The sequence below is a fragment of the Leopardus geoffroyi genome, chromosome B4 (assembly GCF_018350155.1).
Source record: "Leopardus geoffroyi isolate Oge1 chromosome B4, O.geoffroyi_Oge1_pat1.0, whole genome shotgun sequence".
In the NCBI taxonomy this organism is placed as follows: domain Eukaryota; kingdom Metazoa; phylum Chordata; class Mammalia; order Carnivora; family Felidae; genus Leopardus; species Leopardus geoffroyi.
Genome location: NC_059341.1, coordinates 119,340,166 through 119,408,347, shown reverse-complemented (window position 1 = coordinate 119,408,347; position 68,182 = coordinate 119,340,166). Strand labels below are relative to the sequence as shown.

The following is a 68,182-nucleotide window of genomic DNA, read 5'->3' as shown; positions in this document are numbered from 1 at the left end:
AATGAAAGGTATAGATGCTCAGATTGACATGCTGCCAGAAGCACAGAGGAAGCACTGGTCTAGGTGAGGGAAGATGGGTTACTGGAAGTCACTGGGACTGGGGCGGGGGAGGAGGGAACAGATAAGAGATCTTTGGATGATCTGACTCAGTGATCAATTATGAGAGCTGGGAGTGTAGTGGTGGAACTGAGGAAGAGCAACCCGTCTCAGGTAACTTCCAGGTCCCTGGCCTGAATGATTTGGGGTGGAAGGAGCATGGGACTCATCCAATAAGCTCAAAGTTACTGGAAGGCAGGGACTATATTCTTCTTTTTGGTGTTAGATCCTTTGGGCCTCGCATATGTCTTTGCCTCAAGTTACAAAAGCACACACTTGGGCTGTGCATGCTACAGGCCATGCACTGTTCTAAGAACTTTGCTTATACTAACTTGTTCAATTTTTGCAACACCTCTATGAGATCTACTATTATCATCCACGTTTTACAAAAGGGGAAACTGAGGTATATCATGGTTAAGTAACTCGACCAACTTCACATGGTTGGTAAGGATCATAGCCAGGACTTGAACTCAGGCGGGCTCTCTTCAGAGTCCATGAGCTTAACTACCACATTATGCCACATCCACACAAACAGATGCTCAGTAGTATTTGCTAAATGTTGTGTGACCTCACGAAAGTAGAACAAATATTTAAAATACAATGTGATAAATTTGTCCATGGCCCTAATGGCCTTTGTATAAGTCTCCATTATCGCATTGAGGAAATCGTATTCTAAGGATATGTTGAAATCTCTGTGTCTCTTACTACTGTTAACTGCTCACACATAAGGACTGGGTTCTATTCTAGACATTTCCATGTGCACAATTTCCATTGTGTCTTGTGAAGTACACTCAATAACCATTTGTAGAGTGAATTACTTTCTTGTATATTATACGTATGATTAAAAAAAATTAAAAACTGTATTTACTACATTATCTCATTCAATATTGGCATCAACCAGAAAAGATAGGGGTGGTGGGTCCTGTTATTCCCATTGTATAGCCATGGATATTGAGGCAGAAGAGAGTGACCAAATGGAACCCCGAAGTTCAATTCTTCCTCATTATAACTTAAATCTTGGCTGGGATAATGAGGACCAGCAAGAATGTCAAATTCTAGTGATTCTTTGCAAGCTTTCCTTTTACAAGTACATCAGGGGATCAATAAGGACATGAGAACATAGGGTACACTAAAAACTAAAGGGCCACAGGAAAAGTATCACGACTGGCATTAAGTGATTAATTAACTAATTAAATGGCCATCAGAGTGTAGTCTAAAGAAGAGGTCAATTTACTGAATAAATAAAAATAAAAAGCTGAGGGAACAAACTGTGACTGCCACCCTTGCTTCAGCACATGCCCACCTCTGTCACTCTGACCTCCTATCCACTTACTAATTCAAAATAAATTTAAGAAAATAACCCTCATCAGCAGCGTGGCTTTCAAACTACTCCACAGGTAAGACTAATAGTCTCTGTTTTTCCTTTCAAAATTCACCCCAATTCTTCCCTTAATCTATATCCATTGTCAAATTTCCTTCCATTATTTAAGAGCCTCTTTTTCCCCATTCTTTTCCTCTAAGATAACATCTTAAGAAATAAGATAACTTATTTATCTTTCCCCCCTTTTTCTTGTTTGCTTGCTCTGTCTCTTCCGCAACCTTCTACTTTCTTCCCACACAGACTCATATTGACTCCTTCTGCTTTAAGGATCAGTTCAGGAGTTTTTTTGGGGTAGGCTGACTTCTAATAAGGGCTCCCATGGCCTCTGCCTCCTAGTATTTATGCCCTTCTATAATCTCCTCCCCTTGAGAATGGGCTGAACTTAGTGACTTGCCCAGGACTGGCAAAAGTAATGGGATTATTAGCATGGCAAAAATGATGGGGTGTCACTTCCATGGTAATTATGATGTCCATCTTGCAAGTAGGCTCTCTCTTTTGTCTTCCTGGCTTGTGTGTTTTGATGAAGCAAGCTGCTAAGTTGCTATGCTGGAGAGGTCCACATGGCAAGGAACCAAGGGCAGCTTCCAGCCAACAGGGAAGAATTAGTGTCCTCAGTCCAATAGTGCACACAGAAATGAATTCTGCCAACAGCCACAGAGCTTGACAGTGAATCTTGTCCCCAGTAGAGCTTTCAGATGAGGCTGCATACCTGGACTAACACCTCGATTGTAGACTTACGAGAAACCATGAAACAGAGACCTAGCTAAACCATGCCTGGATTTCTGACCCACTCAAGTGATGTGTTTATATATGTGTGCTGTGTTAAGCCACTAAATTTTGGACTAATTTGTTACACAGCAAAAGATTACTAATACACATCCCTTCCAAGCAGCTTCCCCTCACCCTAGGCACCTCTCCTTTATGTAGCCATCTGTATAGCTCTATTCTTGTACTTAGAACATGGTATTCTAATTATGTTTGTCTTTGTTTCCTGCTCTGCACTGAGCTCATTGAGGGCAGTGACCTGATTTATCTCCTAGCACAGCACCTGGCTCAACAATAATTGTGTGTTAAGTAATGAACATATATTCAATAGCCCTCTCTGCTCCCACTGCTCTCCTACCAATCACCTGAAATTGGTGCCATTAGGGCAAGAGAAGATGGTTCAGTTCCAACCATCTCAGGTAACTGCTCTAATTCTTCCTGTGCCCCTGCTCTCTCTGTCCATTTGAGCAACACATCCTGGCAAAAATGGGAAGAGCATGTTTGTGACACATTGTCTTATTTGATCTTCCAGTCAATGCTATGAACGAGGTATCAGGATCCAATGTATAATGAGGAAATCAATGTTTTATACAGAGCTGCACAGCTGTTAAATAGCAGAGTCAAAGTTGGTATCTAAATGTGTCTGATTTTTAATTCAATGCAAATCTCTATTCACAGTTACGCTATGCTGCATGATCCCGGACAAAGTTTCCTACACACTAGAATAAACTGGCAAAATGAGAATAATAACAAAGATAATACTATTTAAAAACATTTATTGAGTTATTGTTCTGTAACAGGCATTGTTCTAAGCCCTTTAAATGGATTTACAAATGAAATTTTTATAAAAGCTATGAGAAAAGTATTGTTATTTTATCCATTTTACAGATAAGAAAACTGAGATGAGAAAAGGTTAAATAAGTTGCCAAGATCATACACTTCAGTGGCAGAGTGAAGATCCAACTTGGGTGGTCTGGGTCTAGTAATCAGTGTGGTTTTAAGGGACGTGATTCATCTCAGGTAATTTTGACTTGCTCCTATAAGAGAGTAGAGTGACAGAGCACTGCTCACATGTATTTGAATCCTAGGTTCTCAAGACAAAATTAATTTGGAGATCCGTTTCTCTTTTGTTAATGAGCATCAATTTTTCTCTGGAGAGAGGACCCCTCCTGTTATAGATCCCCACTGCATTGTAGGAGCTCTAATTAAGCCTATGCAAAGTACATAAAAAAGGGAAATAATGAGAATCTGCAATTGAGAAAGACACAACTCTGGTAGCAACCTTGAACACAATTTGGCCAGATTTTGTCCCTTCCTCTTAGCATCTTAAGGCTGTGAGCAATGGGAGGGAGATGCAAAACATAAGTTAATGTTTGAGAAAAGAAAGCTTAATTGGAAGATTTTCTCAAGCAAGGGCACAGAGCATTATGTGAGCCTCCAGTTCATTTGCTGAGAAGAATTTATAAATTTTATTTTCTTTTTTCATCAGTTGTAATTGCCACGTAAAAAGTCAAATGGTTCTGCAAGACTTATGAGAAAGATCAGCTCCCTGCACAGTTCCCACCCCTTGCCCCCCCAGAAGCTACCTCTTTAAAGCCTTTTCAGCTGTCTCTCATGATATTTACCTACATATTTTCAAATAACTTGCTCATACTGCTACCTCTTGATTATTTTAGTTTTAGACATCATTCTGAAGAAGGATTTGTCACTGGCATTTTATATGTCAAGTTAGCATTTCCTTTTCAGACATTTCTTCAAGAATAAAGAAAATAAGGCAAAGGGGTAATAGTTCCTTGGCATAAAAAGTACATCCACATTTATACAAAGCACCTCGAGATAGGTGGGGTAACTAGAGAGAACAGCTATACGAGAAAACGTAAGAGCAGTAACCAAGTAGATGGGGGGGAAATATCCATCACTATTTTGGAATATAAAATGAAAGCCAAAGCAAGCTTGAGGTGCCATGTGAAATTTAATATATTAGCAAAAAAGAAAGGCTAATGAAACACCCAGTGCTGGTGTGGTTGTTGTAAGTTGTTAAGTTGTAAGCTGTTGTGAGTTGAAACTCTCACGTTTTTGATGGAATAGTTTTGAAAATAAATATGATAATTATGTGCCAGGTGCCATTAAAATGGTGATACTGTTTGACCCAGTAATCTACTACTGGAAATTTATCCTAAGGAAATAATACAACAGAAGCAAAAAAGTATGAACCAACATGTTCCTTGTAGTATCAATTACAAGAGAAAAAGAGTTAGGACACATGGACGGACACACACACACAGAAAGGCAGCCAGTTTAAATATAGTGTTTCATATACTAATGTAAATCACCAGATGGATTACTGTCCACCTGTTAAAAATGATAAACATGAAAGCTTTATAAAAACATGAGAAATATTTATGACATTCACTGAACAAAACTGAACACAAAATAGTATACATTCTCTGTTTAATTATGCATAAACAAGTATGCACACCCACAGGAGTGGCTATGGTATGAGGGACATGAGTATTGAGAGGGAGGAGCTGATTTGAAATTTAGGTCTTCCATTTACAAGCTGTGTGTTGTTGGGCTTTAAAAGAATACTTCTCTGAGCCTTGCTTGTTGCATCTCTAAAACTGTAGAAAATATCAACTTTTTAGTGATGTAAACATTAGAGAAATAAATAATTGGCAGCTAATTTGGTACACAGCATATTGTGGTAAGGGCTCCATAGATGGTTATAAGTATTGCTAATATATGGGCCCTATTCGGGAGAATGGGGGAACTATGTTAGGGACATGTAGCCATGAGGGCCTTTGTGCCCCTTAAAATTTTTTATATATGCATATATATAAAATGTTATATATGCATGTCTATATATACATTTTAAAAATAATTATATATATATATATATATATATATATATATATATATATATATATAATTGCTGCATGAGCATTTACTGACCTTGTCAGTAACGAAGGTCCATGTTTCTGAAGGTGTCGTAATGAAACGATCCGGGAGTGGAGAGAAAGCAAGGCTGAGAGCCTTGGTCTGTTACACCTCTGTTCTCTTTTTATTGCCCTTGGCTCTCCCAGCTCTTTGTTCTCCAGTGGGCGATTGCGACTGGAACTGGTGCATTCCTGCTAAATGGCATTTTAACCCTGGTATTCCCACAACTCTCTGCTATTTCCTTAACTGACATTTGCATGGCAGATGGCGCAAATGGCCTAGCAAATATATACTGGGTCAGCGTTAAAAAACTGCCAGATTGATGGCTTTGTTGGCTGTGTGCCTCTAAGCAGAGACACGACTGGAAATTGCACAGAGACTCAATTTTCCAGACCAACTTGTGGGCTTTCTGTTCCTCCCTTGCTATGGGCGATCAGTAGGACAGGTGAAGATGGGGCTAGTCTGATTGGCTTCACTTTTAAATAGACACTGATGTGGGCAGATGGGTTGGCACACAATGTGCTGAACTGGGAGCTAAATCTTTCTACTTCTAATCCTGCCTGCATCAGATTTGCTAAGGAATGGAAGCCAAATCTTAACCTGTTCATTTCCAGAGTGTTCCATAGGATAATACTAAGCTTCTTTCGAGGAGTGTCATGAAGGCTGATTTAGAAAGGTAGAACATTTTATCTAAGTGGCTAAAGAAAGCTGGTTTACTTAATACTTCTTAGTCTGAACTACTTTTGGGGAAGAACATACCATTGACTTGGCTTATACATCTTTGGCCCTTAGGGTTTTCATTAGGGCCTTTAGTTGTTTCACAGAAACAACTGTTTCTGTGTTTGTGATCTTCTCAACTAGACTATAAGTTCTTTGGGGACAGAGACCAAATTTCATATCTGTTGGTCTTCCTTATGGCATATAATAGGATCTCTTGCCAATGGTAATTCTCAGTGCCTAGTAAATGTTTATCACATAAGTACTGCTGGTCTGGTTCATAATGCTATGACAACAGGCAGTTCTGTTCTTAGAGGGACCCCTGCCTTGGGTCTCCTGTGCCTATCGTCCTACTGTTGGGATAGAGAGTCCAAGGTTTGATCATCTTAGTAGATGACTATGAACATGACATGGCAGTTAGGTAGGATTCTACTTGGGGATTTCCCTTCTCCACACCTACTAGACCACATTCTTCATATCTGTGACTCTCTAACTGCTTATCCCAATGGTCCTGAGCCCACAACCAGAACCCGCAAGGTCCTCTTCCAAGGGAAGACACTCTTCCCTGTTCTCCCAAGGGGAGACTATCCTAGTGTTTGTGTCTTTAGGCCTGGAGGGTAGCCAAGGGGCCGTTGTTTGTGGGGAGGGGAGGAAAAAGGTAGAGATGTAGCCTGGAAATGTGACCCAAGAGATGAGTGTAGGTGGAGCTGGGGCCTGAAGAGACAGTGGTGAATAGCAGCCCGGTGCTGACACTCCACCTGAATGTGAAGGCCACATTCAGGTACAGCTCATGGTGATCCAAGAGTTTAAATCTGAAGCTGGCCTTCAATTTTTCATACTAAGATAGGACCATATGACAAGATGTATTTTTCAAAGTGGACAGATAGAATGTATTTTATTTCACCTGTGTAAGCTCGATTTATAACTTTTAAATATATGGACATAGAGTAGTAGGCTTCTGTTTGTATTGTCACGCCTGAGGCCTGCAAATTCTAAGGGCAGGCTCATGTCAATGAATTCAACCTGCAAAACAGTATTGGGCTGCAAATGTGATGTCAATCCCTGCATTTTATCTACTTAGTTAACCTTCCTATAGTAGGCACCTTTGAATGTAGTAAATAGCAGGAATAAAAGGTAAGAGACCACCACCGCGTGCAAGTGGCACTAGGGATATTTTCCTTATATGAACCTGAAACCACAGCGGGTCAATCCCGCTTCTTTCAACCGTGGGAAGTTGGGGAAGAATCTGAATGACAGAACAGCTTGAAAAACAACACAACAGGGGCGCCTGGGTGGCGCAGTCGGTTGAGCGTCCGACTTCAGCCAGGTCACGATCTCGCGGTCCGGGAGTTTGAGCCCCGCGTCAGGCTCTGGGCTGATGGCTCAGAGCCTGGAGCCTGTTTCCGATTCTGTGTCTCCCTCTCTCTCTGCCCCTCCCCCGTTCATGTTCTGTCTCTCTCTGTCCCAAAAATAAATAAACGTTGAAAAAAAAAAATTAAAAAAAAAAAAAAAAGAAAGAAAAACAACACAACTTTGTTACATATAATCACCCAAACTGATGACCAACTAAGTATTCCTAAGTTGAAGTCCTACGGGTCTCCTTTAGTAAAAAGATAATTAGCTCATTAATGGCTCTGAATGAAATGAAATGAAATGAAATGGCTCTTAAGGCACTCGAAAACAGTATTTTCTAAAAGAGACTAAACATTCCAGTTGTATTTTTGTATCTGGCTAATTTTCTTAGGTCATTTCATCCCTGACCTTTTGTTCTCTAAGATAAGGTAAACTTCTGCCTCGTTCGAGTAAGAATGATGACCAATTCTGAGACGCACAGGGCCCAACTGGCAGAGTTTTATGGTGCCGATTAATGTTGAGAACAAGACAGGGCAGATAAGATTCCAGACCCAATGTCAAGCATCCGGTTTTTCCTTTGGGATACCTTTGGGAGAGAACAATCGTCAAGATAATGATTATTACAATTTATAGAAACATTTTATTGTTCCTTTTCAAATGATTTAAAAAACCCCACTATAAGCAGGAAGAAATTAAATTCAGAGGGAAAACAAGAACTTTATAGGCCATCTGCTCAGACTTTCAAATTTAAATTTTATACATAAGAGCACATTAGCTGTGGGGAAAAAATGTGATCACATTTTGTAGCTGTCTGAGCAATGAAGAAATTTCCCTCGTTGGGCTTTCTGCATAGAAATAAAAGGAACCGTTTTGCTGAAGAAAATGAAATGGCTTCGGTATGGGGGAAATTTGCTATTCACCATTTTATATTTATGGAGTGCTGAACTTACACCATTTTTTGGTAAAATATGAAGTAACGGTCGATGCCTGGGGTGGGGAGGTTCACAGGTGACGTTAGACAAACAATATGGGAGAGCACCTCGCAGAGAGAAACCTGGGACCCTGACAGCCTGTTAGAGGTGGTGAGTAATGGGATGAATGGGGGAATTCAGGGCAACAGTGGGCCCACCTGTGGGGAGGGGGAAACAGGTGCATGAGGGAGAGGAGGCTTATCCTGAACCTTCCCCTGAATCTGGGCCTCCAACTTACAGCCTGGTCCTACTGGCCTGTGCCTTTAGGTATATACTTTCTCACACAGGCACGGAGAACAGTAGGATGCCGTTGACAGCATGAGAGAGTCAAGGATCATACTGAGTCGAGAGCGGGTGACAGCAATGCCGCTCACAGTGGCCGCTGACCCCTGCGAGCCGAAGCTGGCGGCTTTCCTAGGAATGGTCTGGAGAGCGTTTGATTAGGTCAGGCTGCTCCTGCTGCTTCAAACCTACCTGTCGATGCTCCATGACAGGGGGAAGAGAGGTCGCGGCGAACACCAGGACAATTAGTGTGCCGGGTTTTTTGTTTTTTGTTTTTTGCATCTGCCTGCCTTCCTCCCATTTGGTGACCACCAGAGAAACCTCCATCATCACTTGGTCAAATGAAGCCTGGCAAACAAACCAAGCCTCTTCCCCCCAGTTTGTTGTGCTGTGAAAAGATAAAGGAGGCACAGTGAACATCCAACTGACGGAATGAATGCTGACCCTGGTAGGCAACTTGATCTTTTACAGCCAACCCTAAGAGCTGATACCTTAAAGCACCTAATTTAGAGAGGTATGTGAAATCGTTAAAAAAAAAAATACTAATTAAGGAAAACCAGCTACAGGGAAAACTGTGAACTGAGGGTCAGGAAAAACAAATTAAATTCATCTGAGTTGGTGCTATTTTAGAGAAGCCTAGAAAGGCTTAAATTAATCTGATGATAAATGAATGAAAGGAACACAGAACTCAAAAGGAATGGTAAGCACTGAAACTCAAGCTTCGTTCAATCATAAGATCTTAAAAAGCAAGCAGCACAGTGGTTCAGAGTTCAGCCTCAGTAGTCAGACCTCCTGTATTTGAAGTTTGGAAGATGGGAATATCTTCCAGCCATGTGACCTTGAATGAGTCAATTACCATCTGTGGGCTTCCAGTTCCTCATCTGTAAAACGGGGCTAATAATGTACTTAGTTCACATAGTTTTGAGGAGCATTAAATGAGATAATACATAAAAAGTACTTAAGAGGGTGCCAGAGATACTTGCAAGTGCCCCTAAATATTAGCAATTTTAATCCAGTGATTTTAAAACTATGCTTCAAAGAGTCCCAAGTTTCTACAAGTCTTGTGCTGAAACACCTACAAATTTAAGATAAGGATAAGCAGGGGAAACTTGGTTTTCATCTGCAACTACCACAGTTGCTCAGCTTGTGTGTATCTTGTTTTAATTTCTATTTGCCATTTTATTTGAACAAGATCCTGTAAGTTAAAACAAAACAAAACACGTCTTATAAGGCATCTGATCCAGTCTGTTTACCCAGTTAGATCAGGAATCCTGTCCCTATCCGTGGATCATCCTGCCTCTTCTTGAACCTCTGCAGAAAATGGACTCTCACTGATCTATAGACCTTTATGGTTCAGGTTGTTTGGATAATTAGAAAGTTCCTTCCCATGTTGACTTGTCGGATTTCACCTCCAGGTGCTAGTTTTGCTCTCTAAATATGGCCAAATTCTCTTCTGAAAAGATCCAGGTAGATATTAGGAAAAAAACGATTGTACCCTTTGAGATCTTCAGTGGCAAGAAGCAGAAATTGACTTTGACAAACCTAAAAAGAAGATAAATTTCTTGATGAGCCATTAGGCTGCTCATAGAATTGAAGAGAAGTTGGAGAACCAGTCATAGAAGAAAAGGCAGGAGTCAGTCTTTCTGGAGGTCTTGATGGCATGACCCACTTAGGGCTTCCCCTCCCACATTCTTTCAGCTATCCCACCTAAGATGTGATTTCCATTCTCTCTGCCCATCAACCCAGCAGCATCTCTCCAAGAGTGGGCCCGGAAAGACCCAGCACACTCTGCATGTGCTCTCTTGGGCTCAGTGAATCCTGGGGTTCTTTCATATAGTCGTCATCCTTCCCGTCATACCGCGAAATTGATGTGCTTTCCAAGGCACCCATGTCTGAAGGCGTGTACTGAGCTTTCAGTCAATTCAAACCTCAAGAGTAAGGCTTCCAGATTTACTAAAAAACACAGAACACCCAGTTAAATTTAAATTTCAGATAAACAAGGAAGAATTATTTAGTGTAAGTATGTCCCACATATTTTGTCTGGCAATCCCACTTCTCACTTCTTTTGTTTTTTAATAGAATTGGCTGTGGAACCATTGCTGGTTTATCTTCTGTGCTTCATTTTAGAAGCTAAGCTCAGAAATATCCATTTATCTCAATTAAATTTCATCACATTGATTTCAGCTTCTCTTTCCAACTTGTCAGAAGTTTTAAATCTTGATGTTATGAAGTCAGAGTATTCACTCTACTTCTAACCCTGAATCCCTAGTTGGACATTGTGACCAGAGAGGGAAGGAGAGCAGAGGTCCGTGGAGGGAAAAATAAAGAGAATGATGCAGTGTAGAAAGGATGGTGGTAGTAGAGAGATAGCCCATCAGAAAGAAGGACTCAGGATAGAAAAAGCTTTAGGGAAATTGGAGGAAGAGAAAGAAAGAAACATAAATATAAAGGAGAGGTACCAGTCAGGATTCTTAATTTCAGGCAACTGCTCAATTTAAGCAAAAACAAAAACAGCAATTATGTGAAGATATGAGAGGCTTGTAGACCCAACGGGAGGTCTGGATAATGGGCAGGAATCAAGGGTTGGGCATCAGGAACCAGAAAAAGAGCTGTGAAGCAAAACACACTGGACTCAAGGCTATTCGGGTTGCCATTGGGCTGATGAGCAACCTCCACCTGGCTCCACAATCTTGGATTATAGGTGAACTCTGGCAAAGAGTAGCCCATTGGCTGAGCCTGTCACAGCCTGTCCCACAGAGGTGTTGAGCTTAGGGGAACTTTGGCCAAACCCTTTGGTCTACATTGTGGAAGCCTCAAAACAGTCTCAAAAAGGGATCAGGGTGCAAATACGAAGAGGCTTTTTTAAAAAAAATTTTTTATGTTTTTTATTTTGAGAGAGACAGAGACAGTGTGAGTGGGGGAGGGGCAGAGAGAGAGGGAGACAGAGAACCCCAAGCAGGCTCCATGTGGTCAGTGGTTAGGGGTCAGGGCACAGAGGCCGACACAGGGATTGAGCTCAGGAATCCATGAGATCATGACATGAGCTGAAATCAAGAGTCCAATACTTAACAAATAAGTCACCCAGGTGCCCAAGGAAGGGGCTTCTTTTTGTAGAGAGTCAAAAATCAATCAAAATCAGTCAATCAACCCATTATTCATCAAGCAAGCAAGCAAACAAACATAATATTCCCCATGGAGAGATTAAAAGAATAGAGTCATATGCAGACAACTCACTATATGCTGCCTCCAGCCCAGGCCTCTCTTCCTTGCTGCCAGCCAGAACAGTCATTTGCCTACTCAGTATTTGGACAGTATGTATGAACCAAAGCAATGCCAACAAAGTCTATCCAGAATCAAACTCGTGTTCTGCCCCAGCTCTGCCTCCAGCCCATGTCTTCTTTCAGTGTCACCTGTCTCTGTGAACACCACACATTCCAAATCTAGTATCATCCGTACTCTTCTCACTCTTTGATCCTTATATGAAATACACCTCCAAGTCCTGCTGAGTTCACTCCTTAATTCTCATTTGAATATGTTGACTTCTTTCTATCTCTTCGCCTCCATCCATTCCAATCCTATCCTCACCTTTATTACTATAATAACCACATTCCTGAGATCTCTGAATCTGCTCTGCGCCCCTGCTCCCTGACTGTTCTTCACCCTGCAGCCACAGCCATCTTTCTGAGGTGCAAATTTGAACATGAAACTCCCCCCACCCCCCCACATCCCTCAGCTTGAAGTATTTCAATGGCTTTCCATTGCACTTAGAAAAAGATCAAGATCTTTAATCTAGCCTACAAGGTTTTAAAGGTCTGACCCTAGAGAGTCCTCTCCAAACTCTGTATCTGGGGTTGGGAGTGAGGATGTGGGGTGTTAGTGGTCGCGTGGAGTAGAGTGGTCTTCAGCGGCAGTGTCCAGAGCAAGAGCGTCTGTTGGGTAAGAACCAACTTCTAGGCTTAGAGTTAAGTCTAGCCTTCATTAGCACCTATGATGTGATTAGTCCTGATCCTTGTACACACGTTCACTTAACTCAGGGCAAGGGTCTCTACCAAGTGATGGCCCATATTTCTTTCCAGCTCCTTCTGTGATGTTTTAACTGATTACCTGGAAATATTCTGGCCGCTAGAGGGCCTCATTGGTTTTTTTCCCCTTAAAAGGCTCTCAAATAGTAGACAAGAACTACAAACATTCACTGGGCTCTAGCTGCTTTTGGGGTATGTGACCTGTGCAAACATGTTGACTATTTTGCTAAAAACGTTTTGAGAATATTTTTATTATCATTGGGTAGCTTTACACTGAAAACAGTTAACAATAAAAAATAAAAGTCTCTTCTATTTAGCATTTCTAATTTGTAGGTGAAACCAGCCTGTTGGAGCTCAGGGACCCTCAGCAATACAGGACTCCTCTTCCAGCCTCCTTCAGCACTTGAAGAAATAATTTTAGGGTTGCAGAAAGCTTCACGGTCCTAGAACACCCCATTTCAACTGCCAATACTCGCATCCTTACCATCACAATCTGCCAAAGAGATTGATAGTCACAGTCAATCCTATCATAACCTTTATCCAAAAGGTAATATGTCCTGGTTTGCCTAGGATGACCATCCTCTCCCAACCCTGAAAATGTTTCCGTTTGGATGATAATTTGCATGACCACCTTATTTATCCTTGTTTATTTCAGACATTATAAGAAACTTGAGACTTCAACATTACTGCCTTCCCCATGGATCCTTTTCCTCACATATTCTATATCTGACCTCATCTTCCATCCTTTCACAACATCTAAAATCTGTCCTTGGTCCAAAAGTTTTTCCTATATGTTCTCTTCAACTTCTGGTTCTGAAATCTGACTCTCCTCTGAGGATCCTGCTTCTCATTTGGGCCTGGAGGTGGTGGTGATGGCGGTGGTGGTGGTGGTCATGGTGTATACCTTGCTCCATGTCGCTGCCTCCAGACCACTACCCTTCTCTTCTCAGAACACCCAATTTTGACCTAACTCATGTCATCTCACTATATCACCTTCTCCTCCCCCCGCCCTTATTGTCGTGATCAATGGACCCCACAGAGCACTCTCATTTTATTCCTTGAAGGTTTTAACTCATTACTCCTTTTCATGGGTCTTTAATGTGCCTCCTGACGAAATTCTTAGAAATTTCAAAATTCACATAAATGATAGTTCCCAAATTCTTGCCTCTTAGCTCTTGACGTCTTCTCTGGTGGTTATGTCTTTGAACATACCTCAGTCACCAGAGTCATGCCAAGATCTTTCATTATTAATTGCATGTACTTCATAATCTTCATTTTTATCTTTCATCTTTGCTGTCCACGATCTCTTTAGCTCTCTCCCTTTAGTATTTCAACTTCAACAATACTTTAAGCCCCCCAAGATCCATATTCTGTCAACTTCATCATCTTATCAGTACCCCTCACCTCTCACCCTCAGTACCTTTCTCTTTACCACAGTTCATCATTGCACTCCTTCCTGAAATCTTTCCTAGTTATACAGATATAGTTGGGTGGGGAACTTTGACAGTGGAAGCATGTGTTAGATATCTTCTGAATGCCTCTTTGTTGGTGCAATAGCAAACAAGGCACGGGTGAGAGTGAAGGCAGGAAGGAAGTGTTGTAAGCATGAGAGGAGACAAGATGGCTTGAAAGGGGCTTCTCAAACTTTAATGTGCATGCAGCTCACCCAGGGATCTCGTTAAAATGGAGATTCTAGTTCTGTAAATCTAGAGTGAGGCCTGAAATTCTGCATTTCAAATAAAATCTCAGGTGATGAAGATGTCATTGGTCCATGGACCACACTTCGAGCAGCAAGGGTCTAGGATAAGTTTTCTTAATCTTGGTACTCTTGCCATTTTGGACCAGATAGTTATTTATTGTGGATGGCTGTCCTGAACATTGTAGGATGTTTAGCAGCATTCCCTTTTATAGGTTAGCTGCTAGCCCATATATTTCCCTGTCACATTCAACTGGAAACGCCCAATCCTGGCCAAATCCTATTCTCTACCTGCTTCATGCCTGCACCTGTGTAGTTGAATATGCCTGGAAAAACACACAATAATAATGTAAATCCATATGCATTATGCAGAACCTTAATGCTGCTTATTGTCCCTATTATATTTTCTTAATCTATTTAGACATTTATTGTCCTACAGTAGTGGTTCTTAACCAAGGTTGATTTTACTCCCTCAGTGGATACTTACAATGTATGGAGACATTTTTTTTTTTAATTTTAATTTCAGTATAGTTAACATACAGTGTTATGTCAGTTTCAGGTGGACGATGTAGTGATTCAACAGTTCTATATGTTATTCAGTGTTCATCAATATAAATATACTCTTAATCTCCTTCATCTATTTCATCCATCCACCCAGCAACCTTCCCGCTGGTAACCATCAGTTTGTTCTCTGTAGTTAAGAGTCTGTTTCTTGATTTGTCTCTCTCTCTCTCTTTTTTTCTTTTTAGTTTGTTAAACTCCACATATGAATTAAATCATATGATATTTATTTTTCTCTGACTCATTTTGCTTAGCATTACACTTTCTAGCTCCATCCATGTTGTTGCAAATGGCAAGATTTCATTCTTTTTTTTACAGCTGAATAATATTCCATTGTATAGATATCACATCTTCTTTATTCATTCAACTATCAGTGGACACGGGCTGCTTCCATATCTTGGCTATTGTAAATAATATAAATATATTTATTGTAAATAAACATAGAGGTGCATGTATCTTTTCAAGTTAGTGTTTTTGTGTTCTTTGGGTAAATACCCAGTAGTGGGATTACTGGATTGTAGGGTAGTTCTATTTATAACTTTTTGAGGAATCTCCATAGTATTTCCACAGTGGCTACACTAGTTTGCATTCCCATCAACAGTGCATGAGGGTTCCCTTTTTCCACATCCTCACCAACACTTGTTTCTTGTGTTTTTGATTTTAGCCATTCTGATAGTTGTGAGATGATATCTCATTGTAGCTTTGAGTTGCATTTCCCTGATGATGAGTGAGGCTGAGAATCTTTTCACGTGTCTGTTGGCCATCTGTATGTCCTCTTGGGAGAAATGTCTGTTCCTGCCTTCTGCTATATGGAGACATTTTGGATTGTCACAAATGGAGAAGATTATGCTATTGGTATATCACAGGTAGAGGTCAGGAATGCTGCTAACCTACTATTGACCATATTGTGTCACTGTAATGATTATCTAAAATAACTGGTGGACAAGGTGACTGAAAATGTTAGGAACAAAAGAAAGAAAAGAAAAGGACATGAAAAGGAAAGGAAAAGAAAGGAAAGGAAAGGAAAGGAAAGGAAAGGAAAGGAAAGGAAAGAAAAGAAAAGGAATAGAAAGGAAAAGAAAAAAAATGCTAGGAACATTGTCAGGGGATGCTTGTTTCTTTGTACTGATAGTTACATATACGATCTAATTTAATTGCTACCATATCACTATGAACTTACATCCTCATTTTTTGGGAACTGAGACTCAGAAAGACTGAGGGTCTTTCCTAAGCTAGTGAATGCAGAGTTAGAATGCAAACCCATTTCTGGGTGGCTATCTCCATAATTCTGTATTTACATAAGAAATGTTACCTTCTTCCTGATTAACACAGAACTAGGCCTGCACATGAGGAATCATTAAGAACCAACACTTACATCTTCAGCCTGATGCAATTGTAAGAAACAGTGACTTAAATGGAGGAAAATGTCACACTGACAATTGCAAGAAAGAAACGATGCTCTAGCTTAAACAATGAACCATCTTGCTTAGTGACTCAGCTGCAATTATATTTCAGTAATGTACCCCAGCTTTTCCCTGAGTGGGAGATAGCTGCTTTTAGACTTTCTGTTCCTGTTTTATTTAATCCAACCCGAGTTTGTTGATGCCTTAAGTGACTTACTAGTTAATTGTCACCTTGTTGATAGTACAGTTAATTGGTCCCTACCTAGTTCTAAAGGCTGGCGTGAGATGGGCGAAATCTTTTGGAAGTGCACTCTGTGGCTGGGTAGGAATGCTCCCACTGACCACCCCAGCAGCAGACAAGGGCTTGCATCATCTTGCCCTCTGTAGGCCAGCTAGCTGAAGTTCCTTGCCAGATTTTGCCATTCAACATTGGTCTTGGTTCCTGCTGTGTGGCTGGCCATATTTCACTCTTACCAGCCAAGGTATCTGTTCTGAGCTGTGGTGGTAGTTAGTAGTTAATTGGTAAGTAACCTTATCTGAGTCACTGAAACTAGTGCAAAGACCACACCTTAGCAAGGGTGTGTCCTAGTGTAATCCTAGCTCCATGATTTACCACTGACTGGGTGACCTAGGGCAAGAAACAGGGTTCTGTTTTCTGCAAAGTGGGGCTAGTAACACCTGTGCTACAGTATTCCTGTAAAGAACTCACTGAGCTCCAGCTCAGTGCTTCACGCATACTCCTCACTGAGGGCTCACTTCAGTTTCATTTCAGTTAACTGTCACAATGACCCTAAGAGGAATAATAACATTCGAATCCTCATTTTATAGATAGGGAAAGTGGAGAAGAGAGAGAGAGAGAGCGAGAGCGAGAGAGCGAGCGCTTAAATCACATGCTTGCTGTCACACAGCCAGCAACAGGTTTCAAACTTAAGCAGATGAACTGCAGGCCTGTGTTCTTAATCATTAGCCAATAACGCTCGGAGTGAGTCATTCATAGAAGGTGACTGTGTTGTTGTCTTTGATGATGGTATTACTGTGTGGTCTCCTTCTCAACTTTCCAACTTCTTTGGGGGTCTGTGTCTATTCAAGAGGATGGTTCTTTGTTTTTTCATTCAACATATATTTCTTGAAAACAGACTCTGTGCTCACCTAAGATAAGTAAACCAGACAGACATGGTTCCTGAATTCCTCGAATAATTCAGTGGGGAAAATACATTGAACAAGAAGTGCCAAATGATGAATTAACTGCAAGTGTGATAAGGAGGAAGGAAAATTGATAAAAGGGGAGCTCTAACCTTTACTGTGGCAGAGGGCCAGGTAGGCCTCTTGGGTCAGAAAATTCTCTTCTTCTTTCCTGGAAGCCTGCAGGGGAGGGATGCTAGTATTTTTTAAGGAGATCTGCAACAGGCTCTCAGAGTTATTTTTATGTTAACTTTCTTATTAAAGACAAAAAGAACAAAACAATTTATGGGCTTTAAAAACCATATGACAGACCATTAGGAAAACTGAATTAATGAAGTAGATTAAATATGAACATATGATAAACCGTCTCAGTAGTTTTCTCTACAATAGTTTTCTTCTGCTTTGGAAACACCTGTCTTCCCTCTATTCACGTGAAATTTCATGCAATCTCCTCTGGCTGTTCTAACCTCATAGGTTTGGGGATTGGTGAAGAGACACTCTGCGTACATCCATTAGAGGCCTTTTGCTTCCAGCTGTTCCCAAATCCTAGATTGTTCCTTCAAAACACAGGCTTTATACCCTAGAGGGCTTTCTTCCAACATACAACTATGCCAGTTTATCGTCCTAGATCTGTTTTAAAAATTTACATTTACTTAAGATGTTAAAATACTTAACCCAGGGGGATCAGTTGTTTCCCCATAAAATGTTGCAGCTCTGCATATTATATTTCCACCTAAAATATATATAGAAGGATTTGTAAAATATTTAGGCTAAGAGACATAGCACAAACCTAATTTATAACATGCCATAAATAATAATGAGGCAGTTTTCTAATTAGATTCTGTTTCCCCAAATAAAGACATACCATAGTAGATTATTTCTGTAGTCCTATTTTTTTTTAAAAAAATCAATTCATCAGCACATCTGAAATCCATATACCAAACTGGCAGAAAATCAAGATACTAATTTTATATGGGAGAGGAAAACCCCTAGAGATTTCCATTTAAATATCTACATCCTGGAACCATTTCAGGTTCTGATTTAAAATCAGGGGTTCGATATTTTATGGCAGATTATAGGCAGAATCCAGAGAATTGGATGAGACATTTTCTGACTTGTATTATCTACTTGATGAACCAAAGTCTTGCTTTCAGATTCATTTTCAGTATGATTTCCCTGTTGGATATGTCCTGGATGCCATGGTGAGAAGCTGGCAGGAAAACCCTGGGGAAGAGGTCAGAAACGATGCTATCAAAAAGAGAAATGTCATGGGACAAGGACTAAAAATTGGAAACAATGAGAGAAGGAGGGAGGGAGGGAGAGAAAGAGAGAAAAAAGAGAGTGCCATATATCTATATCTATATCATCTATATCTATCTCTATCTCTATCTCTATCTCTATCTCTATCTCTATGGAGAGAGAGAATTTGCATGCAAGGCAGAACAACATAAGAAATAATACATGGAGTACTGCTACTAACATGATCATTTTGGTTCCTCTTATTTAAACCCTCTTTAAGCTTTCACTTGTAATTAATAAGAACTGGTATTTAAAAAATTTCAGAAGGACTTCTGTTTAGTGTTGAAACATAAAAGAAAAATATTGCCCTTTCATCATCTCTAAGAGAAAAAAAAAACCCACACGATTTATGTATATACTTTGGAATCAAAGTCCCTTTTAAGTCTCTTGGAGCTGATCATAAATAGAAGCCAAGTCTGATCTCCTCAAATAATAAAATAGTGGGAAAAAAGATAATGCACCCTACCATTTAAGCATTTGGACCACATCGTTAAGAGTGGTTCAAGTGAGTGCCATTAAATTAGTCTTAAGAATGCAATGCATTAGAATTTGTGCAGTAGGGACTGTTTTTCTGTATAGAAGCGACTGCTGATTAGTGAATAGTAATGGAGGAACTCTATGGTTGCTTTCCCAAGAGTGGTGCTGGCATCCACTGAGCTGACCACTAACCCACTAACCCTCCTCTAACCTAGTTTCCTTTGGGACTGATGCTGTGGGTTATGGTTTTTCCTCTAAAAGGAAATTGACAACCTTACTTTTGAAGTGGAGAAAACATGAATTATACATATCAGTGCTAGTACTCAGTTAAACAGGTTATTTACTAGAGAGTAGAGTTTTGATGGAAGTGAAAACTTATCCTGGGAAGAAGAAATTAGCAATAAATCTGGTGATGAAGGTGGCTGAATTCTTCCCCAGATAGCCCCGTTTAGATGCACAACCTGAAGCACGTAGCCAACATGTGGTGGAGAGCTTGCTTAAACTTAATACGTTTTCCCACATTTGGGAGGTGGGGGTGGGGGGAGTTCAAATAGAGATAAACAGCAGTCTAAGACCGGGGAAGCATCCTTAGAGACAATCATTTTTAGACAGAAAATAGAAAGGCTTATGTATACAGCTGGTATTTACATGAATTCCTCCCACTGATGCCTGGGACTTTGGAAGACAGGCCAAGAGATAGGAGGGAAACAGCTGTCTGTGCAGATGTTGTCAACAAATAGGATTTGGGATTCTGATCTATTATGCAAAAGCCCATAACCAACGACTTTTACCTGAGGATCTGGGGAAGAAGGGCATTTAACTGACCTCTGAGTACTGGTGTGTTCAGGGCTTATTCCTGGGCTTCCTTCTTTCCCTGTCTTTTCTCCCTAGGTGAACTCACCCAGTCCTAAGCATGTAAATGCAATCTATGCTGATTTAATGTTTGTGAAGTGATGAGAGTCATGCCTAGCTCATAGTAAACACCACGGAAGTGTCAGCGATCTTTATTTATTATAGCTAATTGTCTACTATTTCCCCTTGTGTGTTTGATAGGTATTTCCAAATTAAGTCCAAAATGGAATTGCAGGTTTTATCGTTCCCACAAACCAATCTCCCCTGCGTTGTTTTTCCATCTCTGTAATAGCAGCTTGACCCAGTGACTCAGGCCAAATGCTTAGGAATCATTGTTGATTCCTTTTTTTCTCTTACTCTTCACATCCAATTCATCAGCAAGTCATCCCAGTTAAACCTCTGAGATGGAAAACAAATCCATCCACCCCTCTCCATCTTTACTGCCACTATTCTCGAACAAGGCTCCCCCCCATCTCTTGCCTGGAAGGCTGTAGAAACATTTTACCTATTTTTTTTTTTTTTTTGCTTCTACTCTTCCATTAAGATCCTTTCTCCATACACTAACCAGAAAGATGTCTTTAAAAGGTGAATCAGGGGGCGCCTGGGTGGCGCAGTCGGTTAAGCCTCCGACTTCAGCCAGGTCACGATCTCGCGGTCCGTGAGTTCGAGCCCCGCGTCGGGCTCTGGGCTGATGGCTCAGAGCCTGGAGCCTGTTTCCGATTCTGTGTCTCCCTCTCTCTCTGCCCCTCCCCTGTTCATGCTCTGTCTCTCTCTGTCCCAAAAATAAATAAACGTTGAAAAAAAAAAATAAAAAAATAAAAAAAAATAAAAGGTGAATCAGGGTCAGGCTCATGACTTACCAGTGCACTCAGCATCTAATTCAGTCTTCTTTGGTTTTACTCCATTTGGGCTGCTGTAACAAAACTACTATAGACTGGGTGGCTTGAACAATAAGCAACAGTCCATGATCAAGGTACCGGCAGATTTGGGTTCTGGTGACAGCCCATTTCCTGGTTCATAGACAGTTGTCTTCCTAATGTGTCTTCTTATGGCAGAGGGGATGAGAAAGATCTCTAGGGTCTCTTTATAAGGGTATTAATCCCATTCATGAGTGCTCTGATCTAATCACCCCAAAGGCCCCATTTCCTAATCCTATCACGCTGGGAATTAAAATTTCAACATATGTATTCTGGGGTAGGGACACAAACATTCAGTCTAAGTCACCTTCCCATGAAGTACAAAGCCTAAGCCTTTCCCCACTTGACCCCCCTCCATCATCCTTTCTCTTGCTCACGACACTCCATTTAAACTGGACTTTTTGTTCTTTCCATTTGTTTCCTGCATTATTTCTCCCCACATCTTCCACCCCTGTCCCCCACCAACAATACATTTGTTTCTCAAAATTCAGGCTACAGCCAATGTGTTTAAGGCTTTCCTGACCACTCAGCTCATGTCTACCTACTGTTAGTGCAAGCTCCTGGAGTGCCGGGGCTTTTTTTGTCCTGTTTATGGCATCTCAGATGCTTAGGACAATTCTGTAGCAAGGAAGAGGTTCAATGAATAGGAATAAATACAAAATTATCCAGAAAACTGATCAGCTAGAGGGGATAAAAACTTGAAGGTTGTTTAGGGGGAGCAGCAGCATGTATGATGTGTAAGAATAACAAAAGTACAAAAAGAGGGACCCTGTGATTTACTTAGAAAGAATAGGGGCTGGAAGCTCCATCTAAAGTCAAACTTTTCATGTGCCCACTAGATCCCTCTCCTTATTTTTACTCCAGGACAATATTCCAGAAATTTCTCTTTGTCTCTATAAAATCATACTTTTTTTTTTTTTTTTTTTTTTTGGGCGTTCTACTGGATCATTTCCTTCAGCATGCAAAGATGTGATTTTTCCTTTTTTTTTTTTTTAAATAAAAGACAAAGAAACAGACTAAAAACCCAACTTGACTCCTTATCTCCCTCTATTTCTCTGCTCACTGTTAGCACAGACATTACACAAAGGGATGCATATTCTTGATGCTCCAATCCCTTGCTTGGAACTCCCTCCAATCAGGCATTCACAGCCAGCCTACTACCAAGATGTGTGTGGCCACAGGTGACTTCCACGTAGCTAGTCTTTAGTCCTTGCCTGACGATTCATGTCCTCACTCTGTCCTCCTTGATTTTTCACTTGACTTCCATGCTAATCACCTAATTCTCTTAGCTACTTTTTCTCCTCTCTGACGGCTTCCTCTCGGTCCTCTTTCCTGGTGTCTCCTCATCTCCCACAACTGTAAGTATTCAAATGTCCCAGGACTCCAAGCTTAGGCACCTTCCTTTTCTATCTTTACTCACTTGCTTGGTGATTTCATAGAGCTTCACACTTTCAACTTCCATCTATATGCTTATGACTCCCAGATTTCTTTTTTTTCATTAAAAATTTTTTTAAGGTTTATTTATTTTTGATAGAGACAGAGGGAGACACAGAATCTGAAGCAGGCTCCAGGCTCTGAGCTGTCAGCACAGAGCCCAACGTGGAGCTTGAACTCATGGACTGCAAGATCATGACCTGAGCTGAGGTCAGACGCTTAACTGACTGAGCCTCCCAGGTGCCCTTTGACTCCCAGATATCTATCTCCAGCCTGGACACTTCTCAAGTCTTGCCTATTCATCATCTCCACTTACATATATAATAAACCTCACAAAATTAAAATGCCTGAAACAAAACCCCTGATTTTTCTCCCCCTCAAATCTCCTCCTCCACTGTTGTCTCCAGTTCAGAAAAAATGGTGACTCTTTATGATTCTCCAGAGGGGGAGACAAAAACTTAGAACCTTGGATCTATACTGATCAACTCCTTCCTTTAATACCCACATCCATACTGTAGACTCTACTTTTAAAAGGAACCTTGGGGCGCCTGGGTGGCGCAGTCGGTTAAGCGTCCGACTTCAGCCAGGTCACGATCTCGCGGTCCGTGAGTTCGAGCCCCGCGTCGGGCTCTGGGCTGATGGCTCAGAGCCTGGAGCCTGTTTCCGATTCTGTGTCTCCCTCTCTCTCTGCCCCTCCCCCGTTCATGCTCTGTCTCTCTCTGTCCCCAAAATAAATAAATGTTAAAAGGAACCTAGATTCTGACAGTGTCTCTCCATTACTATCCTGGTTGAAGCATCATCTTTTCTCTGAATTATTTCAGTATCCTCCTAATTGTTTTTTCTGTTTCCTTCCTGTCCTATTGGAATCTATTTTTAGCATGGCAGTCTGAAAGATCCTTTTAAAACCTAAGTCATCTAAAGTCACTGCTCTACTCAGAGCCCATATTTGCCTTCCTGCTCAGAGTAAAAGCTAACTCCCCAATAGACTGTAAGGTTCCTGGGATCTTCATACAGTGCCTACAATGGCACCCGGCACATAATAGGTACTTAATAAATATTTGATAATTCAATAAATTAAAAAAAATAGGCTCCTCAGAAAGGGAGGCAGAGTAATACTATATGGCAATAATATCTTAAATTCGCTCAGAAACTCTTAGTGAGGGTAAAGTACATGTCGAATTTCTTGGCAACTGATTCTTCTCTCCTGTGTGGTCTTTTGCCCATCACCTTTCTGTCTTGTTTCCTACTTCTGTCCCATTCATTCATTCTACTCCAGCAACACTGTCCTTCTTGCTGTTTCTCAAATATGTTGGGCATGTTCCTGTCTTGGAGATTTAGTACTTGTTGCTTCCTTTACTTGGAACTCTCTACCCCAAATATCTGCATGACTTACTCCATCACCTCTAACGATCCTTTGCTCAAATGAATCTTTTCTGGCAACTTCTTTTAAAAAAAATTAATCTCACGCTCATGACAGCCTCCTCTTCCCTAAAATATTTATTTCCATACAACTGGTCATTATCTGACACTCTGTAATTTTATACTTTTATTTGATTAAATGTAAAATCCTTGAGGGAGTTTTGTCTGTTTGGTTCTCTGCTGAATCTTCAACACTTCCATTAATGCCAGACACAGAGGACGTTCTCAGTAGATATGTGTTGAATGGATGAATGAGGTAATGAATAAATGAACTCTGATATGAAGGAACTGAAACCTCACTTGGGCAAAGAATTTGAAATACAGATAACTCAAGTACTGCAAATAACATTTTTTTCACATGAACCCAGATTAATTATTTCTCATGACTGTGGAGAACTTGCAAGTCAGGTCACTGAACTGAGATTGATTACTGTTGAGAAATAAAGAAGAAAAAAATGTGCCAGAAAACTTTGGACGTTAAAAAAAATCTTATTTTCAAAACAGTAGACTCAGTAGACCTAAGACTGGTACACTTGCTCTTGAACAAGATTTTGGAATTGATCATTACATTATGTGCCTACCCACTACAGGAAGTTTGCCACCAAGACCAAATAGGAGGATACCAAGAACAAGAAGTCATGTTGGCTAAATTAATTTCTTATTTGCCTTGTTGAAAACTAGAATGCCAGAGAAGGCATGTGAGAGGCAGAGTGTATTTGCACTTTAACAAGTCACTAATGAAAAATCTCTCAGTGTGTGTGTGTGTGTGTGTGTGTGTGTGTGTGTGTGTATAAAATGGGGGAAAATGAGAAAGACCTGACATAATTAGATAGATTAATAATTTGTTTGACAATTAAAGTGATTGCTATCAGCCAGGATAGAAATTCTATTCAAAAAGTTTTAATCAGTTCCCCGTATTTTGCTAAGCATTCTCCACACTCTCCTTCTCTCCTTGAAGCAGAGATCAACGGTGCCCTGTGGTTCTCTCCCTAGTCCTAATCAACATATTTATTCATCAGTGCTTTTAGCAGTTTTAAATGTTTAGATTTGACTCACTTGGAAGTAATGGTGAATATACTGTATGACAGAATCTGTATCCAATTCTATCTAGACTGGCTTGGAGGACAAGTTGCCCCTGAGTGTGCAGGGTCCTGCCAAGCTTCAACAAGTTGCCTGCACCCATGATATATGGAGCAGACGTAACTTAGTAGCAGCCCATGTGGAAGGCATGAGAGGTTTGATTAGCTAGGGTGGAAGTGAAGTTGCTCCAAAATTAGGACCCATGAGGGTCATCCAGGCTGCTGGGCAGCTTGCTTCACAGGCCATGGCTCTGCCATCCTGGAGGATTCTTGTCTTACCTGTATAGGCAAAATGCCTCTGTTTTATGTCAATGTCCTAACCTATGGGAAAAATGTCCTGGGAAAGTGATTTCCTTTCTTAAAGTTATTTTTTTAATTTACATGTAGTAAAAATCTTTTTGGGGGGTGTATTGTCCTGTAAGTTTTAACATATATAGAGAGATTTTTTGTGAACACCCCTCTTGGTTCTCTGAGTGCTGAGATCATGGGCTTCTCTTGGTGTTTCCTGTTTATGGTTCCAGTTTTGGGCTTCTCCAGAGCCCATTCCATCACATATCAGAGGTACAAACAAACAAAGAAAAAACAGCATTGCTGGGTTGCTTTGGAGCCCTGAACTTCCTACCTAGTCCTCTTTTTCTTACTTTTCAGAGTCCTCTAACAGTTGCTTTACGTATTCTTCCTTTTTAGTCTTAGTAAGCAGAGAGATAGTATGGAGTATGTTTGCTCCCTCTAAACCAGAATTGAACTTTGCAGTTTCCTCTTAAAATGCATGGAATGATGGGACACTCTTTACTTCCACTCACACTCTATTGATAGCAACTTAGTCTTAGGGCCATGCCCACCTAGCTGCAAGACAGGCTGGAAAATACATCCTCCAGCTTAAGGGGAAAAGCCAAAAATTTTTTACCAAGAAAGAAAGAAGAAGAGATTTTAGGAAACACTGGCAGTCTGCCACAGGGATGACAGTGAAGAATATATTCAATGTGGCTTGAAAGAATAAGATGGCTAAGAAGATCTCATGCTGCATATCTGTGCATTTGAAATATCAGGTTAAACTCTTATTGCCTCAGTTTCATCTTGGATTCCAAAACAATACAAATTTAAGACCAAAGTGAGGGCTAGACAAGTTGATGTATGCAGAATTACAAAGGAAATAGCTGCAAACTGGGTCAGATTGTGGAGAGGGATAAATGTGGGCAGGAAAGTTTTTGGCAAAAGCTATAACCTTTACCTCTAGCCTGCTGAGGGAAGCTTTCCTGAAGCCATTCAGAGAGCTTCAATGTAAACTCATTAGAACTGTTAGTTGTGGGGGGGGGGGGGTGGTGGTGAGAATGTTGGTGTCTGACTCATACCTGAGGGTATAAGTGGCTGCCTAAGGCTTGCTGATACGTCCAAAGTTTGCTGAGATGAGGAATGGACCACAGGTGGGCCATACAGAAGAGAGAATTGATGTGAGGCTATCTTGAATCCTGTTTAATCTGTCTACCTGGAAGAGAGGAAGGACTTCAGCATCAAGAACATGGAAGAGAACGCTGGGTTCTAGGAAATGGTTCAAACAATGATCATTGAGACAACAAGCTGAATGGGATGGAATTATTGCCTGAAGTACACAAAACACCCACATAGAAACAAGAGAAAGCTTTAAACACCTGCCAGACCCAGAGACAGCAAGCCAGGTTTGTGATTCAAGACCTTTCCTTCATCTTACTGTAGCTTTGTAAAGGGCAGGAATTAGCTAGCAGGTGCGCAGATAAGAAGCCACCCACCACCCACCACCATCCACAAGCCTATGAAATCCTTATCCTTTTCCTGTTGCATGCAGGCTTCTAGCCTGAAGCTGACCCAAGCTAAGGAAGTAGAAAAGATATAATCATCAAACTGATGATTTTAATTAAGTGGATATTTTATTTACTGAATTGAGTCTACATTTATAACTTAGAGTGTTCTTAGAAATGTCTGTTACTTATGGGGTGCTTGGGTGACTCAGTTGGTTGAGTGGCTGACTCTTGACTTTGGCTCAGGTCATGATCCCGGGGTTGTAGGATCAAGCCCCATGTCAAGCTCCTCACCTGCTTAAGATTCTCTCTCTCCCTCTGTCCCTCTCCTCTGCTCTCATGTTCTCTCACTCTCTCTCTCTCTCTCTCTCAAAAGAGAAATAAATAAAAAGAAATGTCTGTTACTTAAGAGTGAGGACATCTCGGGGTGCCTGGGTGGCTTGGTCGGTTGAACGTCCGACTTTGGCTCAGGTCATGATCTCACGGTCCGTGAGTTTGAGCCCTGCGTCCAGCTCTGTGCTGACAGAGCCTGTTTCGGATTCTGTGTCTCCCTCTCTCTCTTTGCTCCTCCCCTGTTCATGCTCTGTCTCTCTCTGTCTCAAAAAAATAAATAAACGTTAAAAAAAAAAAAAAAAGAGTGAGGACATCTCACTCATTCTTTACCATCCCTGATTACATTTTAAAGGGAAGGTAGGACACAAAATAATGTTGCATTTTGATAATGCTACAAATTGTATCTTGTCAATATAGCAACTACAAGTATGAAGTATTTCAGACGCAAGAGAAAAAATCTGGTCTTATTTTCTCACAGAAGAATGTTGAGCATTTGTAGGCACTATATGTTAAGAGGAACACAGAAAGGAACCATTTGCATCAAGTGACCATGCTGGTAGAAGGATTCAGAAGGATCACATTTTTTCCCAAACTGAAGGGCTAGCATGAAGAAGCGAGATTAAACTTGCTCAGGAGTTTAGTGGGTCAACTTGGTGAAAGCTTTATAGAGTCATATATTTAATATGAAGAAGACTTCTTTAGTGTTATGGGGCCCCACAGATAGAATGGGTTGCCTTGAGAGATGGGAGCTTTGCATCACTGGAGATGCACAAGTTCCATTGGATGATGTTATATGGCAAGGTTGCTTGTAGAGGGAATCCAAACATTGGGAGGGTGGTTGGGGTTAATGATCTTTAAGGCCCTTTCTGACTTTGAGACTATGGGGTTCTATAATCTCTCTGTCCAGATGTGTTCATACTATTTAGAAACTGTAATATTACTGAGTCAAATTTAAAAGTGCATGTATTCTCTCATGTAACAAGCATCTACTCTATCTGATCATTTCTGTCTATTTGAATCTCATAGGAAACCAGCCAAGTGGAAAAAGAAAACTCCAATAAGTTTTTAAAATCATGAATCCATAACTGAAAAATCCCTCAAATAATGACAGTTTAGCTAAGTACAAATTATAATTAAATTTGTGATTTGTTTTATAGCTAAAAAAAGCATTCCAGCTTCCCCTGTCACCCATTCTCTTCCACTGTTGCTCTCCCTGTCAATCACCCTCTCTCGTTATCCATTAGCTCTTTACAACTCAATCCACTGAGAGAAAACTCTCTGTTCCAATGTATCCAGGCCATTGTCTTGGCTGTATCTCTCTGGAATACAGTGAAGGAAGCACAGCTGCTCCGGTGTCAAGATGCAACATGGGGTTCCATGTGCTTGCCTGTTCTCTTCAAGAGTTATTTATGCCAATGACTCTAACATTTTTCTTGGATTCCACAATGGCAGGAAGCGCATGGTGGGTGCTCAATAAATAGGGAAACGATGATCTCCTTTTCTTTTTGTCTCTCTCATTGGGGAGCTACTGAGAGAAACCAGATTGATCTCACAAAGAAAGCCACACTGCTTTGAAGAGTGTTTGGCATTGCTTCCATTCTCCAATATTTACAGACCATGTGGAATATAAAGACAAAGCAAACAAGATCCCAGCTATCAATGTGCCAGTAATCTAGTTGGGAAGATAAAATATGGGAAAATAGACTTATTAAAAGAAAAGGTATGAGTGTGATAAATGATGTGGATAAAATATTGGGCTTACAGCTTTGGAAAGGGCCTTGGAGATTAGTGAATTCATAGTCTTCTTTTTACAGTTGGGTAAACTGAAGCCTTCCCAAGTCTCTGCTGTCTTGACAGCCCGGTGTCCACATTACTCAAAGCATTATCCCACATTCTCCCCCAACATGATAAATCTTATAGCTTGCCTTTCCAGCAGCCATTGTCTTCTCTTTGCCGGCATGGTCTAGTTGTTTGAGTAGTAGTGTGCCCAGTCTAAGAGATGAATCAGGATTGGTTTCAGTCATGACTATCCTTCCTCTATGCCAATGATTGACATAGGGATGAAAGTGTGACAGTGGGATTTAAGGGAAATCAGATGAAGGTTTCTGAAAAAGCTTCTCTTCTTCATTAAAAAGGTTCTTTTTCTTATTTCCACTTTGTTTCAAGTGTAGATGTTGATGTCTAAGGATATGGAGTTGGGATAGACAAATCTGCACCATGAGGGAGACATTGCTACACATGGTAGAATCAAAGGAACTCAGGATCAACCTCTGTCTAAACTTCTTGTTAGTTAACAATAAATGTCAATTTGGTTTAATTCTATGTATGTTTTGCTTTTACTCACAACCATAAACACTGCAAAACTTTATCTTCAGTAACTCTTCTGCTGCTGTCTTTCCTCCTCACTCACTTCATTAGAACCTCTGGAACCTGGATTCCATTGTCTCTCTGCTTAACCAGAGCCCTGGCTCTCCTCAGAGGGCACTGAGTCTGTTGCAACCCTTTAAGAGAACTATCATTCTCCATTCTCCAAATATGACAGAGGTCAGAGGTATGGATGCTATTACCTTAGATGCCCATTGCCTTGGTAGACCATTAATTCTCTGCTGTTACTAGAAAAAAAAAAAAAACAACTCTTCTCTTTTGAGGAGGCAAGACGAAACAGATTGTGATTATACCTGATTATGCCTGATAATAACTACCATCTGGCTAAGACATCCTCTACCCCTGCGTGTTGTTGCCATGTACACTCCCCCCACTTGATCCCCCAAGCCAGGAACTCATTCATGTTCCTTTTCTGAAGTCTCTGGCAACAGCTTCACAGGCTTCCTTTTTCTCCAAATACTGTCATTATCATGGTGACATCAGTGACTCTATAGATGTCCTTTCCAATACTTGAGTTCCCGTAATAGGTGTTCAGCCTCTCACTGAAATAGTCCTTTCATTATGCATAACACTGATGCAGTGATTTCAAAATATACCAGCCAATTCTTTGACACCCTTTCAATCAAGAGGGGTGTCTATGTTTTCTCTTTGATTTGAGCAGGCCTGAGTGACTACCTATTAACCAATAGAATGAAGTGGAAGGAACATGCTGTGACATAGGAGACTAGCTTAGAGAAGACCATGCAGCTTCTGCCAGATTCTCTTGAGATGTTCATTCTAGGAGACACCAGTCTCCAGGTGAGAAGTTCCACTACTCAGAGACAGTCATGCTGAAGAGGCCATGAGTAGGTGTTCCAGCCAATAGTCCCAGTGAAATTCGCAGCTGACAGAGTGTCACTGGTCAGCCTTGTTAGTAAGCCATCCTGGAAATCTAGATGCCCTTTCAGAGGATTCTATCCGCCAGCCATAGAGTCATTCCTGCAGCTTTTGAGTCTTTCCAGTTGAGTTCTAAATATCCTGGAGTGGAGAAAAGCCGTGTCTTCTGTGTCCTGTCTGAATTTCTGACAGAATTTTTTTGAGCATATTAAAATGGTTGTTTCAAGCTGGTAGGTTTTGGAGTACAGGTTTCCCCTGCTACCTGAGCAGAGCATTCCTTTGAAAACTTTGGTAAGCCAAAATGGCACAAAGCCAAGCGTATATACCCTCTGCCATTTCAAAAGTTTGTGTTTCGCCATTATGAAAGACCTACATTAATTAGTACCTGGCTTTTGCTAACCGATAGAAATCTGAAGAGGATTTTCACTTTTACCAAAAAAAAAAAAAAAAAAAAGCCTTCATCAAACTAATGTAGGTCTTTTTCAAGAGTAAAAACAGCATAACGCAAACTTTGGGAAAGTGAGGGATACATGCAATTTGTTTTGCAGCTATAGTAAACAGAACTCCTGCCATTGGCTTTCAGGGGAGTACAGTTCATTCAATGCTCATCAAATTCTCAAGACAGGACCTTCCAAAGCAGAGAGGCAGGATAGGACAGTGATTATACCTGATTATACCTAATAATGTCTATTTTGAACATTATGATTGTGCCAGGCACGGTGCTTTGGCTAAGAATATGGATTTTGAGGTGAAACAAATAAGGATTCCCATCCCTGCCTTGCTACTTAACAATTGTGTGATTTGGGGGCAAGAAAAGCCACTCTACATTTTTGAGCCTCAGTTTCCTCATCTGTAAAATGGGGAAAATAACATCCATCTCATAGAATGGTTTTGAAGAGTAAATATGATAATATATATAAAGCCATTGATACTCAGCAAATGGTAGCTAGTTTTGAAAATAGCACAGAATAATATGATTTGTGTAAGAAATGAAGTCACAATGGAAGCAGAAGGTAAGACTACAGGTCTTTTTTTCAAAACTATACCATAGTTTATTATTTTTTACTAGAGGACCCCTTTTTGTTGGTATATTTATTCTTTCCTAGCTCTTATTTACTAGTTATTAAATCATATTTAAATGTTTAAAATATTACATTTGGTTTCATGCTAGTCATCTCAATCTGATATGAGACATAAGAAAAAATCTACAATCCAATATTTCACAGACCACAACAATGATACTGAGCAAAAAAGTTTGGAATTTAGGGGAACTATGTTGTTCTTTCTATTATTTTGAATAAACAGGTTTTAAGAAAATCGATGTAAACATCATTTTGTGTGAGGAGTGAATTTCGTTTCTAAAAGTAATAGTTGAGCTCAACATACTGTTTATCAATTTAATTTAAAAATATTTACTTAAGTATTTCAAGAATAAAGCAAAGTGAAGAAAAAAATAACATATTTGCACAGAGGACCTCCCTCCCATCCAGATGCTAATATTTAAATGCCTTTGTGTTTTAGAAGATGAAGTTGGTAGGTTGGTGGAGAATGAATGAAAAGGTGCAACCTCTGAGCAGGGAGGTCAGTCAGGGTTATTTCAACTTCAGTATTACCGGTAGGCCATGTGGTTATAATTCAACGATGGGTAGGAGGCTGGATGGGAAGGTGTGGGCATGAGAGGCCCCAAAAAGGAAGACGTGAGAGGCCTTGGTTTTCAGGAGACCTGTAGTCAAATTCCTCTCCCCAGCCTCCAATACCATAGCACAAATCTGTGTTTCCTTTTTCTTAGGGAGAAAAAATAAAATTAACAAAGTACAACCACTAAACAGGTTACACTAAGCTACGTGAGCAATTTTGTCAGAAATATCAATTCTACATATTGCAGCAAAAGAAACATGGAATGTTTGCCAAGTTCTTGTGAGAAATCTCTGTCTAAAAATTGTGCCAGCTTGCTAAATATAGAGTTGTTACAAAGAACAGAGCCAATTGGCCTGTGAAACCCACCTCAAATGAGATGATGGGGTTATGCTGGATTTTACCACACCAATCACTTCTACCCCAAGGGACGTGGAAATGAGGTCAGGGCACTTTTGTGCCTGAAGCCAGATAGTTTCCCAGTTTCTGTAGATGTTCCTCCCCTCAAAAAGTGACAGGAAGTATCCGTATGTCCTCGTACACCTGATTTCGAAACGAAGAAATCTCTTATGCAGATGGCTGAAACAAAGCTGTGTATTAATTTTTTTTTAAAGTAAAAAATCCAAAAAGGACAGTAGAAAAATTCTTTGAATGCTCTCATAGTGTCCTGAAACTTCTGTTCTGTGGCTCTTTAAAGAACAGTTAGGTCTGGCTCCAAGGAAGGAATCACCCTTAATATTGCAAAGCACCTAAAAATATTAGTAACCGACTGAATGTAAACGAGTCAAATAGCTCAGGATATGAAAGCTGTAACAGGAAGAGGAATTGGGTTGTGAGAAAGAGGCATGGAAGTAGCTTTGGATGTCATGAAGGAAAGCATGCAAATTGCTGTTTGGGAAGGTAATTTGTGTCCTTATGAAAGCACACTGAGAAGGTGCTGGAATATCAATGTAGTCGGCTGGATTGTGTCCCCCCAAAAGTCATGCCTAAGCTCTAACCCCTGGTATCCATGAATATGACCTCATTTATAAATAGAGTCTTTGCACATATAATTAAAGATCTTGAGCTGATATTATTGTGGATTTAGGATGGATTCATTCTAAATCCAACACCGGTTCCCTTAGAAGAGAAGGCCGGGGGGTGGGGGAGTTGAAACAGAAACATAGAGAAGGCGGTGATGTAAAGCAGAAACAGAGATTGGAAGGACGCAGCTAGAAGCCAAGGAACATTCAGGACTACTGCCAGCCACCAGAAGCTAGGAGACAGGCCTGGAACAGATTTTCTCTCAGAGCCTCCAGAAGGAACCAATCCTGACAACTTGATTTCGGACTTCTGGCCTCTGTAACAGTAGGAGAAGACATTTTTATTGTTTTATGCTGCCCAGTTTGTGGTCATTTGTTACAGCAGTCTCAGGAAACAAATAAAACCACCCACAAAAGCACCCATGTGAAGAGGAGACCCAGGATTAGAAAAGGGGATGTTGATAGGCGGAGAAGTGTGCTATTCCAACTCGAATTTATTAAAAATTAAATGAAATAAAAAATTTAGTTCCTCAGTTGCACTTGTCACAATTCAATTGCTACACGGGGCTCCCGGTTACTCAAAGGGACAGCACAGATACAGCACATTTCCATCGTTGCAGAGAGTTCTGTTGGACAGTGTTGCTGTAAGAGCCACAGATCAAAGTTTCATTTCTATGGGCAAATGACGTGCGTGGGGACTGTTGGCCTCAAATCTGTCTTTTCACTCACACCTGCACCAGAAGATAGCAGTTATCACTGGTAGTGTCACTTTTGATTATGAAGGAACAACAGCAGAAAGGTGTAAATATAGTACAACCACCTGTCTTGGGTTTCCTCCCACATACCATCTTCCCAAACAACAAACATAATAAATGATAGTATTGATAGACAATTCTCTTCCAAGACGACATCCCAAATCACTATTGCAGAAACTATCAAACATGTTCTTATCTGTGAATGCTATGTGAGTCACACCCAGGAGGCCATATTTACTCCATTCCCTTCCTTGTATATTTCTATTTCCTCTTAAAATTTTAAGAGGGATTTCCCCCCTTATAGCAATTTACCCTCTGGTGGGCTCTGTAGTTATTGAGAACAGCAGGAGCTCTTTGGTGGGCTTAGAAACCTAGGGAAAGATTCTGAACAGGGGGATGATGTGATATACACTTATTTTCCCCAGAAGATGAATCTGGCAATGCTGTTAGGATGATTGGAAGGGGTAAAGCCTGTTGGCTGTGTGGTTTTGATGAAAATGGGAAAGAAATTATGCTCTGAATTGCAAAAGCTGCCGTCACCAAGATCCACCTGTTCAAAGCTATCTTTAGCTGCATTCAGGAACAATTTACCCACATAACCTTCCTTTCCCTTACTTTTCTTGTCTCCAGGTATAGGCATGAAGGAATTTGCAACATTAAAATGGGAAACGGCATTACAGGAGTGTGTGTGTGTGTGTGCATGTGTGTGTGCGTGTGTGTGTCTAAGAGAGAGAGAGAGAGACAGAAACAGAGAGAGCGATGGGATATACATGTGTGCAAGTACATGTGTGCTGGTGCATTGTTCGTCACAGGTAGTACCAACAGTATGGCATTTAATAGTTTCTTACAACCTAACCCTAAACACATTATCTTTTTCACCCTAAAACCTTCCCTCCTTCAGCTCTTAGAACCACATGTACTGTTCCCTAAATATTACAGGCACTGCTGTGTCTCCATCTTTTGTCCTTATCTTTCCTTTGCCTGGAATGCTGTTCCATGTCTTCTCCTTGTGGTAAATTCAGACTCATTTTCAAGGCCAGTACATAGGTCACTGCCTGTAGAAAGCTTGCTTTCATTATTCTATTCTCCCTTTGGAAGATATTCTGCTTCTTGTGGCTTTCCCTCTCGACAGTCGAACATGTTCATTTACTATGCAGGATTTGAGTTCATTGCATCGTTATTATTTCTTTTACGTTTTATTTGCACAACTCATCCCAGCATCATCCTCAGTGGACACTCAAGGGAAGTATGCTGAATGGACATCTGAGCTAGGTGAGGTTGACTTGGAAGTGGAATGGGAAGTAGGTGCCAGATGTGAATCTCTCAGCCATTTTTCCCCCTTACTTGATGAATACTGTTATGGCCTGTTTTCATTCAATAAAATTCATTGGCCTATAGCTTAGTGGTAGCATGTCATTTTATATCCAGATAAATTATTCATTAGAAGTTAACAGATCCCTTTACTCTCCTCACCCCTCAGCATGCATTTGCTACACGTATCTATCTGCCTTCTCCCCATTGCAGTCTTCCTCACTTTATTAAATAGCACCCCTACCCCCCCCCCCCACTCAATTGTATAAGCCAGAAAGCTGGAAGTCTTCCTTGATTGTGTTTCCTTCTCTTTGTCTCCTCCTCCCATATCCAATCTGTCAGCACAAACTCTTGATTCGATCTTCATGTTATGTCTCTCTCCTTCTTGCCATTTCCACAGCCACCACTGTGACCACCCACCAGTATCTCTTGCTTGGATTACAGCTGTAGCTTCTTAATTGGACTTCCCATATCTGTTGTCCACAGAGTAGCCAGATAGACATAGCAACATAAATTGGAGAATTTTACCCCTTTGGTGAAGCATTTTAATGGCTTCCCACTGTCCTTTGAATGAAATTGAAATTCCTGAGCATGGCCTAAGAGGCCCTGAGAGGTCAAGCTCCCAACTGTCTCCCAGCTCCTGTCAGGCATCTCTCCCCATCACATGCCAGTCTCCTTCACACAGAGTTTCTTTCTTCACTTCAGAGCTCTGCAGACTTCTCTGATTGGAACCATGTTTCTGCTACTCTTGAAGGATTGATTCCTTCCTGAATGTAGGGGTCAATTTTTATGTTTCTTCCCCCAGAAAAGTTTTCCCTGACTCTCATTAAGTAAGATCCCCTCTTATTCTCTTTTCACAATGTAGTTTGTGTCCTATATAGTCCTCACAGAATTTTTCATGAGTTCAGTGATTGGTGTGTTTGTTCAACTATTGTCTACTCTCCCAGTGGGCTTTAAGCAACACAAGGGCAGAGATCATCACCAACATGGTGCCTGATAGAGACTATATGGTCCGTAAAATACATATTGAATGAGTGGATAAGTGGGTGAGTATTCAGACTCCTCTTACCATTCGTTGGCTGTCATAACCTTCCTCGTGCTTTAAGACTTACCTCAACAATGCCAGCTCTGCATAAAGTCTTCTTCAATTCCCCTACTCAAACCCTTACTTTGAGCTCCTATGCTATTTGTTTAAGGCTTTGATGTTGTGAAGCAATATATGAAGTAGTTGAGAGAACAGGTTTTAGAGTAAGAATCTAACATTTGTCACCTTTGTGATCTACTTGGGTGAGTAACTAAAACTCCCTGACTTTTAATTTCACTACACCAGAGAAACTATTTTCAACCTCATTTGTGTAAGGTGGTTGACACAGAGAAGGAGACTTAATGATGATTGATAGCCAGTAATATATTGGTTCATAATCTTCTATATATTTTTACATAAGTGTTTTGAAAGTAAGAAATAGTGATCCCTAAATAAACATGACTGAAGACATTTGGTGGCTCTGGACCAGGTCAAAAGCAGCTATTGATATCGGAGAAAATTCCAGGTTCTGGAGTCATAAAAACCTGGTTTTAATCCCTAGATCTACCACTTATTGGCTGTGACCTCGTATATATTTCTTATCCTTTTGAAGTTTCAGTTTCCTGATATGATTGAAATGATACCTTCTCAACAGGGGTGTTGTTCATACTATCTCAACAGGAGTATATTAAATACAACTTATGCAAAGAGAGAACAATGTATAATCAGTTATATCAAATACCTTTAATACTGATCTATTTCATTCAACCAGGATAGAAACTTGGTCAAACTCAACATGATCAAATCTGACATGACTAACAATGCCAGTAGATCTCCTGTCAATTTCTTAAAGCAGCCAAACATACCAGAGTCTGAAAAATACTTTTCTCAAATTGATGAATACAATGCAAAGGTCTGGGCATTTCTCCAATGCCTGCCCATTCATCCTAGGTAGTAGCTTCCAACCACTCTTGCAACAGCTGTGGATTCAAGGTGAACTCTGACTGGGACTGGATTAACACTAAAAGATGCTCTGTTACAAAGATTTCTGATAGCTAGTAGGTTCATCTTTTTGAAGAGATATCTGAGAAATACGGAGGCAGATAAAGCCTTCTTTAAAAGAGAACAATAAACATCTGACCCCTCTAGGAAATGGGTATTCAGACATTTCTAATGTTCAACTATTGAAAAAGATATGTAAAAAAGTATTTTAAAAAATTGAAAAGAACATTTCCAAAGGAGATGACATGGGGTTGTGTAGTGGGTTAGATAGTATCCCCCTAAAAGTTATGTCTATCTGGAATCTGTAAATGGACCTTATTTGGAAATAGCTCTGAATAATTTAATCAATGTGCAAGCAGGTGTAATCAACCTAAGATGAGGTCATACCGAATTAGGGTCGTTACTATATCTAATAAGACTGGTGTCTTTATCAGAAGAGGGGAATTTGGACACAGACACACAGACATAAAGGGAAGATGATTTTATGAGAATGGAGGCAGAAATTGGAGTGAAGTTTCCACACACCACGGAATGCCAAGGATTACAGCAGTCACTATAAACTACAAGAGAATTCTTCCCTCGAGTCTTCAGAGGAAGTATGATCCTGCTGGCACCTTGATTTCAGACTTCATTCCTTCAGAACCGTGAGAGGATAAATTTGTTGTTTTAAACCACTCTGTTTGTGCTGTTTGTTACAGAAGCCCTAGGAAACTAACACAGGCTGAAATCTTGAGTACCAGACCATGAGCTCTGCCAGATATGAGCTCCATCTATTCCCTTGAGCCTCTCCAAACCTCAGTTTTCCTATTTGAAAAAGAGTGTGACACCAAAGGTAGGAAAAAACAGTACAAGAAAAGAAAATTACAGACCAGTTTCCCTGATGAACATAGATGCAAAACTCCTCAAGAAAATACATGCAAATTGAATTCAACAGCATATTAAAAGGATCACTATGATCCTATGATCACTTGATCACTATGATCAAGTGGGATTCATCCCTAGGATGCAAGAATGGTTCGTTTGCGACAACACAAATGGATATTGAAGGTGTTCTAAGTGAAATAAGTCAGTTACAGAAGGACAAATACTGCGTGATTCTAGTTATATGAGTTATCTTTAAGAGTCAAAAAGATAGAAACAGAAAATAAAATGGTGGCTGCCAGAGGATGGAGGTAGGGTGGAATAGGGAGTTGTTCATTGGGTATAAAGTTACAATTACACAGTGAGTAGGTTGAGATATCTGCTGTGCAACATAATGTCTATACTTAACAGTATGATGTTGTGCACTTAAAAATTGTTAAGAGGGTAGACCTTCAGTTAAGTGTTCTTATACAAAGACAGAACAAAACAAAAGCAAAGGGACACAAGGGAACTTTTGGAGGTTAGAGATACGTCTATTGTATTGATTGTGGTGATGATATCATGAGTGTATGAAGTATGAATACATCCAAACTCATCAAATCGTATACATGAATTATGAGCAGTTTCTTTTTGTGTATTAATTATTCCTCAATAAAGCTGTAAAAAATTGTTGGTGAATTATACAAATATAATGAAAAATCTTTGACATATGCAAAAAAAGGAAAGAAAGAAAAGGAAAGAAAGGAAGAAAGAAAGAAGAAAGAAAGAATAAACGGTGTGTCTGGAATACGTCTTTTGCCCTGTTTCATATTGCCTACCATCTTACTCTAGATGGAAGTGCCTCAGCTGCCCCATGCATAGCTTACATTTTGGTCCAGAGCTTCTCCGCTACAGCCACATGAGGCCTCACAGGACTCACTACTCGTAGGTATTGTAGCCGTGGAAGTGTTACGATGCCAACACCCTACAGAAGAGCTCTTGACCAAAAGGGATAGAATCCAGGCGGGAAATATTTCCCTCCTCAGAGTCTAAGACAGATAATTCTAGGGTGTTTTCTGTGTAGCTCCTCAGAGCTTTCCTCACCTGTTAGAACCCCAGTTGCCCACAGAGTCAATCATCCAGACAACACAACCCTGGGTTTCACTCCCCCTAATCTTCACTCTTTTTCCTTGTGTGCTTCCCAATTTAAACTGCCTGCACACAAGCCATTATCATATGTTCTGCTTTTTGGAGAACCTAGACTAAGACACTGTGAGAATCATGGCATTGGCCTCACAGGTTTGTTTCAAAGATGAACGTTTAAATGTATGCAAAATGCTGGGTCTAGTGCCTGCCCATAGAAAGCACTCAGTAAATGTTAGCCATTTTCCCCATATGAGATGGAATGTTCTGGAAGATGAATTTGAAATGTGCTATCATCAATCTCTCTTTCTAAGTGTTGAGTGGATGCATAACAGTAAAAGTCGTTTGTGGTTTTCAGCTTCAGCTTCCATCTTCATTAACACAAGTGGGGCTGTAATGGTAGAAAACAAGATATCAAATTTCACTCCCCCTTATGACACCCACTTGAAGCTCTGAACCCAAGAACTAAAAGCAAAATAAAACTATTTACCAGCCAGAGGGAAAGGAGAATAACAGCATGTGGCTTGTAAACTTAACAAATGTAATCACAGTAATTGAGCAGCCCAGGAAATAATTTGGCCAGCATAATTATATTACAAATTACATATTGCACAATTAAACAATTGCATTTTGGCCACAAATGGAACTCCAAATATACAATTTATGGTGAAGTGGAGAGGTAATTTAAAATGATAAAAGAATAGCAGGGCCCAGAAATGCATTTACATTTATATCCATATTGGAAGGAATATACCAGGCAAAGTAATAAGGAAAAGGGCCAGTGTTTTCAACAGAAAAAAACCAAAAACAAAACAAAAACGAGTTGAATGAATTTTGCCAAGTACTACGTAGATGCTTTACCACTATTTGACTTTCTAACACATGTAAAACCCAAAAGTCCAGTGCTTTTTTTTACTAAGGAGAAATTCATGTGTTCAGAAGTTCTTAATTTGGGCTATTAAACTGGATTACTAAAGTCCTTAATTTAGTAGGAAATTCCAATACTCAACTATCAAAAACATATTGGGAGAGTTATATCTTATTTTTTCTTGTCAAATACATTCCTGAAATATGCTGTTCAGACTATGCACAAAAAATTACATTGTCTTTCTCACTCTGCGGTTCACACTTCTTGGGGAATTTGGTTATTTGGTCTGACCCTCGTCAAACATTGACTATAGACTTTCTACCTTCCAGGTTCTATTCTAGGGGGTACAGTGGGGAACTTAGTAGACATAATTCTCTCTTGAAAAGTGTGTTAGATGAGAGCAAACAAACTTTAAACAAATTATTACAAATAATTGATTAAATAATTACAAATGTGTAAAATATTGAGAAGGGTGCAGGGTACCCTACATGCACATAGCAGGGGGTTCTAACAAAGCCTGATGGGGAAATGGAGTAGATCGGGCAGAGGAAACCTGAGGGATCTATATTTACATTAAGACGTGAGAATGCCCAAGAAATATAGGACTCACTACTTATTTTATAATTAGTAATGGGTAAGGAAGCTGTTCTGGAATTTTTTGACTGGGGGTCCAAAATTCCAACTCCTGCCATCTAAAGGCAAAAGAGATTGGAGAAAACATTCCTCTGTCAAAAAAGAATCATAAAAAAAAGCAACCTCAGTAATTTGGGGATGAGTTCTATAATACTTGGTTTGTATCCTGCAGGACTGGTGATTTAATATTTCCATTGGATTTTTGATAAATGCTAAAGCATCCAGACTCTCTTTGCTTAGTATCTGGAGCTTAAGGGCTGGATACCACCACGGTTTTTTGAAAATTGACGAAACCATACTCATGTGGTCACCATTTATTGAGTGCTTTACTGTGAGCCAGAGTCTCTGTTGAGAGCTTTGTCCTACTCAGTCTTCACAGCAGGTGAAGACTGTGGTGGGCTCTACTCATCTTACCTTATTGTGCACATGGGACGATTGGGGTACATATGATAAATAAATGGTTTCAGGACCTCAGATACTGAGTGGCACATCTGGGATTGAAGCCAGGGTCTCTCTGACCCAAATGTCCACTCTATAGCATTTGCTATCAAGCCTTTCACCTGTTTAAAAAAAAAAAGGAAAGGATGGGGCGCCTGGGTGGCGCAGTCGGTTAAGCGTCCGACTTCAGCCAGGTCACGATCTCACGGTCCGTGAGTTCGAGCCCCGCGTCGGGCTCTGGGCTGATGGCTCAGAGCCTGGAGCCTGTTTCCGATTCTGTGTCTCCCTCTCTCTCTGCCCCTCCCCCGTTCATGCTCTGTCTCTCTCTGTCCCAAAAATAAATAAACTTTAAAAAAAAATTAAAAAAAAAAAAAAAAAGGAAAGGAAATAAGAGCAAGTACCTCATCAGGCACTTGCCTCTGCCTTCCCCTCTACCCACCCCAACCAGGCCAAGGTTGTAGTTCACTATTGTCTAAGTCTCGTTTTCAAGGTGTGGTCTTCATTGTCAATATCATCTGGAAATCTGATAGAAATGGTTGAGCTACTAAATCTGAAACTCTTGGGGTATGACCCAACAATCTAGGTTTTATAAGCCTAGGAGGAGTGTAACGCCAGTTAAAATCTGAGAACTGGTGGCATAGACAAATGTGAAAGGCTGTGAAGGTCCTTATGTTTGTTTGGGGTCTGACAATCTCAGATGACAAGGTGCATCTCATTCTTTTCCTTAGGTCGGGACAGCCAAAATCAGATGACCTCATTAAGAAACTTCCCTGGCCCACTCAAAGTCCTGGCTTTGTATTTGAGCGTGTATACCTTAATTGGAAAATATGGGAGACTGAAATGAGAATGTGAAAACCTGATTGTATCCTGGGAGCTGTAGATTTTCCAGGTGAACTTAATGAAGAAACTTTTTCCCCAAGATAAGAGTGGGAGCGACACCACAGGGAGGAAGTAACTAATAAAAACAAAGGAAATCAAAAACCCCAGGGAAAAGAAAAGTATTAGATAGGTGGAATTAGGTCTATCTCATTAAAAAGAAAATGAAATTGGGACTCCTAGGTGGCTCAGTTGGTTTAGCCTCTGACTTCAGCTCAGGCCATGATCTCACAGTTTATGGGTTTGAACCCCACATTGGGCTCTGTGCTGACAGCTTGGAACTTGGAGACTGCTTCAGATTCTGCGTCTCCCTCTCTCTCTGATCCTCCCCTGCTTGTACTCTGTCTCTCTCTCAAAAGTAAATAAACATTAAAAAATTTTAAAAAAAGAAAGGAAAATGACATTGGTGTGAGACGGGAAGCTACTGGTCAAGTGAAATGACCTGAGTTATGTTTTTTAGGTTAGTTTTTTTCTCTTCAGGTAAAAACTGCCCTGACACTTACCTTTAAATGACATACAGGTCATATTAAAGAGAAAAAATGGCCTAAGGATAGGTTCTGTGGGTCACCTATCCTGACACAGGGAAGATAGTAATCAAGTAAATTTGGAACATGATGCATACCCTCTCTTCATCTCGGGGGTTTTGGTGTACAGTAAGCATTCTCTCAGCAGATAACCTCTGCTTCAATAAGTGTTTCTCAATATTATTTCATCTTAGAACAATTTATAACAATATCTATTAACAGCCTGAGAACTCACTGATCTAAAGTCTTCAAGTACCAAATGGTCCATTGAGGCCAGTGGGGCCAAATTTGTGACAATCTTTAGTATTCAACTCATAAATTGATCGTCGTGATTGGTGCTGTTCTGGCTTATTATGTCTAGAATAGACAGTGGGCTTCAGGTGTGGTAAATGAAATATGAATTGGGTTTCCTAGGCAAAAGCACTGAGATGGATATTGAGGAAATGATGCGATTAGAAGTTTTTCTTAACACTTTCATGCTGGGTTGAAAGTCCATCTGCTAGACACCCCTGCTGGATGAAATTCTCATAGGTGGTTTGCTGGTCCATGTTGGAAAATATTTCGTGATAGATACCTTTCTCTGCATTTTCTCTTTTGCAATGTCCAATTTGGAGATGGAGGTAATAAGACCCAGGTTTGACTAATGAGCTTTGGGGAAAACAATGTTCCTGGAGGCAGCAAACAGGACTAGGAGAATAGTAAACTTGGTCTCAGCCTCTTGGTTCTCGGCAATGAGGTTTTCAATCATAACCTGCATCCTGCTCATTTGCTGAGTCAACTTTGCTAAAGGGCTTAATCTGGTGTGAGATACTCCATGGCCACGTTCCTGCTAACCTCTTCAGACTTACTTCTCACAACTCACGACCTCCCATGATACCTAACTTCTTCAATCCCTTAAATATACCATGTTCTCTTTCTCTCTTCCCTGGCCTTATTCCTTCAGCTGCAAACCCTCTCACTTCCTAGCTAACCCCCAGTCCTCTTTCTTTCCCATTTTTATTGAGATGGTAGTTGATATTCAGCACAATACTTTGACTTACATGTATTGTGAAGTGATTACCACAATAAGGTTAGTTAACCTCCATCATCTTGTAAGATACAATTTTAAAGAAAGAAAAAAAGCGTATTCTCCTTATAGATGAGAATTCCTAGGATTTGCAGTTTTAACAACTTTCATATATATCATACAGCAGCCTCATCCTCTTTCACATCTCAGTTTAGATATCACTTCCCCTAGGAAGTCTTTTATATTTGTTGGGGTTTTTTTTGGTTGCAAGTGGTAGAAGCCAAATCTGTCTTTAAGCAGAAAAGGTTATTACATGGCTCATAAAATGTTGGAGCATTGGCTTGACTTTGGAACCTGAATGGACTGGAAGTGCACCTGCCGCCAGCATTAATGCTAAATCTGATTCAAGAACCTGACTTTCCAACCAGTGTACCTGCTAAGGCTTGGGTGCCTTGAAGGCCAAATGGTTCCACTGGGGACCTTTGTATTCATCTTTCTCATATATAAATCAAAATCTCTCAGAGATGAGTCTGATCAGTGTAGCCCAGGGAACACACCTGTGCCCCAGTTACAAAAGAGGCTGGGGTGGCAAGTTTTCTGGTTCCTGTCTTAGGGAAAAGGGATGCATATGGCTGAAAATTTCCCAAGGATTAAAAAAGGGATCAAAGATGCAGGGCTAACAGCCAACGTGACAAATGTTCACCACCTATTTACTGATTTTGTAACTCTGGGTTAGGTGCCCTTCAAAGCACTACACTTCCCCATCTTGGCATCTTGCTCCCACTTCCATATTGTAATCAGCTCTTCATTATTTTATAACTTTCCCCAGACTGTCTATGAGAGAAAGGACTGCTTGTTGTCAACTTCTTTTTATTCACAGTTAAATTCCCAGTCCCTAGCTTCTATTGCTCTGCACATAGTAAGTGCTCAATAAAGATCTGTTGAGAGAATACATTTGGCTCAAGTAGTCTGGACTTCCTAAAGCTGGCATCCAAGGAACTTTCGTCTTATAGCTGCTGTATTTTTTCCCTTTATGATTTAAGCCCAACCTTGCTTCTCATTTTTCTCAGCTTTATTGAGACATAATTGACAGATAACATTGTGTGAGGTTAAAGTGTACAGCATGGTGATTTGGTATAGGTATGTATTGTGAAATGATAACCACAGTGAGGTTAGTTAACACATTCATTACCTCATGTAGTTACCTTTTTTCCCCAGTGGTGAGAACATTTAAAATCTACTCTCTTAGCAAATTCCAAATATACAACACGATATTGCTAACTATAGTCAGCATGCTATACATTAGAACCCCAGAACTTATTTGTCTTACAACTGGAAGTTTGTACTCTTTGATCAACAACTCCTCATTTTCCCTGGCTCTCAGCCCTTGGTAACCACCATTCTACTCTCTGTTTCTGTAAGTTAGATTTCTGTAAGTAGATTCCACATATAAGTGAGACCATGCAGTATTTTTCTTATTCTGTCTGACTTATTTCACTTAGCACAGTGCCCTCAGAAGTCATTCATGTTGTTGCAAATGTCAGTATTTCTTTGCTTTTAATGGCTGAATTTTATTCCATTGCATATTTATATATACCACATATACATTCATCTAACATCAGACACTTAGGTTATTTCCATGTCTTGGCTATTATGAATAATGCTGTAATGGGAGAACTATTTCTTTGAGATAGTGTTTTTGTTTTCTTCACATATATACCCAGAAGTGGAATTGCTGAACCAGCCTTACTTTTTAGCTTGTTCCCAATTCTATCATTAGATCAAGGAAATTTACCCTGAGCGCCAACCTTTTTGCTGAACTGGAAATCTATAAGCTTTTGCCAGCTTTTTATTACTTCAAACTCTTCTCTTGTACCCTCAACCTTCGAATGGAATTGCATTCCCAACCAGGAGGATGACTCAGGAGCAAGGCATTCCCACCTGCTTAACTCCCACATTGTTCTAGACTGCTTCTCTTGTATATGTCATGCCAGTGCTGTTTTGCCTTTCACATTTGGATAGGCCTGAAAGTTGAGTTTACTCCATTAGTTCTAGGACTCCCAGTTCCAATTTTCTACTAGCCCGGCACAGAGGGCCTAGCGTTCCTTAGAGTCAAGCCCAAATGAGGGTGGATGGGTGGAAGAATACAACATCCCATTTGGCCTATTTGTATTTGAATTAGGGTGGAATAGCCCAGTGAAAATGCCAAGTGGGCATCTACTGCTCTTGAGCTCACGGATGAAGTCATAGCCAGAGCTGAGAATTTCAGAATTATCAGAAAAGCAGAGTGGCTAGAGTATGAAAGAATCCAAAGAGCTAATGTAGAATGGGAAGAGAGGCAAAGACCAAATTCTCAGTCTGTTTGCAAGACAGGGGGAAGAGCCTGTTCAGATGAAGAAATCAAGAGCATGAAATATGGAAGAAATAAATGATTAAGTTTGTGGGGAGATAGGAGAGATTAGGTAAAGAATACAACCGAAGGGATTTTCTTAGAAAGAAGGGTGGAAATATCCTTGAAATGAAAGGAAAATAAGCAAGGAGTGAAGGTCCAGAGATATAATGAAGTGAGGGTGGGAGGGGTCCTAAAGGAGTAGCATGGCTGAAAGCTTTTATTCTTTCAGATCTGCTGAGAGTTGTGTGACTGAAATGTCCTTAAGGCCTTGAAAAGAATGGAGAGGATCTGAAAGAGCTGCTATAAGGAATGGGAAGGGGCTGTTTAGGGATGCAGTAAAGTATCAGGATTTAACAGAAGTGGAATGATGTGAGTTTTAGTGGCTGCCATCACTACTTTTCTTTGAGGTAATAGCAAATTATTCAAATTAAAATCCTCCTGAAATTAATAATATTTTAAGTTGTGGTTATAGTTTAAAAATAGCAAAAAAATGAAATATACTTAATAAGATCTCAAGTTAATTTCCAGTGACCCACATTCCAAGTTTTCTTGAGAAAGGTTAAGTGTGATATATCTCAAAACAATAAGGCTGGAAATAGAACTAGTACTTATTGAATATCTCTGGCATCCCAGACCCTGGGGTAGGCGCTTTATGTGTGTTGTCTTGTTGAACTTTCACAGCATCCTTTAGAGGAAGCAACTAATACCTCCATTATGACGTGCAGAAAATGAAATATAAAAGGGCATTCTAGTCCAGGCCACTCATCTAGCAAGTGGAAGAGAGAGGATTTGAACCTAAGTCTTGGAATGCCAAAGCTTGGACTCTTTTCACTTCTTCATGTTGTGAGATGATTATTAGGTCTCACTGAAGACTCACTTTTCTTTCATTATATCCATATTGCCTTCTAGGTAATCCCTGATTTTGTGAAACAAAGAAAAGTTTGATAGAAGACATGGTTTAATCTGCTATTCCTCAGAGTCCAAGCATAATAGACAGTAGAGGAAAAGATAGATGAAGGAGAATTTTAAAATAATTTCCAGAGAGGCCATTGGGAAATTCTTACTTTCTTCTTAAATATGCCAGAAGATTTCAAGCCTTGAAGTGGATTCTAAATGAGAAATGAGAAAGATAAAGCTAGAGAAAGAGGCCTCAACTAGAATCATATTTAGTCTATTTGATATTTCTGGATCTTGTATTGGTCTCATCTAGATTGCTTTCTCACATTACTTAGTTTCTCCCTAGCAAACCAAAAGTAAAACCTGGAGTAGAAATGAACTCTTCATAAAACTAATGTCAAATTAGTAGAGTTACTAAAGTTAAAAGCAAATGTGATCATAAAATCCAGGGGCGCCTGGGTGGCGCAGTCGGTTAAGCGTCCGACTTCAGCCAGGTCACGATCTCGCGGTCCGTGAGTTCGAGCCCCGCGTCAGGCTCTGGGCTGATGGCTCAGAGTCTGGAGCCTGTTTCCGATTCTGTGTCTCCCTCTCTCTCTCTGCCCCTCCCCTGTTCATGCTCTGTCTCTCTCTGTCCCAAAAATAAATAAACGTTGGAAAAAAAAAAATTATAATAAAAAAAAAAAAATCCAAAGAATGTAGCAAAATTACTGGATAAAAGATTAAAATATAAAAATCAATTACATTTTTATAGTAGAGCAAATAAAAACATTAAAATAATCAAAAAATTATTATTTACATTAGATGTTAAAAGTATCAAACACTTAAGAATGCATTTACCTGGGGCGCCTGGGTGGCGCAGTCGGTTAAGCGTCCGACTTCAGCCAGGTCACGATCTCACGGTCTGGGAGTTCGAGCCCCGCGTCGGGCTCTGGGCTGATGGCTCAGAGCCTGGAGCCTGTTTCCGATTCTGTGTCTCCCTCTCTCTCTGCCCCTCCCCCGTTCATGCTCTGTCTCTCTCTGTCCCAAAAATAAATAAACGTTGAAAAAAAAAAAAAGAATGCATTTACCAAAAGAAATGTAAAACTTCTACACTGAAAACTTCAAAATTACCACATAGCTGAGAAACATTAAAGACTTCTTAAATAAATGGAGAGGGTACCATGTTTACAGATAATAATATTTTTATGATGCAACTGTCCTCAAGTTGATCTATAGATACAATGGAATCCCGATTAAAATCCAGTAGATTATTTTTGGGCTAGAAATTGACAAGTGGATTCTAATCTTTATATATATATATTTTATATATAAATATATATATATAAAGATTAGAATATATGTTATATATATGTTTATATATGTGTGTTTTATATATATATGTATGTATGTATGTATATATATATATATATATATATATACACATTTACATGGAAATGTGAAGAACCTAGGACAACCAAGAACAAAGTTAGGGTATTTATACTACTATATATCATTCATATATTAATGTATCATCATAAACTGATATATCGCTCATAAAACTGATATATCACCCATAAACTGATGATGTAGCCTTTTGGGTTCCAGTTTTATGGGGAAAAGACTGCCTATTAGATTTTTCATCTTGGGAAGGCCTACATTGGTTTTTTTTTTAAACTTTTCCATGCACCATATCAACCATGAAAATTGTACTTTAAAGTTATCCTGTTAGGCAAAGTACCTAAACATTAAATTAAGTTTCAGTGCTGTTAATTTTTCATAAATCCTACTTTCTCTCAGTCCTTGAATTTTATTATCTGATTATTGATATTGTTTTTAAGAAAAAAGTTAAATTCAGAAATTTTAGTTATTTTTCAGCAAAAGAATTTATCAAGGTGCCCAGATAACCTTACTGTTAGAAATGGAAGTCCCCGGCATATGTTAACTTTGAGACACATTGGAGAAACCCAAGAGGAGATAATAGAAAATTTGTTTTGTGAGTCTAAAGTCAAGGAAGAGGTCTATACCAGAGACATAAATTTGGAAGTTGTTGGTGTAAAGATAGTATTTAAAGTCATAAGTTTGATAAGATCCACAAAAGAATGGGTGTAGGTGGAGAAATGGTCTAAGGACTCCTGGACACATAAAAGTTTAGAGATTGGGTAGATGAGGAATCAGTAAAGACTAAGACACATTAACCAACAGAAGGAGGAAACTGGGAAGGTGTGGACTGCTGGAAAATAAGTGAAGAAAGAGTTTCAAGGAGGACAGAATGGTCAAATGTACCAAATGATGCTGAAAGATCAGTTACAATGAGGAACTAAGGTGAATAAAACTCATTGGGCTCTTTGGCCTCAGTAATCTGGAAGCCAATGACCTTGAGTAGAATATTTTTGGTGGAGTGCAGGCGGCAAAGCCTGATTTGAATGGGTTGAAGGCATAACACAAAGAGAGGAAATTGCAGCCAGCATCTACCAATAAGTTTTTATACAAATAGATATAGACAGAGAAATGGGGAAATAGTTCTAGGACAGGTGGAGTTAGGTCTTTTGGAAGCCAAGAAAAATTATAGCATTCTTGTACATTTGCAAAAATGACCCAATAAAGAGAAAAAGTTGATTACACAGCAGAGACAGAAACAAATTTCTGGAGTGATGCTTTTGAGTAGGCAAGGTAGATGGGATTTCATGCACAAGTGGATAGGCTGGCCTTAGGGAAGAATATGGGCAGAGCATACTCAGAAGATAAAAGAAACTTTCTGAGCACATATGTGAGTGGGTGTATAGTTGTAGTGGTATGAGCTCATAGGAATCAAACCTTCTGATTTTTTTTAGTAAAAGAGAAAGCATGTTTATCAACTGAGAATGAGAATGAGCAGATATTAGAACTTGGAAGAAATAGAAGGAGGCTTCTAATAGTAATGGTGGAGAGTGAATGAATATGGGGCTGCCAGGTAGCTCTAAGGCCACTTGGGGGGGAAAGATTATGAATTTAAAGTGAAATCAGCCAGTATGATTGTGTTTTTCTTTAGGTTTGTTCAGCTGTGCGTGTGTGCAGTATGGAGCAAGCAGAAAATTGTACTTAGGCAGAGCTGGGGTTGTGCCAGGTGTGGGGATGAAGTCAGAACATGACAAAAGAGAGCTGTGTGGAAGGGAGTGATGTCTCTGATTCCTGGAGATGTTAAGCAAGATAAGAAAAACCTGAAGATGCTGAAATACAGTGAAAGAAAGGTAAGGACTTCAGATTGTCAGAGCAGATGGGTTGAAGAATTGTTGTAGTTGGAAGACTACAGGGAATGTGCTGGAAAGATAGGAAGTGGTATAACAGAGGGGGTACTAAAATTGAATTTACAGGGAGTGGTTGCAACTTTTGGTGATGAGAAGGTATTATCATGGGAATGAATGTCAAAGGTAAGGTGAGGACAAGATCATCAGAAGAAAAGAGGTCCGGAGAGTGAGAGACCAATGTACTGTAAGGATAATGTACATCAACGGTCAACAAACCATAGCCTCATCTGGCCTGTTGCAAGGTTTCATATGGCCCTGGCATATGAATCTGGATCTGGATAGCATTGTGAGCCACAGAGATGAATTGGTACTTCCCTTCACTGTGTTTACCTCCACTCCCAGCACCAACCCATCCAGCATGGTGGCCACACTTCATTGCTGCTCAAGAGTCATGCTTGGCAACTGCCGGGTACCAAGTTGTGGAATCACCTCTGGCCTTCTGCCCAAACTGAAATGGTTGGGCTTTCCAGGAGGAAGGAGTGTTCTGAGATCAGGGTCACTGAAGCAGAGGGTGAAACTGACTATGATGGCAGCCACAGACAGATGAGGTGGGAGGAACAGGACAGGAGTTTTCCGCTTTGTTATGTAAGTACCTACATAATATTCTTGCTTTTGTCCCTTGGCCAACAAAGTCTAAAATATTTCCAACTGGCCAGGCTCTGATCTGCAGAACTGAGCAAGAATTGGGATAAATTAGTATTGGAGAGAATGACAGTGAGATAGGAGCAAAAATCCTCAAAAAAATTAGGGAAAATGGATTAAGGGATATTAGTTGACTGTACTGAGGAGGGTAGTGGATGGAACAGTCTGATGACATGAGATTAAAACCTGGGTCCTGGCTTCCCCACTTTTTAATATTCTTAGAAAGCCTGGAGTGAGAATGACCAAGGAATGGCAAAGGTAGTTACTAGGAGTAAAAATACGGTTTCAAGCGGGCTTTAAAAAGTCATCATCTTACCATTATCATTATGGAACTATAAATGGTTATTGTGCTGAAGTAGAATTTAATAGACTCTTGAAAACTTATAAAAAGGTTAAGTATATAATCAATAGTGAACCATCATTGTAGAAATTTCAGCAAGTTTTAATGCAGTTCTAAAACCCAACTTTCCTATGAAACTATTCTAAGTGTCCTTGGTTTCAACTCTAATGTCTTCCTCAGAAGTAAACTTTCCATGCAAATTATTTATTGCCTGAAGAAACAGGGTCCACAGGAAGCTAAAATAGAACTACCATCCTAGGAATTGTTATTGAATATTTCAAACAGCTGATGTTCTCTTCCATCACAGTCATAGCAAGGTACGTAGAGGAACAATGGAATCATTTTTAATGGATGGGTACTTTTATAGGCTCCTCTTTCTTTTTGAAAATTATCTTCAAGGGCTGAATTACACCAGTGATAGGCAGCATGAAATGATGAAAAGCACCAAATTTAAGTCTGGATTCCTAATCCACCATTTCCCAGTGGTGTGGTATTGCACAAAGGACTAACCCTCTTTGGATCAAAGTTTCCAAGACTGTAAAATGGGAATAATATTATTATTAAAGCACATTGGATTATTGTGAAGGATAAATGAAATGTGTATGCAAGTTTTTAGCTCTATCTGGCATATGAAGTAAGCCTAAATCTGAATTAACAAGATGTTTCATTGATCCTCAGACAACATTCTTCCAGGGTCATGACTTTTTAAAAAGAGTTTATAGTTTTGTGGAAAAGAAGCATTTTCTTAGAATATTTCAAATGACTATTATGTGCTCTTTAAGCCATAAAGTAGCAAAATTAATGAGTATCTCTAAGAGAAAATACAAAATGTTATGTATACAAACTTAGGTCTCCATACTCATTTATTGTATATAATAGGCCACAGAGCCAAAACTCCAAAAAAGAGTGCTGGTAGCTAAGGCCTACTGGGGAATCCATGTTCTATTTAAGAGCAGCCAAATGTTTACAACAATATGTTCTCTCCTCCCCTAAATCATCAGATTTAGCTAGTGGGCCATAATTTTGTGGCTATGTGTAGACTGTGAGATCTGTGCATAGGCCTTTGGTGTTATTGAATGAAATCTCCAGACCTTTATGAATATCCTCCTAATTTTGTTGATATGCACCAACTTCTATTGCTGATAGCTAACTACCTGCATTTTTAACTTTCACTGAAGTTTGATCTTTCACTGTATGGCCATTTGTCATAAAGAAACAAGGATTCTGTCACCTCCTGGGAATTTTGCATACCTCAACAATGAGCTGAGAATAGCAAAGGCCCATTGAGATATAATCCAGGGATTAGGTCTACTTCCTAGCTAAGTAGTTTGTTCTCATAAGCTAACTTCAAAATCACCCGAGACTCAAATTTCTGCCTCAGCAAAATAAAGATTGACTGTAGTATGGCTGAAATTTTGGGATCCCTGGTTGTAGTCATAGGACATGGTTCAGATCCTGGTTTGACTGAATTGCTTAAATTCTCCAAACTTTGTTTGTTTGTTTGTTTGTTTGTTTGTTTTTCCTGGGAGTTTTAGATTGACCAGGCCGGTGAAGAGTAGTAGTAGTAGACAGAGGGGATGAGAGGTCATGGTGAGTGGTAAGCCTTGTCTAGGGGAAATTAACAAGAGAAACAACATTGTCAATGCAAAAAGCAAGAGTGGAGTTGAAAATTGAAAAACCACAGAGGTCAAGAGCCTCCAGAAATGGAGTAGGGAGAGGGTAAGAGTGAGATGAAGCAAAGCAAGACGTGCCAGGCATTTCCCAGGAAGCAGACGCTGTTCTGTAATGCTTGGTTTTATCACATGCTAAGTGTTTTCTGATTTGAATCTCAGTTGCCCTGGTTTAAAGCAGAAATTGCAAACTGGCGGCCCACAGATCAAATTCAGCCCACACACCAAGGTAATAATGATAAAAAAATGTGTACTAACATTTAGTACACATGAGATTTGGTCTAAGTATTTTACACTTACTAGCTCATGGAAACTGCTAAATAAGCCCGGGGATGGATACCATTAGTATCCTCAGTTTCCAGATGTGGGAACTGGGTTAACAACCAGTTAACTTGTAGCATTTCGCTTTAAATCTAGGTAGACTGGTTCCAGAGTCTATACACTTACCCATCATCCTATCAAAGGAGCCATGTCCTAATATTAGGGAGAACACACTCAGGGCTTGCAGAAAAAGCCCATACTCTGGGCTGCTGAGGGAATAGTCACTTAAAACCAGCTTCCATGCAAAACAAACAAACAAAAAAACAAAAAAACAAAAACAGCTTCTGCCCTTTGGCTACTTTCTTTATACATATCTTGGTCTTGTTCTCCCACCATTTTCTTGAGCATCTTTTCATCTGTCTTAACTGTCATCAACATATCATCTTAACAGATTACTTTAAAGTAATATGTTTAGCATATTACCTTAACATGTCTATGCTTTTCTTAGCTAACATGTATTTTGCCCACCCAATGTTTTGAAAACATTGAAAGTAGTTGACAACATTTTAAATTTGTGAGGTTTCACATAAAAATCCTGATTTCTGGCTTTTCGCAAGAAATTGGAGGACCGGGGGAGTTTGGGATGGTGTTCGTGCTGATGACTGTCATGATGTCTGGCAGAACAGGTGCCACTCTGCAGAGTCCTGTTGTCCTCACCCACCTTTGCTACATTCATTTATGTCACTTGCCTTTCCTCAATAGAACTTTGTGATCTCTGGTTTAAAGGTCCCAGGTGGGCTGATAGCACCAAGTATAGCAGAGTGATGTCAAGATCATACAAAGAGACATGTAGGAAACAATTGAATTTATTTATTTATTTTAAAATGTTTATTTATATACTTTGAGAGAGAGTGTGTGTGCTCAAGCGAAGTAGGGGCAGAGAGAAAGGGAGAGAGAGAATCCCAAGCAGCCTCTGCCCTGTCAGTGCAGAGCCTGACGCAGGGCTTGATCTCACGACTGTGAGATCATGACTTGAGCTAATATCAAGAGTCAGATGCTTAACCAACTGAGCCACCCAGGCACCCTAAAACAATTGAGTTTAAAATACAAAAGTGATAACCAATTGAAACTAAACCAATTGAACTAAACCAATTTAACCAATTGAAACTAAACTCCCCAGCTACGTACATCTATTTGTATGATTTTAGAGTTTGAATTTTATAAATAATGGCTAACATCTAGTTAACCCTTTCCGGTGACCGAGAATGCTATGCATTGACTAAATTGGTTCACTTTATGCCAGCACACATAATAAGGCTATGTTGTCCAGTCCCTTGGCATCTGAGTAGGATCTTAAGACTGGTTCTGGGGAGAGTGATGCATGTCATTATGAAGCCTAGCCCTTAAGAAAGCCTTCCAGATATTATTATCCTCTTTCTTCCCCTTCCATGGAATCTTGGATACCACGAGCTAAAGATGATGGCATTACAAGATAGAAGGATTTAGATCACAGCATCATTACCTGCAGAACAGCCAGCTGGCATGGACCGTCTGCATTGGAGAAATTGTCTTCTATTTCGTTGGGCCAGGGAGACTGAGGTTGACTTGTTACTGTAGCTACTGGTAATTACCATGGCTAATAGTCTTAATATTACTCTGTTTAAAGAAACTCAGTTCTCATAGCTACCTTGTAAATTCTCTGCTATCCCATTTTGCAAATGAGGGAATGGAGGCATGGAGAAATTAGTAACTTGACCCAGGTTACAGGACTAATCAATAGCAGAGTGAGGATTTGAACATAGCTTCAAAGTCTCACCATTGTCCATACTGCCTCTCAGCAAATTGCTACTGAGCGTGTGTGAAGCAAGGTTCTCGGAATACAAAGTCCATAAACACATACCGTCCCTATACTTAAGGAACTCACAGTATAACAGTGGAAGTAACCTCATGAACAAATTAGGTAATCTGACATGCTTGTTGAGTGATTATGTGTCAGACATTGTGGTAGGGGACGAAGTTCATCTGTTGTGAAAGTCGGTAGAGGGTAGATCAGGATGGAGACATAGAGGAGGGAGAAACCACTTCACATGAGAAAGGCAGGGGACATCTCAGGGGAGACAGCAGTCTGCTTGGCTCCAAAGTGCTGCTTAGGCTTTTGCCAGGGTTTGAATAATTCCAGAGGCTCGATAAGCATGTCCTATTTCTCAAGTACACACAGCCTGAAGCCCTTTCCTCTCTGACTTATGAGCTTTTTCTTTATTCAGTGAAGTGATCATCACTGCTTAGTTATTTTAGGAACAGGAACAGAGAACAATTAAAAAATCATCAATTACTGTAAATAAACTTGGCAGTCAATATCCCTCATGATACCATAAACCCATGCAAGCTATTGACTCACTAACAGGTGAATAATTCTCCAGGATCAATGATGACAATAATGCTTTGCTAAATTTAGAACCATCAAAATAAACATACAAGTACATAGGGTCAAAACAATTCTTCATATCCACAAGGGAAATTTTCATCAAGTTAATGTGCCATGATAAAGCAAAAACAAGTGGAAAAAAAAATCCACTTCTCCTTGAATGTACTTTTTTTTGCCTGCAGAGGATTCTAGAATTATTTTCTTTGTTCCTAAACTTTATGACATTCCACGCAGCAGTGATATTAGCTTAGAAAAATGATGACTAGTCAGCATCCACATGGAGGCACTCTTTTTAAGATATTTGTGAAAGAGTTCCATAACCTTTAGCATCCCATGGCTTCAGCTTGGTTATTGCAGTGGTTATTTGTAATCCTTAGTGTTTGCTGTTTTTCTCATGTTATATAGGTCATCATGGCATTTTGCATACTCTCCATCTGCGATGTATAGTGGTTGGAACTGTTTTTTAACAGTGGGGTTTATAGTAAGCTGAAATTTTATATGATCTAATATATTCTAATACTTATTACCATATATATTTATGTACATGGGTACATGGAGCTATGTACTGAAATTAAGAGTGAGTCCAGAGAGTCCGGAGTTCTAATCCTATCTCTGCCTGGCTCTGGACTTGGCCAAACTCCTTTACCTCTCTGAGCCTCTATTTCCGCATCTATTAAATGGAGTTAATGTGAGAATCTTTCTCATATGATGGAAGAGTTTAAATGAATGGAGGAAATGTAGATAGGGGTAAGCAGAATAAATAAAAAGGAAAGGCACTCAGGGTTGGGTTGAGAGAAAAAAAAAGACTCATGCCATTTCCTTGCTCATGGCCTTACATAATCTTCCTTCACCTACGATATAAATACTAAAGTCTGAATTCCTTAACTGAACTTCAATATCCTGTATATTTCTTACTCCTTTCTAACTTTATCTTCCCATAGCAGTCTGTGCTTAGGTTACAAAGACCTAAGTTCTAGCCCAGCATTTCCCATTTATCAGCTGTGTGGTTTGAACAGGCTGCTGAACCTCTCTGAACCTTAGTTTTCCCAACTGAAAAATGTAGATGACAATGATCTTATAGGTAGTAGTGACAGTTGGATGAAACACTCAGCATAGAACCCCACGTATCATATTCACCCAGTAAACTATTCTCCTTCCTCTTTGCTTGCATGAAAAGTCCTCTATAAACTGTAAGTCATTTGGAAGAGTTATGTATCATCATCATTCTGACAGAGCAGCTGGCCCGAGCCACACTCTATTTATGCAGCTTCAGAGACATTGTATAAATACATAAATGCCTAGGTAGAATGCAGACGCATCTCACTTCCTAGTGACACTGAGTCTGCAGCTGCCAGGGAAAGACGACTCTAGTGGGATACCCATGAGAAAGATGCGATTGCAAGACTTAATTAGGACAAAGGGTATGGAACAGAGAAGATTAAAAACCCCATCCAGTAGGACATTGCAAATTGGCCAGAAAGTATAGCGGGAAAAAAACGAAAAAGAAAATTGTGTCTGGGACAGATTTTCAATGGGCATTTCCATTAGGGTGAGACGAGTTGCTTCTCCTTGGAGAATCCTCTGGACAGACAGCACTGTGGGCTCGGCCTGCATGCCCTTCAGCTCTGCTGAGTTTCCCCTCCCATGAACTCCTTGGGTTAAATCAACTGTCACTTCTTCCCAGACCCACTAAACACAGTTCTCCGTGATCTTGTAGAAAAGCAACTTTGTTCAGCACTCAAAGCAACTACTGCCTAATCCCATTATTTTTATGGGTGTTGGTCAGATTTTGTTTCCAGCTACAGACATCAGTATTTCAAGTCCTGTTAACCGCCCTTAGGGTCGGTTCAAATAACCTGTGAAAAGTACCAACCGATCCTTAATGGGACAGTCAATTCACCTTTCCATTCCAACACCAAAAAAGTTTTCCATTTTGATATTTATGAAAATTACTGTGATAAATCACATTGAAGCCCAGTCCCATTTCCCTTGCTATTAGACCCCATGCCAAATCTTGTCGGACCTGCATTCAATTTGCTTTCACATAATAGAAACCCTGTGCATCTGAGGAAGGAAAGTAGCCTATTTTTCTGATGGTAAAAAAGAATTGCTCCTTCTCACACATGCATCAGGGGAAGCAGCTCCTCTTACAAATCCAGCAAATCCTCTGTAAGAAGGTGGTTTATGTCGCTGCCGATAAGGAACAAAACAAAAAGAAATACAGTAATTGTGGCATTAGCAAGTCATGGAACAACTACTTTTGAATATTTATGTTTTTAGGCAATTTAAAATGCATGTTCTTTTTAAAAAGAGACTGAAGAGATATACCATTTATTAAGCCCATAGCAGATGCAAGGAACGTATTCAGTACTTATGAGATTTACCTTATTTAATCTTCCCAACCTTCTGAGGAAATGTTATAGATATTAAGTGACTTCTCCAAAGCCATGTACCTGCCAAGTGATGGAGTTAGGTTTGTACTCAGGTCTCCTAGATTTCAAAGTCCAAATTGTTCTTGTCTACTCTGCTGACTCTAACTATAGAAACTTATTAGCAGAATCAGTTAAAAATCAGAAACTCCCAAATCAATCATATTTTTTTCTGCACCGCTCTCTATTTGATTATAAAATGACTTGGTAACTTATGGTCAATGGTAAATAATACCTTTTTTTAAATTTAGGCTCTGCAACTTGTTAGCTGCGTGATCTCAGTCAAGCATCTTAGATGCTTGAACCCTCCATGTTCTTATCTGTAAAGTGGGGATAATAATAATATCTACATTACAGAGTTGCTGTGATTTTACAAATAAGATATATAACTCTTCCAGCAGAAGAGCGAGTGAGTTGTTCAATAAAAGGCAGCCATTCTTTCTTCTTGTACTGAGTGGACATTTACTCAGTGATGCTGAAAATATCTACTCCAATTGATGCTAATATTTTGAACCAGAAAATTAGAATGTCTCCTTCATAAAGAATCAGGAAAAATAAAGGGCTGAGAAATGGTTTCTTCATACATATAACTACTAGCAATTCTAGTAGATGTTAAAGAATTACTAATGCAACCCACAAGGCAAATAGGTGGGTAAAAGGTCAGAACAACAAATGCATTCCTTTTTCTCCGCAAGCTTAGAGTGCTTAGGGTAAAAATAAATTTGTAGTTTTCCAGTGAGCCTTTTTATTCATTCTTAAAAAAAAAGCCATTCCATAAATTTAACAGGTCTTAAGCTATAAGTCAGAGTAATTTTTAAAGTGGTAGACCAAATTATATGCATGCTACCTAGTAACATTTTTCTGAAAACACTAATATTGCTCTAAATAGTGTCAAAATGGGCAATTTGTGAAAAAGCAGAAAAGAAACGTTGCAAGCATTTTATTACTACTTTTGATAGTCCTCTGGCTGAACACTTTCGTATTGGGATTATTCTGGATAATAAGAATAAGTGAACACACAAACATCATTCTGTAGATGACTTCTCTCTTCCTTCTTATTCCTTGATAGCAGCAGATATGCAGAACATGCTGAAAAATTCTGTTGCGGGCTTTTTATTGCAGTAAAAAAATCACTGGGGACTCTGCCTAATGAAAATCATTGCACCCAACCACAGGAAATCAAAAGAGTCAAAGACTCTGACCTTGAATTTTAGAACTTTTTTCTGACCGTCAGAACTGCATTTCCCTATATTGGTTTATAATAGCACCATGGAGCAGGTTGAAGGGTGGGGAGACGTGGAAAGCTCTGAGTGATCTTTGCTATTTCGTGTCCAGCACAAGACTCTAGATTGGATGCTGGCAGTTTTTAAAAATATATTTTAAGGTTTATTTATTATTGAGAGACAGAGAGAGCTAGAGTATGAGCATGGGAGGGGCAGAGAGAGGGGGAGACAGAATATGAAGCAGGCTCCAGGCTCTGAGCCATCAGCACAGAGCCCAATGCGGGGCTCGAACTCAGAAACCGCAAGAGCATGACCCGAGCCGAAGTTGCACACTTAACGGACTGAGCCACCCAGGTTCCCCTGGATGCTGCCATTTTAACCCTTGTCTTCCTTTAAGCTTTCCCAGACAACATGCATCAGGCGTCTTAATGGGTAGCAGTCCCTTCCTCTCTCATTTTGACAAAAATTCTCAGAAACTCTGAGTGGACTGAGATTTACATGTTAAGTTTGAGACTGTAAAGAATCAAGTAGCTCATGCAAAGTTTTATGGAATTTAGGAGAGAGCCCGGACTCAAACCAAGTCTTTTGACCACCAGCCTGTCACTTTGCTCGACATGAGAGCCTAAAAGGAGAGTTAGTTTTGATAAGAGGACAAGCAGCAGGAGCATGCAGATTGAATCCTTAAGCAAGTACCAGAAAGAGAAAAGGACAAGAAGGTGAGACTAGTCCAGTTTTGTCTCGGTTCATCCAGAGCATCTCAGCCCCTGGGCAAATGAGATTCACGATATCTGCAGGGGCCAGAAAACTGGGGGCTGGGGTGGGGGGAACACATAGGGATGGGCAAATTTCCACCCCTGTGCCTTGGTAAGATTGAGGAGACTGGGGCATTTGCCTTCTAGTACTTTTCACCTCTGCTGATAATACTCACCTTACAGAGTTATGGTGAAGGTCAGTCTACATAAAGTGCTTAGTAAAAACTTCTAAGAACAGGGTCTGCCATAGTGAAAACTTACTAAATTACTATATTAGGGGTAGTATCATAGCTTTACAAAAGAAAGTCCATTCCACTATAGGCGTGTGCATATCCATTATTACAGATTTGGAAAATATCTTTGTTAACAAATATTTAGTGCTTAATAGGTGTTTCATATTGTGAACCACTGGTTGGCTTAGTCAGTTAAGTGTGCAACTTTGGTATGATCTCGTGGTTCGTGGGTTTGAGCCCTGCATTGAACTCTGTGCTGACGGCTCAGAGCCTGGAGCCTGCTTCAGATTCTGTGTCTCCCTCTCTCCCATTTGTGCTCTGTCTCTCTGTCTCTAAAATAAATAAACATTAAAAAAAATTTTAATATGTGTTTCATAATTATAAACTCTTTTCTTAGTAAGGAAGTATTTTCACACTTTCATTTACAGAGAGGTTATAAAACTTGTCTAAAGTCACACAGTTGGTATCAGAGCTAGGATTCAATGCCAAGAAAAGCCGTGTTATCTCTGAAATAAAAAGGTGAGCCCAAAGTATCCATAATCCCAATACCCAGAAATTTTAATTTTGTTTCTACGTTTGTTTACTTTTTTCTCCCCCATGGTAGTTTTTTTAAAGAGAGATCATTTTAATTTTTTATTTGATTGTTATACATTGTCAGGATCACACTTTATGATTTCAAGGTATAGGAACATTAGGTATTGGTAACATATGTACATCCCAGACATTATGCTAAGTGCTCTACATATATTTCCCAACTTGCCCTTCACAGCATTCCCATCAGGTAGGTCTTATTTTTACATGTTACTGATGACACGAAATTATGTTTTAAAAGTCCTGTTCTTATAGGCTTCTCATTCAAAAATAACTATGTAGCAGAAATCAACACAGCAATTTAGAAGCAATAAAGTGCCTTAGGATAGGCCTGGCCTGATTTTACAGATGAGAAAACAAGCACAGAGAGAATATGACTTTTTCACTATCACGCATTAGGTTAGGGACATAGGGAAGACTAGAACCCAAGATCTCTTAATTTCAGCTGTATGCTCACCCCACATCTCCCCCTACCTCCCCTCACCCACACAGTGTTTTAAATTAGCTCTTTTATCAGTCCCTTCTTTTGCAATTCATTTCCTCCAAGCAGTAGAAGTGACAGAGAGTCAATGTTTCCGAGCTGATTTGTCCCTTAGCATTCTGCCTTGTGATGCATACGGCTGTCTATTTGTCTGCAAGAGCTTCCACAACTCTGTTGATTCTCATGACTGCTTCCATCTGCATGAGTCACTCAAGATATCAACATCCTTCTCTTGTGGGACCTACATTATATGCAAAGGGAAGTTAACTTTGGGCTGAACAAATTGTGTTTGGGAGGACATCTGTGATTCATTTCAACTTAATAGAGATTTAAACAAAATAAAGAAAATACAGTGTGATTGAGCAGAGATCATATGGGGGGTTATGGTTAGAATTTTGTCAGATACAGAAAATCAGACTGTGGATATCTGACTGGTTGGGCTCAGAGTATATAAAATGCACTTTTTAAATAATGTGTCTATTCACTTGTATGTGGCATTTAGGAAACAAAACAGATGAACATGTGGGAAGGGGAGGAAATGAGAGGGAAGCAAACCATAAGAGACTCTTTTAATGATAGAGAATAAACTGACGGGTGATGGAAAGGGGTGGGTGGGGGATGGGCTAAACGGGTGACGGGCATTGAGGAAGGCACTTGGTGGGATGAGCATTTGATGTTGTATGTAAGCCAATTTGACAATAAATTATATTTAGAAATAAATAATTAAATAAATAAATAAATAAATAAAAATTTGGAAAAAAAGGAATAAAAAAATAAAATAACGTGTATAAGGTCACTGAAAATAGGGGTGAATAGAAATGTGATAGTGATCATCATAATAATAATATCCCATCTATATAAAGGTCTTATTATGTGCTAGACTCTATGCTGAAACACTTCATTTATATTATCTCTTTATCTTCAAAGCCACCCTGCCGATAATCACTCCCTTGGTGAAGAAGATGAGAGTTTATGTAACTTCTAGCTTAAAGTAATTTATAAACACTTACAGCTTGTAGGTGACAGAGCTGGGAGCCATGTTTTTTTCAATGGACACATTTATTTCCCTCTAGAATATAAGCTCCATGAGAATAGGGATTTTTTTTTTCCTGTTTTGATCACCTAGAACAGTGCCCAGCATGGATTTACAGTTAAGCGCTTAGAGTCTGGTTTCTGTCACTCAACAGATCTTAACAGGGCCAGCCATGTTATTTTGTTTGCTCTGTAGAGACAAGAATGATGCAGTTGTCAGTTTTTTCCAGTTGAAACTATCAAGGACTCTTATTGGTAGCAACAACATGAGGGAAGAGATACAACTCTCTTAACTAGGATGAATTATCTGGACAGACCCAAACAACCGGAGAGGCTGTTAGTGTATCTTCCTAAGGCCATGTAAATGAAAGGATGGAATGTGGGAGAAGGATGTCAGTAAGAGAGAAGGTCAGAGTGACAGCAGTGGCCAGATGCATTTGCAATGCAGTGTTAGGAAGTGACAATGCAGCGCAAATGGCTTCTATGAAAATAATAAGGATAATGCGAAAAGCATCTTTTCCATTGCCTCTGTTTCCAGATTTTAAGACAATAATGATCGCATGCAAAACATTTTGAAGGGCTAGTTATTGCTGTTCTGCCAAATGGGATTCCTCAACTCTCTGACTGCTATGGCTCATCGAAATGGGCACAGATCATGGCCTGTGGTGTAAACTGTTATGAACATTTCATGAATCGGCCCAGGCTCTTGTGCCTTGACCTGGTATAGGTAACTGGAATTTTTCCCTTGAAGCTGTAGCTAGTATAAGAGGGAAAGGAATTGGCATAATATTTAGTAAGATTTTGAATCTACAGAAAGAGAAAGCATACGCTATGGATGGGACAAAGTGTGATCTCTGGCCAATGATGGGAGGATAGAACCTGCCTCTGACAGCTTGAGATTGCAAGACCTTATTTCCTGACTGTAGAATTCTATGACTCTTTTAGTGAAATAACTTCAAAATTTGCATAGAAACGGCTCATTGTTTTCCATTAGCATACAATGATAGTAGCAACAAAGAAGAGCATTGGCACTTGAACTTTCTTTTCATTCAAGAGAAGGTTGTATGCTGTAGTGATAAGGACATGGGTTTTGGAGACAGATAGACCTGGGTTCAAATCCAGCTCTGCAACTCATTTACCATGTAGACTTCAGCAAGTAACTGCAATTAGCTCAGTTTCCTCAACAGCAGTTTGAAAGCTGAAGTACTACCAGGCACATACTGATGGTATATAAATAGATGTATTTATTCTTTGAGGGCTGTTTTAAGGATTAAAGAAAAGTATGTGTAAAGTAACTGACCCACTATATAGACATTCTATAAATAGTAAATTTCACCACACACACACACACACACACATACACATAAAAGAAACATTAAGAGTAAAAATGTGTCAATTCCATAAACAATAGTGCCAAATGCAAAAGAGTCAAGAAAATCCTTGAATAATTATAAAATTAAAATTAAGCTTTGGACAAAGAATATTAACAAGGAAGTCATAAAAGAAAATATATAAATGAGCAACATACAAGAAATCCCTTAACCTCACGTATTGCCTAGGAGATCCAAAACAAACCAAAAATACTATTTTTCACCAAATATGTGGAAAAAATAGAGTAGCTTGACAAGATCTTAAAATAAAGAGAATATGGGAAAATGGCAGTATAAATTGTTATTTTTTACACAAAGTAATTAGGCAATATCAATTACAGATAAAAGCAAGATACTCTTTGACATAGCAATTGCTTTTTAGGATTAATTCTGTTTAAGAAAAAAGAGCAAAATCTTATTCTGGGCCCTAAAACAACTTTTTAATAAATTTAAAAGGATTCAAATTATACAATATAGTCTTTTTTATGTTTATTTTTGAGAGAGAGAGAGAGAGAAAACAGAGTGGGGCAGAGAGAGAGACACACATAGAACCCGAAGCAGGCTTTAGGCTCTGAGCTGTCAGCAAGGAGCCCAATGCCGGGCTTGAACTCACAAACCATGAGATCATGACCTGAGCTGAAGTTAGATGCTTAACCAACTGAGCCACCGGGGTGCCCCTAGAATATAGTCTTTGACAAAAATTCATTAAATTAAAGGTCAATAGGAAAATAGCATGACTATCACTAAATATTTGGAAATTAAATGACATGCTTCTAAATAACTGGTAAAAAATAAAATCACAAGATAAGGTAGGATATATTTTGAATCACAAAATATCAAAATTCAGAAGGCAAGGTTATCAAAATTGGTGTGAAATTTATAAGATGGAACATTTATATTAGAAAAGATTGTTAGGGGAGCCTGGGTCGCTCAGCCGGTGAAGCGTCCGACTTCAGCTCAGGTCATGATCTGGCAGTTCATGAGTTTGAGCCCCGCACCAGGCTCTGTGCTGACAGCTCAGAGCCTGGAGCCTGGTTTGGGTTCTGTCTCTTTCTCTTTCTCTGCCCCTCCCCCGGTCTCTCTCTCTCTCTCTTAAAAAAAAAGAAAAAAAAAAGAAAAAAAAAAAGAAAAGATTGTTAAAGGTCTCAAGAAATGATCTCAGGTTTTACCATAAGAAACTTGGAAAACACATACATAAACACAAAATAACCCAAAATAAGCAAAAGAAAGAAAATAATAAAGAGATGAGTAATAAAGAAAGAAAGAAAGAAAGAAAGAAAATAATAAAGAGAAGTGCAGAAATAATGAAGTGGAAATCAGATAAATAACAGAGAAAATGAGTAAAACCAATAGCTAGTTCTTAAAAAAAAAAATCAATATAATTGATAAAACTAGACTAGTCCAGACAATAACAGAGAAGGCACAAATTACTTCAAGAATTAATGTGAGGTTATGACTACAGATTGTATAAATATTAAAGAATAACAAAAATTATAAAGAACTTCATGCCCATAAATTTGATAATGTACACAAAATGGACACATTTTTTGAAAAAGACAAATTACCAAACTCTCCTAAGGAGAAAAATAGATAACCTTGGAATACCCGAATATCTATTAAAGAAATGACATGCATGTTTAGAACCTTCCCACAAAGTAAACTCCAGGCCTAGAAGGCTTTGTTGGTAAATTTTCTTCAGCATTTAGGGAAAAAAATAGTATCAATTTTGCATACTCTTGCAGAATGCAGAAGAGATGGAAACATTGCTTAATTCACTTGAGACAAGTGTAACCCTGCTATCAAAATTAGACAAAGAGAAGGGGCGCCTGGGTGGCTCAGTCGGTTGAGCGTCCGACTTTGGCTCAGGTCATGATCTCACAGTCTACAGTCTGTGGGTTCAAGTCCCGTGTCATACTCTGTGCTGACAGCTCAGGGCCTGGACACTGCTTCGGATTCTGTGACTCCCTCTCTCTGCTTCTCCCCTGCTCGTGCTCTGTCTCTCTCAAAAATAAATAAAAACGTTAAAAAAAAATTAAAAAATTAGACAAAAAGAAGAAAATTACCAATATAAGCAAATCCAGCACTATATAAAATGATGTATCACAATTAACTGAGATTTATTCCAAAAATTTTTAAGGTTGGTTCAACATTTGAAAACTAATCAATATGATAATTCACTATATTAACTGATTAAAGAAGAAAAAGTTTTAAAGTTTTAATCTTAATATGGTAGGAGAAACATTTGACAAAATTCAACACCCATTCATGATTTTTTAAAAGTTGTAAGAAACAAGGAATTGTTAAGAACTTTTCAACCTAATAAAAGTTATCTATGAAAAAAATCACAAACAACATCATACTTAGTGGTGAAATACTGAATGCTTTCACCCTAAGATTAGGTACAAGGCAAGGATTGTTCACACTCACTATTTCTATTCAACATTGTACTAGAAGTTCTAGTCAGTAATAAGGCAAGAGAAAAAAAAATGCATACAGATTGGAAAGGAAAGAATAACCCTGTGTTTTTCATATAATCATGGGTTTATATATAAAAAATCCTAAGGAATCTAAAAAAACAAAAACAAGCTAATTGAGCTTAGTATGTTTGCAGGATACGAGGTCAATGTTCAAAACTCAAGTGTATTTTTATACAAACAACAAGCAATTGGAAATTGGAATTTAAATATATTTACAATAGTGTAAACAACATACAAAAATTACAGATAAATGTAACAAAATATGCACAATACTTGTATACTGAAAACTACAAAATCTTGCTAAATAAAAGAATTTAAAGAAGATTTAAATAAATGGAGATGCATCCTATGGAGTGGAAGGCCCAATACCACTAGGATGTCAGTTCTCTTCAAATTGATCTATAAATTCAGTGTGATCCTAATCAAATCCCAGTGGACTTTTTTATAAAGTTGGAGAAATTGTTTCCAAAATATATGGAAGTACAAAAGGCTTAGAATAGTAAAGATAACCTTGTAGAAGAACAAAGTCGGACCTTTTATATCATCTGAATTCAAGACAAAGCTACAGTAATTGAAACTGTATAGCACAGACATAAGTAGAGTCCAGAAATTGACACATACCTACATGTTCAATTGATTTTTGCCAAAAGTGCCTTAGCAATTCAGTGCAGACCAGTCTCCTCACTAAATTGCTTTGTAATAAATGGATACCATATAATTGAAAAAATAAAACTCAACTCTTACCTTATACCACACATAAATCTAACTTGAAATATAGATCTAAATATATGAGATAAAACCAAGTCTTCAAAACAAAAAATGTTTTGTTTTAGACAAAGATCTGTTAGATAAGACAAAAAGAACCCCATAAAAGGAAAATCAATAAATTGTATTTCTTCAAAATTATAAACTTCTGCTCTTTCAAAGACTCTAAGACTATGAAAAGGCAAGCCAACAGATTAGGAGGACATTTTCGAAAAACATCTGGTTTAGATTTCTAAAAGCTAAGGGTAAGAAGCCATACGCAAAATACTATACGTATATGCTTTTATTTGTTTGAATTTTAGAAATGGCACCAACTATAGCCAGAATAGCAGATCAGTGAATGTGGAGGGAGTGCTGAATTAAAGCACATAGGAACTTTTTGAGGATGATGGATACATTCTATATTTCATTTACTGTGGTATTTACATGACTGTATATATTTTATATGCATGATTGTTAAAACATATCAAACTGTGTACTTAAAATGGCAAAATTTCGTTGAATATAAACTATGCTTCAATAAAGCGGATTAGAACAAACAAACAAAATAAAAAGCACTTGCAGCTAAGGACAGATACATGGGGATGTTTTAAAGACAAAACAAAACCAGAAAACAAAGACAAAAAAAAGGCTCCGATCTGATTACCTACCAGAATTTATCCTTGAATACATTATGGTATATTCAATATATGCAACATTATATATTTTAAGCATTCCATTTATATTATTGATCTGGAGATATATACATAATATTTTGTGGAATTCCAAAGTGATATGCATATTACACTCCCCCTTTGTAAGGAAAAAATAAATCTTATGTATTGAAGAATATATAATTTTTATTCTTAAAAATACTTCAAGGATACTGAGATTAAAGATAAGGAACAGGGGATGGGCGCCTGGGTGGCTCAGTCAGTTAAGTGTCAGACTTCTTCTCAGGTCATGATCTCGTGGTTCATGGGTTTGAGCCCTGTGTCTGGCTCTGCGCTAACAGCTCAGAGCCTGAAACCTGCTTCAGATTCTGTGTCTCTCTCTCTGTGTTTGCCCCTCCTCTGTTCATGCTCTCTCTCTCTCTCTCAAAAATAAATATTAAAAAAAGATAGGGTACAGAGGAGATTATTTGCTTTTTATAAATACATCTGTGTATTGTATGGTTTTTTTTTTTTTACAAAATCATATATTACTTTTATTTAATGTTTATTTATTTTGAGAGAGGGTGCACGTGCTTGCAGGGGAAGGGCAGAGAGAAAGAGAGAGAGAGTGAGAGAGAGACATTGAGAATCCCAAGCAGGCTCTGTGCTGTTAGCACAGAAGCCCACACAGGGCTCATTCCCATGAACTGTGAAATAATGACCTGAGCCAAAATCAAGAGTCAGACGCTTAACTGACTGAGCCACCCAGGCACCCCCATATATTACTTTAAATTTTTTTTTAATCTAATAAAGGTTAAGAAAGAAAAATAAGAATTGAAGTTGTTCTTTCTGAAGGGTTTCCCTTTTTGCTATTACTACTGCAAGGAGTCATCTATAGCACTCGCGTGTACATGGTTCTCAAAATCTATCACGTTGCACTTCAGTTGTTTGTAGGACTGATTCTTACTGGATCATAAACCACGGAGGAAAGGGAAGAATCAAATTTAGGGAAGAATCA

The 68,182-nt window shown here is 39.4% G+C and overlaps 1 long non-coding RNA gene across 1 annotated transcript; it reads right to left on the bottom strand.

The window, feature by feature from the left end:
* Positions 1-7,496: 7,496 nt before the first annotated feature.
* LOC123590871 lies at positions 7,497-21,033 on the bottom strand. Its single transcript, XR_006709009.1, has 3 exons — positions 20,855-21,033; positions 8,695-8,890; positions 7,497-7,835 (listed from the first exon to the last, which is right to left on the bottom strand). It is a non-coding gene; the product is annotated as an uncharacterized LOC123590871 (long non-coding RNA).
* Positions 21,034-68,182: the final 47,149 nt, after the last annotated feature.